Genomic DNA, 71,668 nt, shown 5'->3' with positions numbered 1-71,668 from the left:
GGAGGGAAGCATGTCCTCAGACTAGGAACGCCAGCGATGGCGGGAGCAGAGGGCCCGGCACCAAGGGCACGTGTGGGCTGAGTGACTCGATCCGCGTCCTCACCTGAACTAGGCTGACCTGGTTGACCTTGCGGGGTGCGTGTGGGTTAAGTGCCAGGTGAAGACTAAGCGTCGGGCACGTGATAAGCATGGAGGAAGCTTGGCATCTGGTAGTGACGTGACCTTGACAGGCCCTCCTCTTCCCACAGGGTCCACTAGGGCCTCCGAGAGAGATGCTCTTCCGAGGTGACCACTGGGGACTCGACTTATGGAAGCGCTGGCCCGTGCACACTTCACTGCGTCACCGTCCTCCAGGGCCGCAGTGACAGCGCCATCGTCTGTGGAGTCTCCCCCTGCGGCCGGCCCCAGCGAAGCACCTTGTCCCAGTAAGTCGACCAGCTCATGTGTCCATGGCTGGACATCGCAGGCGTGTCCCCAGGCCGTGCAGGGGGTGGGGTGATGGCGGAAGGAAGGAGTGCAGGAGGGCTGGGTTCCCCGCACAGTGTTAGGGCCTGGCTCATGCAGGGAGCCACAGCCCAGCCTGCACCCTGCTGAGAGCTCTGTGTGTGTGTGTGTGTGTACAGTCCGTGTCAGGAGCAGTCACCATCCTGAGTGACTTTCCTGTGGCTCACAGGGACAGAGGTCAGACCTGCCTTCCACTGCCTGGGAAGTTCACACACACACACACACACACACACACACACGCCCCAGACCCGGCTGTGACGCCAGTCCACTGTGGGCACTTCCTAGCCAGGTCACTCCGGGGCCTCTGCTCTGGTCTGTGACCTCCACAACCCGCCTGCCTGACCGGCTTCAATACCAGGACGTGGAGCCCAGGAGGGCGCTCGTGCCAGCTCTCGTTGCGGGTGGCCAGAGCCCTCCGTGAGCTCTGGCTCGTCACCCTTTCCGGCAGGGTCCCTGGCCTGCTGTCCCTGCCCTGTCGGTTGGTTGGTCACCTGTGGGAACACACAAACCTTCTCTCTGGCAGGTCAGGGCCCCTGCAGCTCCATCGGGGCTCAGCAGTCCTGCCTGGCCCGCCGCCTCCCGCCCAGCAGCTGCGAGGTGAAGCCATCAACTTGGCGGCGGGCCAGGCATCCCTTGAAGAGGCCTCCATAGGCAGGTGTCCTGAGGGAGCCGGGACTCAGGTAGACAGATGCGCAGGCCCCTCCGGGATGGACCTCGGGGGAGCTGGTCGCACAGGTGTGGGTTCCCAGGGCCCACAGAGCAAGCCACAGGCTCGGAGAAACAGACATCGGCCGCCTGGTGGGGTGAGCGAGGGCCTGGTTCGTTCACTCCTCGCCCGGAGTCACGGCTGCCACTGGCACCTCCGTCCCCCACGGTGTGCGGTCTGGCCACGCAGTTCCTCCACGGCTTCTGTGTCTCTCTTGGACGCAGAGAAGTTACAGCGGGATGAACAGGGAGGGATCCACCTGCCTCGTGGAGTGAGGGCCGTGTGCATTTTCCTGCCCAGCATCCGAGAGTGTGATGAGCCACCGCTGACATCTGTCTTAAAGTCCAGGACCTGGGGCCTGGAGGACAGGGCAGCCTCTAAGCAGCACTGGCAGGAAAAAGAATGCTGTGCCCTGGCCGGTGTGGCTCCGCGGTTCGAGCGTCGGCCCGCGGTCCCGAGAACTGGGATCATTAGTACCGAATCTTGGGGACTTACTTGCTTTCACTTAGCTTAATGACTGGGAGATTTGTCCAAATTGTCGTGTCCGTCAACAGTCATTCCTCTGCTTGCTGAGCCGAGTCCCTTGGGGTGGCTACACCACAGTTTGTTTACCGCTCACCTGCCGAAGGTCATCCGGGCTTCCTCTGTTGGGGGCTGTTACTTTAGCTACTACGACAGTCGTGTGCAGCTTTTGATGCGAATCAGATTTTGTTGCTCTAGGCTAAATGCCCACTGGGTTCTGGTAAGTATACGTGTCACTCTTACGACACTGCCACGTCTGTTTCCAGAGTGGCTGAACCACTCACCTTGCTGCCAGCAGCGTCTGAGTCCCCTTTCTCCGCATCCTCACCGGCATCGGGCACACTCAGTGTTGCTTGTTTAGAGTTTCTAACACGTCTCTTGTGGCTTTGATTCGTCTTCCCCTAATGGCTAGTGATATTGAGCATCTTTCCTGTACCTGTGTGTGGCATGTTTTGCCATCGGGTGGGCGAGTCTGAGGCCCCCTGTCCTGCATGATCCCCGCCCCGAGAGGGAGAGCTGACCTCGGCTCGCCCTGACGTGGGACTGCCCCCTTAGCTATTCCACAGGAAGAAAGGGGTGTGGTGATGGTGGGTGGTTTGACCTCCGAGGTCAGGAGCACAGGCTCAGAGCGTCAAGTAAGCTCGGGGTGGGGGTGGGGAGAGGATGTGAAGCTTCCCGCCCCGTGTATGACACCCACCACCCTTCCTCCAGTTCACACCCCAAGACTCTTTAGTAAGAATCAGGCTGTGGAGGTGGAGTCACTGGGTGTTGTGAAGCTCTCTGACTGGCTCGCAGTTGGAAATAGTGGGGCCCATTCACAACAGGGTCACAGATATTACCCCACCTTTTTGGAATGTGGAAAGTCTCAGAGGGAAGCTTGAGTTGTCCCAAAAGGCCTGGATCCCACCAACCCTCCAAGAGCAGGGCCCACACCCATTTGTCATGCTCTGCCCAGCACCTCACGCATGACCTGTGGTGGGGGGAGGGCCACTTCGGAGCGACTGTGTCCCCCACCCAGTCTCACCTTCTCCCTGAGGCTAACTGAGAACATAAAGGTGCTTGAGAAGCCCTGAGATCCAGGGCGGGGCCTGGGGGCCAGAGCCCCGGAGGAGCTCAAGCGCACCCCGGAGGAGTGACTGGCCCCGGCAGGAGCCAGGAGGGAGGGGGCGCAGGGTCCCCTCCAGCAGGGATCCCAAAGGCAGGCTCTGCAGTCCTGTGGCTCACAGGAGCCTCCTGACGGACACACATCCCAAATGCAGGTCCCTTCCAGTGTCTTCCAGGGCACTGGCACACCCATGCAGAAGGTTCCATTTCTACCCATGACCAAGGTCCTCTTCATTATAACCTAGCAACTGAATCATGAAAGCTTACTAAGAGAGGGTATCCATGAGGGAAAATGAGGGTGTTTCTAGAGCTACTGAACACTGTCAGTGCGACCTCGGGTAACTTAAAACTTGTTTCTTTCTTTCCCCATCTGTAAAATGGGACTAATAACAGTTCCACCGTCATTGAGATGCTGGAAGAGTCAGAGAGCGTAAAACAGTGTCTGGCCAGAGCAGGCACTGCAGAGGTGACCTGTCATCATGACTACAACATAAGTGGGGAGGGCACCTTGTCCCCGGTGGAGGGTTGCAGTTCCTGCCACCATGGAGGGTGGCTGCATCAGGGCTGCCCTGGAGTCGGTGCACTCTCCCATTGACACTAACCTCCCTGGAAATGGTCAATTTCTGTAACTTTTGCTGTAGTATTACTGACATCATGTGTTGGGAGTGGTTCGGGAAGCCCTACAGAATACAGTGCTGCATATTCTACCCAGTAATTTTTGACATAAGACTTTCTAATAACTAGATTTCAAGCCGTCCATGTGTATGGTTCAGACATGGATCATCTTTGTCCTGTAGTTAAAGCTGATGTCTATATAAATAACACCCCTCCCCCAAACATTGGACTTTTGCTGAACACTGTCTCTGTCACTGAGTTCTCTATGTGGGGCCATCTGGGGAGTGTGGGCTGCAGGGATTTCATCCTCTCCTTGGATTGCTCTGGAATGTTGGAGACCCCGTGCCTGGAGGGCCCAGGAGGGTGGCCCTGCTTTTCAGAACTAGGTACATGTGGAGTGGCAGTGGCCCCCCTCTGAATGGCACCCCAGCTCAATGTAGTGGCAAGGGTCCATGGGCTCCTCCTGGGGACCCCAGCTCCCCATGCTGTCCTCTACCTCACACCTCTGCCCCGCGTGGGAATGGGCCCCAGGAGCATCTTTGCAGAGAGCTCACCCACATGCACATGCGCAGGGTCAGGACCTGGCTCCAGACATCACCTTACTGACTGATTTGACCCGGTGCTGACTCATCTTCTGCTCTGCACTTGAAGACTCAGTGTATCTCTTTCTGTGTGTTCCTTGCTCTGCTGAGGGAATGGAATCCTGGCCGAGTCAGAGTCCTTTCTGCCCAGGCTAAGAAAGTAGGTCAGATATTTGTACTGAGGCCTGTTCACATACATATGCCCATTAGATACAATACACTGCATTGGTAATTAAGGATACACTGCATTGGTTATTAAGGAAGCTAGGTCCAGAGAGGGTAAGCCACTTGTCAGAGGTCACACGTAAGGCCCAGGCGAGGAGTTCCCTGTAATTAAGATGATTGTGGTGGCCTAACTCCTTAACTAGTGCACTAACCTGCCCCTTTTCATGGCTCCTGCAGATGCCCAAGGGACCATCCGGGAAATTGTCTTGCCCCGGGGCCTTGACCTGGGCCTGGACCTGGACTGGCCCAGCGGACCGGTGCGTCCTTCACACCGAGCAGCGGTCCCACCTGGAGATGGAGAGATGGAGTTCCGGCGCTGCCAGTGCGTGGTGGGCCCTGCGCGCACTGAGCTGGCCCGCCCGCTGAACCTCTCTGAGTCCCAGATAAGACGGCATCTGGGCCACGCCGCCCTGCCCTGGCACCCTGGCAACTCCGTGGGTGTGAGAAGCAACGTGGGAGGCGTCAGACACGTATTAGGTTCAGGCATTGCAGGTACACCAGAGACAGTCAGTGCAGTGCTGACCAGAGAGTGGTGTGTGCCCGCGGGAGGCCTTCAGGGTGCATGACCGTGTGGACAGAACAAAGGGAAAGGCCAGAGGACCCTGGGGGCGGGCACTGAGGATGCAGCCAGTGGCTTAGGGGGTGTTGGCCTGTGAGAGAAGCTTACAGAAAGGGATGCTGAGGGGTTGGATTTGGGGAGAGAGGAGATTTTATACAACTGGCATCTCATTTCCCATTCTGGGCCTTTTCTATCCTCTGTCACCCTTTTCTTCATCTGGTGTGGCTCAGAACCTCTTGTTAGAGAGAAGGGGTCTGAGCACCTCTTCCCCCAAGAAGGGCGTATCGTTTTTACGATAGTATGCTTAACCAAAGGAAAAGCCCACTTTGAGTCACCGCGTTAGCATGAACTCAGGTGTGCTCACAGTAGCTTGTTATGCATAATTAAAGACACTCCCATCACTCAGGAAATTCCAAGGGGTTAGGAGCTCTGCTAAGAACCAGCAGTGCATTAAAATGATAATTTACTGTGATCAAATGAGATTTATTTCAAGGATGCAAGGATGGTTCAACATTTGCAGATCAATCAATAGTGACACATCACCTTAATAGAATGAAATAAAGAATCGTATGATCTATAAGTCTGTTTCTGGTTTGGTTTTGCTTTTTGTTTGTTTATAGGGAAGGGATTGAGAAGTGCAGGTTGCATATTGAACTAAAATCCAGTTTTCTGTGCTATAGTTTCAGGATAGTGCTTGTTGAACACTGTTGGTGGTTTGAATTCTGACTTTCCACCATTGTCTGCTGTTTAAAACAGCAGGAACTTTTATTGATTTGCACTTCGGGAACTGAGAGCATAAAGACAGACTTGGCAGCTTTTCAGGATGAGCACAGTCCTGGAGAATAAATCTCATAGAGACCGCTTTACCCTTCATGTTCTGCAGGTCTAGAGGTCTTATGGTGAGTAAACCACAGCCTTATTCTTAAAATTAACTCAGATTGAGGATTTCAGACCGAACTGGCTAAAGTAAATGTTGAAGAAATGTACAGGTCATTTACCCAAAGAAGTACACTATCTCAGAGCTGCAACATTAGAGCGATGTAATATCAAGCCCTTTCTTAAGATAATGAGGAGCAGGGTTGGGTGTTTTTTAGACTCAAACACTCCCTGTGTATTATACAGGTCAGATTTGAATCTTTTCCAACCTAATTTCTGAAACCACTAAATATGTCAATTAAGAAAAGGACTTTCAGCCCTAGCCAGTTTGGCTAAGCAGTTGGAGCGTCAGCCCGCAGACCAGAGTCGTGGCTTTGATTCCAGTCAAGGGCACTTACCTTTGCTGGTTTGGTCCCCAGCCCCGGTTGTCATGTGTCTCTCACATTGATGTTTCTGTCTCTCTCTCTCTTACCTGCAGGGGTTCTGCCCTGTAAATCTAGTGTTTTCCCTTTTCCCATTTATAAATATCTCTTGAGATACTTCGAGATTCTGCCAACATTCTGTTTCTCATCATACGTTCGCCCTTTGACTTTACATTCCACGGATGCTCTTTGTCTTCCCCAGTTCTTCCTGTGATGTCTGTCTCGGCAGTTTTCTCCGTCATCTCCTCGACACTTGCTGACTGAAATCCACTGTGAGGGAGAGCTGCTCCTGCTGCCCTGCTGATTTATTATTCTATGGTCTATGTATTCCAGTGCAGACTCGACATTTATTTAACCCATGGCCTATGCTCCGTTACTATCAGTATCCATTATTCTGTTCAAATTATCCCAGATTTAGCAGGTGAGAACACTTTCACGTTGGATCTTTTTGGCATGCCTGGGTATGATTTAAAATTTTTATTGTGGTAAATATACTTTACATACAATTTACCACCTTACCCATTTCTAAGTGCACAGTTCAGTGGTACTAAATACACGAACACTGTTGTGCAACGGTCACCACCATCCATCCCCAGAATTCTTTGCATCTTGTAAAACTGATGCTCTGTACCCATTGACCGTTAATTCCCCACTTTCCCTCCCCCAGTGCCTGGGAACATCCATCCTCTGTCTCTGATGAGACTGACTACTCAAGGAACTTTTATAAGTGAAATCGTATAGTGTTTGTCCTTCTGTGACGGGCTTATTTCACTGGGCACAGTGGCCTCGAGGTCCTCGCATGTTGTAGCATACTGCAGAATGTTCTGTTTCAGGCTGAGTGATACTCCATTGCATGATGCACCACGTGTGGTGGACGCTTGGGTGGCGCCGTGTCTTAGCTATTGCACATAAGGCTGCTGTGAAGAGTGTGCAACCTGCTTTAAATTTCCTGCATATATGCCAGGAAGTGGAATGGCTGGGTCACGTGGGAATTCTTCTTTACGTTTTTGAGGAACGCCCATCCTGTTTTCCACAGCGGCAGCTCCGATTCACGCGGGGCGGTGAGCCAGCTGCCTGTGTGGAGGGCGCACTGCTCCCAGGGGAGCCCCCAAGAGGGAGGCGTCCATGGTGGCGACAGCGGTGTGGCAGCAGCCTTCTCTCAGGGACCACCTGGGTACCCGGGTCTGCACCCGCCAGCTTCCAGTGGAGGCCCGGGAGCCCAGGCCCGGGGAGTGGGTGGGCGTGCTGTGGTGCCATGTGTGGATGCCATGCCGTCTGGGGGGGTGTTTGGACTAGGAAGGGGTACAGGACAACTAACTGCCTGAGGTCTCCTTTCTCATCCTGGGACTGTGACACTGTCTTCCAGTGTGCCGCCTGGTGGCTCGATCCCCTGTGGGTAGCAGGCCCAGAGGCGACCGGAATGCGCTGCAGTGTCCTGTGACAGCGGCCCTGCCGAGCCTGCGTCCATTCTGTGCCTTAGCCCAGCGATTTCCAGCCTCTCTCATCCATGCACACGTTGACTAACTACAAAAATTCTGTAGCGCACCAAAATATATATTGTATTTTTTGCTGATCTTACAAAAAATAGACATAATTTTGATTCATTCATACCGGATAGCTATTGTGGTGACTGCTGTCATTTCTTTATTTAGACAATGTAAGGGGAGAGAAGGCAGTGTCTGATTAGTCAGGCGTTGCACGTGCTGAATCCTCGCGGCACACCGGTAGAAAATCGCTGCCTTAGCTCATTGCTGGCCTGGCTGCTCCGGCTCCGTCTAGGCTCCGACGGCCCACACAGAGGCCAGGCCATGTGGGCTGCCCTTCTGCTCTGGAGTAAACCACCACCCTGGGTCAGCAGCTGGCAGGCGAGGACCCAGCAGGGCAGTGTCTGAAGGCCTGTGTGGCGGCCTGGCCACGGCCCAGAGAACCTGGCCTTGAAGGCTCATAGCCCCAAAATAAACCGGGCAAGACCCTGCGTCAGATGGTGTGGTCTGTTTTTTGTTTGGGAAGATCTGAACAAGAAGGGGCAGCAGAGGGCCTCAGGCCTGCCAGGCGGTCAGCTTGACCCGACACCACACAGGGGCCCCAGAGGAAAAGAAGCCATATTTGAAGGAAACCAAAGTAAGGCAGGGCACCTTACACCTGAGATGCCTAGAGAGAGGTGGTGGCCCAGGTACCCAGGGAGGCAAGTCCCCTGAGGAGAGGTGAAAGCCAGGCTCCTTTGCCTGGAAACTCCCAGACCTGGTCCCAGTACATGTGGGCACGAGGGCCGCACCCCAGTTTGAACCTGTCAGCACTGCATTCTCCCTCTGAGGCTTAGGGAGCGGAGGGCTGAGCCTGAGCTGCGTGGGGAGATGCAGGGACTTGACTGGCTGGTCTGCGTGGGGCCTGCATTCTCTCCAGGGTTGTGTCTGCTCTGCCTCAGGGGCACATCACTGGGCAGCGCGCCCTCTCGCTCCTGGCAGTCTGGCATCCCCACTTCCTGCTGTGGCGTTGACTGCCCAGTCCTGCCGCCGCCGCCACCAGACCTGTCCTGGGTCAGGCTGTTCTGGGTGAGGCTGCCCCATGGCTCCCTGGGGAGCAACCCTGCCCACCTGCTGGACCACTAAACCCTGGGTGAGCCCATCTCTTCTCTGGCTGTGCGCCAACCTGGAGGAACGTCTCATGTGCAGCAGGACATGGCCTCCCTCCTGGAGAGAGGGATTGGTACCCGTTTTGTATGTGCTGCTCATGTAGAATTGCAACCCTTGCCTTTCAGTAGCTGTAGATCCGCGGCCTTGGGACCCCCAGAAAATCTTGGGATGCTGTGGGCATGTGGGGAGCCCCTTAGCAGGAGCCCTAGCTGACCTCTGGATTATAGCCAGTCTCCCCAGGAATGGAGGAATGACATCAGCCTGGGTCTGGGGTGGCTGGGTGGCAGTGTCTGTGAGACCTGGGCTATGTGGGTGCAGGTGGCTGGCGACACCTTGACCCAAGGTCTCTGCACCAGTGACATTGCTTATGGGGTATTATCCCCTCATAATCATCCTCGACAGCCCCAAAGAACATATCTAGGGGAAAAGCATACACTGGCACTCCTAGACAAGTGCCCTGCCACCAGCCCCTGACCAGACTGCAGGTTGTATGTGGGGGCTGTTGGCAAGAGCTCGAGTGAGGAGCGTGGACTAGATTCCGTGAGCCCTCCTCCACCTCACGTCTCAAGGCCGCAGTCTGCTGGGCCCGGCCCGGCTGGTGAGATATGGGAGCTCAGAAAGAAAAATGCCACTTCTGCTGTCTGAGCGAATGTTCCTGCAGCAAGACTCCTTTTTCTTTAGTGGAGAGCACCCTGCTATGTATGTGAATGTTAATTTGTGACTGGAGACATTCCCTGATGCAGGCTTTGTGGTGAACGAGACCTGGAAAATGTCAGCCGGCGTGTGTGGCAGGGGCAGGTGTCAGTTCCTGTGACAGATGAGCAGGTTCATCATGGCCCTGGGGTCTGTGCCCACCCTGCCGACCCCTGGGTCTGGGCCAGGCTGGGAAAGCAGCTTCCTTTCCTGGAGGCGCTCCCGACACTGGGGTGCTCAGGGCTGAGTGTGGGGCAGTCTGGACTCGGGCTGGACCGGCCACTCCTGCGAGAGCCGCCCTGGCGCTGCCTGACTTAGGGGGGGCGCCGCGGGCCAGCCTGGGTGGCCCCGAGGCAGTCCTGTGCGCACCCGGTCTATTTCCCTTCCCTCCCGTTCCCTCCCTTCCCTTGTCCTCTGTTTTGATATATGTATGCCCTCTGCAAAAGTCTCAAAAATACAGAAAACACTAATAAAGGAAACTCACCCCAAACCTTAATTCTGTTAAGTCTTTATTATAGATGTTTCTAGACAACTCTCACATTACTAATGGTGATGCCGATAACAACAGGTAGCTCGTGGGTAACCCCCACTCCGCCAGCACACGCGCTGTTCTCATCCTCCTGCGTGGACCGCCGAGGCTCCGCGCCCACGCCCCGGTGCCGGCCAGCTTCCGGGCGGAAGCAGAGTGACCTGGCACTTTGGGAGCTGAGACAAGGTGACCTACAGAGAAACCAGCGGCTGTCACAAGAGGGAGGGGTCCAACGGGGGGGGGGGGGAGTTCAAACTAAAGTCTTTGTTCTCTCCTTTAGCCAGTGACGGTCAGGAGTGCATCACACTGAACACTCAACTTCGGAAACCCGAGTCCTTCAGGGAAGAGCTTGGAGGTCAGGACGTCGACCTCGTTCATTCTAGGACCAATGAAGTCATCCCAGGAGCCGCAGCAGGAGACTTGTGGGACCGTTTGCAGATCTGAGCCTTGAAGACCTTTCAGCGCGTTGAGGGTGTGAAAGGAGGGGCACGGGAGCCGGAATCTGTGCGCTTTGGTGGCAACCCCTGCATTTTCCTGGACTTTGGAGTTTAAAGTTAGTGCCTTCTGTCCTGGCTGGTTTGGCTCAGCGGTTAGAACATCGGCCTGCAGACCAGAGAGTCCTGGGTTTGGTTTTCGCTAAGGGCACGTACCTCAGTTGCAGTTTGTCCCCAGCCCTGGTGGCAACCAGTCGATGTTTCTCTCTCTCTCTTCCTCCCGCTCTATCCGAAGATAAATGTAAAAAAGTCCTCGGGTGAGGATAAAAAGGCAAAATAATAATAATAATAATAATGATAATGACATACAAATGTTCATGCTCGAGTATAAGCTCTGAAGTCAAACCTGGGTTGCGGTTCCAGTTCTGCTGATGACCATTTCCTCATCTAAAATTGAGAATATCGTGGGGGGAAGGAGAAACATCTGTAACAAAAATTAATTAATTTAAAAAAATTTTTAAATAAAATTGAGAATATTAAATCGCACTTAATCTCATTGGGATATTGGGTTCGGTTGTAAGGATTAAATCATGAAAACACTTAACTGAGACTGGAACACAGCAAGGATGAAGTGGTTGTCAATGCTGTTCATCATAATTATCAGAGTATCTTTTCCAATCAAGCTCCTTGGGTCTTGGTTCCTTGGCATTGGCCGCAGCAGGTAATGGTTCTGACTGTTACATCCAGAAGATGGGGCCGGAGAGGGGGCCCAGCTGGCCTAGAGCTCCCTGGACAGACATCAGTTAGTTTCCGTCTCTGAGAAACACAAGTCATTTCTGTTTCATGCGAGCCTCAGAAAACTTCTCCCACCCTGAGCCTTTGTTGAAGTGCACTGCTGTTCATGCTGGGGAGCTGCTCCCTTCTCTTCTGCAGGAGGAGACTGGGCCTGAGTGAGGGACAACAGTCAGACCCCACCTAGATGTCAGGGCAAAAGGGAGTGGCTGGAATTGCAAAGAATGAGTACAGTTTAATAAGCGCCTGGAGAAGACAGGGCCCTGATACAGATGAGTCGGTGATCATTATTGTGTGCCCCTTGCTCCCCCCTGGATAGGATGGACTTCTTAGTGCTGTAGAAAATGGTTAGCAATTCATGGAGGGACATATTAAAGAAATATAACATGTATATACAAAATTTATCAGGCTATAAAGATTTTGCAGAGATAAATTTTTTACTTGCATTGTTAAGCGTAAAATGCTAATTTTCCATTTATTTTGATCCGAGGTAAAAATAGGAACAATTCAGGCCCTGGCTGGTTTTGCTCTGTGGTTAGAGCGTCGGCCTGCAATCCAGAGAGACCCCGGTTCTGTTCCCGCTAAGGGCATGTACCTTGGTTGGAGTTTGTCCCCTGCTCCAGTTGGGGTCGTGTGGGTGGCAGCCAGTCAATGTGTCTCTCTCACATCGATGTTTCTCTCTCTCCCTTCCTCCCTCTTTCCCTCCTGCTCTATCTGAAGATAAATGCAAAAATGTCCTCGGGTGAGGATAAAAAAAAAAAATTAAAGTGAATATTTCAAATGGGCCAACTGACTTTCTGTCTTGTGCATATATGCACAGATGTACCTTTTGGCTCATCTGTTCAGGTTCTGCATCAGCAGAGAAGAGAATTTAAAGGTTACGATATTAAAATCTGGAAATAAGGTAAAGGGGTGTAAATAAATCTGGGGGACATCCAAGGCTGGTGAATGCCTGCCGTTAAACTCCCTAGCCCAGATGTCTGCATGCGCTCTGACTGCCGCGCTCTCCCTGTCCTGGCGACGACGGCACAGTGAGCCCTGGCTGAGGCCTCAAGCGCTGTGAGCCTGTCTGTGATTTTATGTGTAAAACACATCGGACTGAGATGACTTTAGAAAGAAGTAACAATAGTTTATTGTAAAAAGGGACCAGTTTCTGAAGAAACAAAAGTGATGATTATGTACACAGTTCAGGGAAATAAAACATCTATTTATGGGGAAAAAGTCTTTTGCAAGAGGCTGGGCTGGCAGTACAACCAAATCCTGTCAAAAGTGAGCCTATGGCCCTGGCTGGTTTGGCTCAGTGGTTGGAGTAACGGCCCCTAGATCGAAGGGTCATGGGTTTGATTGCAAGCCCCGGTCAAGGTCGTGTGGGAGGCAACTAATCAATGTGTCTCTCTCACATCGGTGATTTTCTCTTTCTCTCCCCTTCCCTTCCTTCCACTCCATTAAAAAAAAAAAAAAAATCAGTGAAGAATATTCTTGGGTGAGGATTAACAACAACAACAAAAAGTGAGCTTATAAATGTATGTCAGAAAGTAATTTCAGCCTGGCCGGTGTGGCTCAGTGGTTGAGCATCGACCCATGCATCCAGAGGTGGCTGGTTCGATTCCGGTCAGGGCACATGCCCAGGTTGTGGGCCAAATCCCCAGTGGGGCGCATGCAGGAGGCTGCCAGTCGATGTTCTCCCTCATAGATGTTTCTGTCTCTTTCTCCCTCTTACTTTCTCTCTGTAAAATCAATAAAGGAAAAAAATTTAAATAAAACATTAAAAAAGAAAGAATTTCAGAAAATAGAAATTGGTGATGTGTAAATTTTGAATCACTGTGTTGTACACCTGAAACTAATATAATATTGTCAATCAATTATCATTGAAAAATAGTGAAAACAAAAGAATATCCCACAAGGAAAATAAAATAGAAATTACTGCAGTTTGGGCCAGTGTTCCGTAAACCATGTCCGGTGGTGAGGAAGGGAACTCAACAGGAACAACAGGAACATTGTCAAGCTGGTTTTCACTCCGTGGGGATTTCTCCTGTGTTTCTGCTGCTGGCCTGTGACTAGAGCCTTTTAATTTAATTTAATTTTTATTTATTTTATCCTCACCAGAGGACACTTTTGCATTCATTTTCAGATAATAAGGGAGGGAGAGACAGAAAAACATTGATGTGAGAGAGACACATCAACTGGCCACCGCTCACATGACCCCAACCGGGGCGGGGACAAACTGCAACCGAGGTAGGTGCCCTTAGCCGCTAAGCGGGAACTGAACCCGGGACTCTCTAGTCCACGGGCCAACACTCTAACTGCTCAGCCAAACTGGCCAGGGCGCTTGAGCCTTTTTAAATCACTGACATTAGGGACTCCAAAATCTAAGAAATGGCTGGAATCCATGAGGATAGAGTCTGACGTGTCTCCGAGCTTGGGCAAGCCCATAAAAAGTCAAACTTGCCACAAGCCTGAGGGATGCCTCCCAGGCTGGTTTCTGAAGGCAGCGGCCTCTTCACTCTGTTTCTGGGGCCAGCACCCTGGAAGGTGCAGGGAGACAGAGGGAGAGTGTGTGGTCTCTTACCTCCGCTGCCTGATGTGTTAATGGGTGATTCTCCTAGTTCAGGACATGTTTAAGTGAATTCTCACAATGCATATACTTTCCCCGAGAGACACTGTGCATCTTTCAAGCCAAACCCACTTTCCCTGGGCAATAAAATAAAAGTCATATTAGGTTGGCCCTGGCTGGTTTGGCTCAGCAGTAGAGTGTCGGCCTTCGGACCAATGAGTCCCGGGTTTGATTTCGGTCAAGGGCTGTTCATCCCTGGCCCTGGCCAGGATCATGCGGGAGTCAACCAGTCAATGTGTCCCTCTCACGTCGATGTTCTCTCTCTCCCCCTTTCTCTCTCTACCTGAAGATAAATAGAAAAGTATCCTTGGGTGAGGATAAAAAAATAAAAATAAAAATCGTATTAAGTTGGAAGGCAAGTAGCAAGTAAGACCAGGTTTTGAGCCCTGAGCCTTACTTTCCTCATCTGAAAAATGGGAAAACGATGAGGTTTCCAAGGCGGGATAATCACACGTGAAGACCATTTAACACAGCACCTGGTACAAGATGGCTCAGAAAACACGGGTGGGTGCAAGGAGGTTTATAGTTGTAATACAAATAAATAACACAATAATGAAAATAATACAAGAATACACTGTTTCGTGTACTCACAACTGTAAACCTCCTTTTGCCCACTCCTGTGCAGTTAGTGTTGAGCAGCTGCTTAGTAAGGGAGACACTGAGTTGGGAGCTGCACTGAGTGTTGGTTCTGTCACTCAGCCGTGTGGTCTTGGGCAGGTCACTGCAACTCTGTACCTCAATGTCCTCTTCCCTAATGTGGGAATAACGGGAGCACCTTCTTGGTGGGGACTTGTGAGGACTGAATGAGTTAATACATAAACAGCACTAAGAACGACACCTGGCAGAGTAAGTTCTTAATAAAAATCTTAGCTATTCATTAGAATAGAAATTAGCAAATTATTTTTCCTATCTCATGAGGGTGTTGGGTTGTTTATATAAAACAATCCATAAAAGTATTTAGCAAAGCTTCTAGTTCATGTTAAGTATCACTTTTGGTCGTTATTACTACTATGGCTATTGGTATTTTACTGTATTGGATAGTTCAGTAGTATAACAGATTTTTACATTTCTAACAACAGTTATGTGATATTAGTAATTAATTAGATGCTATCATGAGTGGTAAAAATGGTATCTTTATGTATGCCTGAGGAAAGATTAAACTAAAAAGGTTATAATCATATACTTAAAGAAAACACAAAATTTATTAGCCTTTCTTGAAATGTCTTATTTTATTGCTTTCCAACTATATTACAGATTTTCTGAGTTTTCAATGTTTTGCTTTTTTTTTTTAAATACTCACCTGATGATATTTTTCCATCTATTTTCAGATAGGGTGGGAGGGAGGGGGGGAGAGAGAGAGAGAGACATCGATGCAAAAGAGACACAACGACTGGTTGCCTCCCACACGACCCTTATCAGGGTCCAGGACCAAACCGCAACTGAGATACGTGCCCTTGACTGGAATCGAACCTGCAACTCTTTGATCCATAGGCTGACACTCTGACTGCTGAGTCAGAGTAATTTGAGCCAGTCCCCTGGTATTCAGCTAAATTGAATTCCAGCATTTTGAATCATTGTCTGTTGACACAGAAATAATTGGCTAGTATTACTGGGGAGTTAAAAACTACATATAAACAGTGTCATAATCCCTCATACTCAAGATGACAGTATTACGGAGTACAAATGTCACTACAATGTTTTGTTTTGTGCTGTCCTTTCTAAACTAAACATGTAGGCATGTAAGTGTCTGGTAAACAATGGCAGTTACAAAGATAACTATAGTTTTGTAAACATTTTTAACAAAGTACACCACTTGGCTCTTATGCCCAACAAATTAGGAATGATAATCTGATAAGTTTTGCAGCAAGTAAGGTGTAATGTTCCACTCGCCTCCTTTCCGGCCTTGAGCTGACGTGGGGGAGGGCAGCCCTCGCGCTTCGGCCCAGGGGCACGTCTGAGCCGCCCTCGTCCTGGAGGAGACGGTTCACAGGGACATTCTCTTCATCCTGCCTGGGTGCAGAACATTCGCTGAAGGGGAAATTAAACTAAAAATCTAAGAAATCAGAAACTGACTAGCCTGGGAGGAACATTTGTGGCTCTGGGACTTCTACAATCCCGTTTATTTTTCTAAGAAGGAGCAAAAGGGGGCCCTTAGTGCTGAGTAACCTCTGTCACCTTGCCTCGGTCTCAGAGAGCCTTCCAGCGGTCAAGAAAAGCATAGGTGCCCTGGCCGGGTGGCTCAGGTGGTTGGGGCGTCAGCATTGTCCTGTACACTGAAAGGTCTCGGGTTCAATTCCCACTTGGGGCACATACCCGGGTTGAGATTACATATGAGAGGCAGCCAATCAATGTTTCTCTCTCTCTCTCCCTCTCCCTTCTTCTCTCTAAAATCAATAAAAAAACATGTCCCCAGGTGAGGATTAAACAACAACAAAAAGAAGTCCCAGTTCTTTTTGGATCTTTCTCCAGGGTTGTGGAACCCAGCCATGTTTACCAGGTAAACGCAATCCTGGTACAGACTCCGGACTGTCTTGCCCCTCAGTTTCCCTGGAGTCTCCCCTGCTCCGCCCAGTTTTCACACTGAATCAGTGAGGAAGAACACTGTGAAGGAATCGGACACTCCTGCAGCTGGAAGGAACTTGGAGACCATAAGTTAAATCCTCTCATTTGTCATTTGGGAGAGAAAGAGACAAGGATGCTTTAGACTCAGAGAACTTCAGTAACTGGTTGAAGTTTGCATGGCCGGTTGGTAATAAATTTGGGACTATTAGCCAACAGTCTTGACTTCTAGCCCATAACAAGTTTCGAACCCTGGATCACAACTTAGCTCCTGAACTGGACCTTTCAAAGACTATGTTCTTCTTGTGTTTTGCAGGACTTTTGTTAGTGGCACATTGCCCATGGACACCAACAGGATCCTGCCAAGGACAGAGCCCCGTGTTGGGGCCAGGATTAGTGTTTTGCCACTTCCCAAGCTGTGGACGTGGCCATGGGTCATGGAGCTGCAGAGGGAGGTGGGCACTGCCAGCCCATCCTTCAGGATGGACGCTGCCCCCCTTCCCGGAGGCCTCTGCTGCTGGACGCGCAGCCGGAGCCATGCAGTGAATCAGACGCACTGCTGTGCCTTTGGAAGGAGCCCCTCTTGTGGTCAGCAGTTGGCTTGTCTCCCCGAGTGCCCCGCACTCTGTCTGGTCAGGGCGAGTGTGGGGAGAGGGCCTGATCAATGCCGCAGGGGGATGGATGCAAACAATAAGTAAAAACAACAGTGAGGGGAGCTAGTCCCATGGCCCACCCTGCTTTCTAATCACATTTATTCTGCCTTTTGATTCGGATCTCATCTCATCTGTTTGCTTTGATGCTTCACTGAGACCAGCCACTCCTGAGAAACGGGACATGACTGTGCACACAGCTGAGGTTTGGACCATCCGATGCACAGGAAACTTGTGATTTTTAAGCTATTTCATCAGAGGAAATCAGAGAACAAAGCGGATGATGAGATCTTCAAATATCCTTTGCTGTTACCCAGTGTGAAAAGGCAGCCTGATTTACACATATGTTACACCTTGAGGATGTCTCTCATGGCTCTAAGAAAAGGATGCTCTCTGAGCAACCACAGGGCTTACTTTTCTTTGGCTGCTGCTGCTGCCAGGGGAGATGGCCCTTCTCCGGGGCTGTCCCCGTTCTCTGCCTCCTCTGTGCCCTTGCCTCAGCCCAGTCCGTCTTCATGACCTTGCTGCAGAGCTCGGGTCTGTCACCTGGCTCAGGGCTCACCCCACGCGGCCCTCCATGCACCACACCCCAGCCTCGGCCATCCTTCTCGCTTGTCTGACCACGTTACTGTCCTGCTTAAAGCCCTTTGATGACCACCCGTTACTCTTGAATAAGCACACATGGCCCTCCAGGTTTCATTTGCTTCGCAGCTCTGCAGTCTCCCTGCCTCTGTGCTGTCAAAGTCCCAGCCATACCAAGTATTTTGGGCCCCCAAGACCTAGGCTCTCTTTTGTGACCCATGCCTTTGCTCCCACAACTTCCTATGGATGGAGACATGGGGACCATTAGGGCAGTCAGTGCTGAGGGAGACCCGAGGCCCAGCCCCTGCTGTGGCTGGCTGCAGTCTCTCAGAGGCGGCTGCTGTCTCAGCTCCCTTCCCACTTTGTCTTTGTGTCTGGTATCAGTCCTTTCTCATCCCATGGGCACCAGCACGGGAACATATTTATTTCCAAACATCAGCCTGGGCTATTTTTGGTGCATTATCCAGCTCCCAGGACATGCCAAGGACCTTCTAATTGGAAAGGCCAGCGCCTTGGGGAGAGGCGCCACCTGGTGGCCACTTGGAGTTAATATTCTCTATCTAGAGAGGACTAGGCAAGCTGCCACCGAGCACACCGGCTCTGTGATAGCAGGGTCTCTGTAGTCCTGGCTGAGGCTCTCAGAATAGACCCTGCTGTCCCTGAGACATCTGCTCATTGGTGGCAGGGCTAAGTGTGTGTGGCCATGGATAGAAGCAGCAGTCCAGCTCCTTGTGTGGACAGTGACTGGACAAGGATGCTGAAATTTATCCTCTGGAATCTGAGAGCTGAAGAGGGATTTAGAGACCAAATGAGTCCCCCTCATTCACTTCTCAGATGGGCAGCGTGTAGTCCAGGGAGGGGAAGTCTTGCAATACAGTTGAAGAGTCGGGACAAGAACCCAGGTTTCCATCCTCCTTGTCACATTCATCCGTTCTAGTACATCAGAACAGCTCATGGTGAAATTTTATTTTTCTTATCTTTCTATTTAGAGGGAAAAGAGGATCAACTTCCACTCCAGTATAAATTTCCTTCCTCTTTTCTAAATATCAACTGAATCCAACTCTAGTCCTCCTTCCTCCAGGAAGTCTTCTCTGAGCAGCCAGAAGTCTCCCTTCTGATGCCCCAGAGAGCCAGTCATTCATTCAATATCTACAGAGGCCTGACCTAGACCCTGGGGATACAGCATCCACAAGACCAAGTTCTACACTCAACGGATGGAGGGTGGGTGGATGGATGGATGAAGAGATAGGTGATAGATGATACATAGATTATGGATAGATAATTTCAGGTACTAATAAGTGCTTTGAAGAAGATAAATACAGTAATATAATAAAGAATGACATTTATGGGGACATCTTTAGCTAGAGTGATCAGGAAATTGGTTCAGAGGAAGGGGGTGAAGGGGAGAGGAGGGGGAGGAGGAAGAAGAGGAGGGGAAAGAGGGGGAGGAAAAGGAAGAGGAGGAGGAAGAGGAGGAGGGAACAATGAGAACAGTAAGTGTAAAAGCCCTAAAATGGCAGCTTCAGGGATGAGCTCGTGGACAAGGGTGGTGACATCGGAACCGTGTGGAGGCCAGATCCAGGGCTGAGACGGATTTGCATGGTGCTGCAATGGGAAGTCACTGCAGGGTTCAAACAGGAAAATGACAGTCTTATTTCCCCCTCAGGTGACTCTCCTGTGCACTAATGCTTGAGGACTCCTCTAACACCTCTTCATCACCCCTAGAAAGTCTTTCTTCACCCACCAAGTTGGAGCAGGTGCCTCCTCTGGGCCCCAGTGTCAGCATCTTCATTCACTGTCATTGTGCCCACCAACTTTAGAATGAATGATGTGTGTGTCTTATACTTTTCCAGGAAGTTAATTCCATATGTGGCGAGACGGCAGTAGAGTCCATGCAGTGGCAGTGTGGTGGCTTTAGACGATTCAGCCAATGTCTCTATGCCTGTTTCCTTGTCAACAAAACGGGAACAATAGTACTGCATGGAATTGTTACGGTGACATCATATGTATGAAACATAACGGCGGGCACAGAGCAACCCCTCCATGGATAGCAGATATTGTTTGGGGGTGTCCTTTCAGGAGAGGACACTGAGAAGGCGGGCTTTGCTTATGGAATAAGGAGATTCCAGAGGGAGGGGCTCAGCGACAGGTTCAGGGTAGTGAGGTTGAGGGCTAGGCTGGAGGAAGTGTGAATGAAGAAGAAAGGATGACATGTTGATTTGATTATTCCTTTCGTCAACATGGTGAATAAGAAGCAGTGGAGTTGAGTTGAAAATAGACTTTCAAGTACACGTCTCAACAAACCTAGGAGACAGGGATTCTTTCATTTTATTTTATTTTTTATCCTTACCCGAGGATTTTTGCATTTATCTTCAGATAGCGCAGGAGGGAGAGAGGGGGGAGAGAAAGAGAGAAACATCGACATGAGAGAGACACATCGACTGGCTGCCACCTACACAATCCTAACCGGGGCCGGGGACAAACCGCAACCGAGGTACATGCCCTTAGCGAGAACCAAACTCTCCAGTCTGTGGGCTGACACTCTAACGGCTGAGCCAAACCGACCAGGGTGGAGACAGGATTCTTATCCTCATTTTATACATGGGCTGAGAGGGTGCTTTGCGAGGTGACACGGGAACACGTGTTGAATCCAGGGTTCATGCACCAGTCGGCTTAACTTTAGAGTCCAGGTTTGTTCTTTCCAGTGTTGTATTTTGCTTTTATTTTAGCCCCATGGCACCATGCATGGGTAGCAGCTGGCCTTATTCAGAAACAAATGTGTTGCCCTACTGACATGCTGGTGTCTGAAATCTTGCCATCAGCCCTGTTGTGTCCCCGGTTCCTGGGAGGCTGAGCTTCCTCTCGTGGCACTGGACTCCTGGTGACAACACCACAAAGACAGTGACGATGTCTGTCTCAGGGCCCTGCCTCCTCCCTCCCAGATGGAGGTAACTATCAGAAAGATTGAAAACTGAAATTCATTGCAGTTCTGTCTATCAAGTTCACCCCTGTGGGGTTGAAATTAGAGCTTGTTTAACTTTTTCAGTTAATTTTTTGACCTCTTTCAAAACGACAAGGATGCAAACGTAGGCGACACAGCAGAGTGGCCGGGAGCTTCAATCTCTAGGTTCTGCATGAGAAGTCTGGGCCTCACACAGATGGACTTCCTGCACCCCATCTCATCTTACCGTGGAGGGGACAGTGGTCATTGGGTCTGCTAGAAGAGCACCTCACCATGGTTATGTTGGCGGTGGTTGTTATTGAGAGAATGGATGCCTTCCTTTATCTTTTTGTTTTATTTTCTTTAATCCTCGCCCAAGGATATTTTTTCCATTTATCTTCAGATAGAGTAGGAGGAAGAGATAGAGCAAGGGAGAGAGAGGGAGACACACACACACACATCGACCGGTTGCCTCCCGCACGACCCCAACCAGGGCTGGGGACTGAACCGTAACCGAGGTATGTGCCCTTGACCGGAATTGAACCCATGACTCTAAACGCATTATTTTAAAAAAGAAGAACATTATACCAGGGGACTAGGGACAAAGGAGTTATTGAAATAGAATCCCAAATTTAATTATTAAATTTTCATTATTATTTTCATTATTATTATTTTCATTATTATTTTCATTATTATTTTTTAATCCTCACTCCAAAACACTTTTGCATTTATCTTCAGATAGAGCGGGAAGAAACGAGGGAGGAAATGAGAGAAAGAAACATTGATGTGAGAGAGACACATCGATTGGTTGCCACCCACATGACCCCAACCAGGGCCGAGGACAAATTGCAACCGAGGTACGTGCCCTTAGCCGGAACAGAACCCAGGTCTCTCTTGTCTGCAGCAGACCGATGCTCTAACCACTGAGCCGAACTGGCCAGGGCACATATTTAATGTTTAAATGAAAATAAAACAAACATAAAAAACATAAACAGCCCTGGCCAGTTTGGCTCAGTGGTTAGAGCATCGGTCTGAGGTCCAGAGAGACCCAGGTTCGGTTCTTGCTAAGGGCACTTACCTCGGTTGTAGTTTGTCCCCGGCCCTGGGTGGTCGTGTGGGTGGCAGCCACTCGATGTGTCCCTTTCATGTTGATGTTTCTCTCTCTCTCTCTTCCTCTCTCTCCCTCCCACTCTATCTGAGCAAAAAAAAAGGAAAAATGTCCTCGAGTGAGGGTAAAAAAAAACCCATAAAGCGAAGAGTGAGTACAGTATTTTACAAGGTCCTTATGGTAAAGCTATGCCCACTCTGCCCAGCTGATTTGTGAGAAGAGTCGGGGGTTATCTTGACAATACGTGAACTTGAAACTCCAGGAGGGAAGCCCCTGCCTTTAGCAGCACATAGCACATGCCCACGTAGCGCCTGGCGTCCTGGCTGCTGTCCCTGCCTTCACAATGGAACACCTGGCTGCCACTTCTCCCTGCCTCCAAAGCTGTCCCTCTGGTCCAGCCACTGTCGCCTCCCACCTGGGTTGTTTCCACCAGCCTCCGCCTTCTAGCCCATCTCCTGCCTCCAGCCCCGCCTCCTGGCGGCCTTTCCTCCACCCAGGATCCCAGTGAAAGCTCAGGTCTTCATAGCAGCCTCTGGGGCAACCCGGTGTTCAGGCTCCCAGGACTTCTCTGATCTGTCTCCTCTCCCCGCTCACTCCATCCCCACCCTTCTCCGTCTGAAAAGGTCTGCGAGCAGGTTGGTGCCCCAATCTACTGCGCACACAAATACATTTCTCCTTCCCTTTCCTTTTCCTCACCTTCCTCTTCCTGTTCCTCCTCTTCTCTCTGTTGTTTTTATTCCTGTTAGCAAGTAACTGATCGTGTTTCTCAAAAACAAAATGTTGGCTGGTTCTGTTGGTACAGTACGTGGTTGTACCCACTCTGCTCCGGGCTCAAAGCAAACGGCATGAACGGGATTTGGGGAGAGCCTTAGGACAAGGCGAAAGCTTGTGGAAAACAGTTTCTAAACTCTTCAATTATCAGCGTTACATTTTTATTTATTTTAATTTTATTTCCTTTATTGATTTTAGAGAGAGAGGAAGGGACAGGGAGAGAGAAACACTGATGAGAGAGAACATCAATTGGCCGCCTCCTGCACGCCCCGCACTGGGGATTGGGCCCACAACCTGGGCATGTGCCCTGACTGGGGATCAAACCGGCAACCTCTTGGTTCATGGGATGATGCTCAACCACTGAGCCACACTGGCCAGGCAGCTTTACTTTTTATTTATTTTGTATCCTCATCTGAGGATATTTTTGCATTTATCTTCAGATAGAGCGGGAGGGAGAGAGGTAGGAAGAAAGAGAGAGAAACATCGACGTGAAAGAGACACATCGACTGGTTGCCACCTGCACAACCCCAAACGGGGCCAGGGATGAACCACAACCGAGGTACGTGCCCTTAGCAGAAACCGAACCCGGGACTCTCTGGTCCACAGGCCGATGCTCTAACCGCTGAGCCAGACCGGCCAGGGCCAGCTTTACATTTTTAACATTTTTATTTGAAGAAACCTGCTGCAAGGGTAGAGCTCTCTAACAGCTCTCTTGAAGTTTCCACTTTGGGAGCAACATTTTATTGGAAAAATCTACAAAGTCTGATAGATATTATTAAATTAGATTTAAGATTTTAAAAATTCCTGGTGAGCCCGGCCAGTGTGGCTCAGTGGTTGAGCGTTGACCCACGCATCAAGAGGTCGCCGGTTTGATTCCTGGTCAGGGCACATGCCCAGCTTCTGGGCCCGATCCCTGGTGGGGGGCATGCAGGAGGCAGCCAATCAATGTTCTCTCTCATTAATGTTTCTATCTCTCTTTCCTTATCCCTTCCTCTCTAAAATCAATAAAGAAAAATAATTAATTAATTAATTAATTAATTCCTGGTGAAAGCATTAGAATCTTAGTCTTATTAGAGATTGCCAGAAATGTACTTCACCATTTTACCAGAAATTCTAATTTCTTCCCAGAAAGAGGTTGTGAAATTCTTTATATAAAAACATTACTTCTGGCCCTGGCTGGTTTTGCTCAGTGGTTGGAGCATCGGCCCTCGGAAGAAAGGGTCCCGAGTTTGATCCCGGCCAAGGGCACGTACCTCAGTTGCAGTTCATTCCGGCTCTGGTTGGGGTAATGTGGGAGGCAGCCAGTGGATGTGTCTCTCTCTCTCTCACTGATGTTTCTCTCTCCCTCTCCCTCCCTCCCTTCCACTCTATCTAAAAATCAATGGAAAAATATCCTCAGATGAAGATTAACAAAAAACAAAAAACATTACTTCTGAGACCAGAATTAGCACCTTTTCCCCTGCTCAATACTTTGGAGAGAACAGCTCAAAGCAAATTTGGCCCAAACTCTGATTTTTATCTTGTGACAAAGGTCCCCAGGTTGAGTCAGCACTGAGTCTGAATCAGACGTTAATTTGTTCCTAATTTGTATCCAGGAAGCCTCAGGAGACTAGCATGTTCATTGAGGCTCTCTGCACGCAGTTCACCCCAGCTCCGTCAGGGCCCAGGGAGCCCCGCTCCGATCGCCCTCAATATTCTCCTAAGTCCCTTAGGTGGTGGTAGTAACCTGAGTTATATCTCGGGCCATGGATAGCTTTTAACCTAGATTTTTCACGTTATAAGAAAAGAAAATTTGCCTGGCCAGTGTGGCTCAGGGGTTGAGTGTCAACCCATGCACCAAGAGGTCTCTAGTTCGATTCCTGGTCAAGGCACATGCCCAGGTTGTGGGCCTGATCCCCAGTTGGGGGCAGGCAGGAGGCAGCCAATTGATGGTTCTCTCTCATCAATGTTTCTATCTCTCTCTCTCTCACCCTCCCCTTCTCTCTCTCTAAAAATCAATAAAAGAAAAAAAAAACAGCTTTTAAAAAAAATTTTTAAGTAACATTTATAAATCTCTAATAATGATAAAAATGAGAAAATAAACTATCTATATTATATCTACCAAATGAAATCCTTTTCTTATCACCAGAAAATATTAAGTTAAAAACTTCATTACCTGAGATAGAACATCCTGTCGTTTCTTTTTTTTTTTTTAATTTATTTTTATCCTCATTTGAGTATATTTTTACATTAATCTTCAGATAGAGCTGAAGAGATAAAGAGAGGGAGAGAGAGATAGAGAGAAACATCGATGTGAGAGAGACACATCGATTGGTTGCCACCTGCACAACTCCAACCGGGGCTGGGGACGAACCACAACCGAGGTATGGTCCCTTGGCCGGAATTGAATCCGGGACTCTGGTCTGCGGGTGACGCTCTTACCACTGAGCCATACTGGCCAGGGCCTATCATTTCTTTGTAGCACTTTATGACTTTGTTTTTACACAGCAAATGCGGTTTTATCTGTATTTTACATTTTTTTATATCTACCTTTACAAAAATGTACTCTTCTACTTATAATTTAAAAAATATATTTACAGTTACATCCAAAGATTTTGCCTTGTAAAGTTTATTCTTCATAAAGCTTATTTTCTTTGTTTTGTTGAATAATAAATACTACATGGATTTATTTATCTTTAAACCTAATAGGAAAGTATGTAAAGTCTATTTCACTCCTGTTAGACTCCAGTACCCCTTGCAAGTCACAATGAAAAAGGCATTAATGGTGAACGAGATGTTAAAATCAGGTCTTACCCGTCAGTTCCACAGAGGCCCGGAGCCCAGAGTAGTGCCATAGGTGTGGGGTACCTGCCCCCCCTAAAGCCAGGTGTGAGCTCACCTGTCTGGGCCAGGCTAAGAGACTGCAAACGTTCTGCCAGGACAGGCAGCACCTGCATTCACTGTAAGAGAGCTGAGCTGGGCGTGTGGAAAGGTAAAAAGAGTTGTTGGAAGGTGGTAAATGTCTCCCTTCTGCGTGTCCCAGCAGGGGGAAAGGGAGTCCTTTTCTCACACCTTACGCGACAGGGGCTTTGACTTCAAGGTCTACTTTGGGAGCTTTACTTGTGTTCCCTGGAGTTTCAGAAACGGGGGGGGGGGGGGGGGGGGCTGAAATAAGCCTGAGGAACTGAGTGGCGAAGGTTACGGCCTGTGCCTGAAGCACTAGGACCTGGAAAGCCAGGCTGTCCTGGGAGCAAGCTGCTCTCCCATGGAAGCTAGGGCTCAGACGGAGGAACTCCCCAAGACCAGTGGGCCCCTGGCATGAAGAAGTCAGGGTCCTTTGGAAAAACTACATCGATGGAGAATGGTTAGAGGAGGAGGTGGGGGCAATGTGACCCAGCAGAGAGGTGGACCACACATCATCCAGGAAGAGAAGCATCTCCCATATGGAAAGAACAGCAGGTGAAGGTCCTTAGTAGGGTGATCGCTAAGAAACACCCCAAAGAGAGAGGGCCATTTACCAGAGGTCTTAATGAAAGGTCATGGCTGTATCATGGCCTCCAACGCTAGCAAGGCCTGAAACAGTAGCCTGTGAGAGGTGGAAGTGATGCAAGAGACAAAACACACGCACATGCACACGCCTATGTGCCAACTCTCAGCCTGCCAGGGTTGTTGCAATGCAATGAACTACAAGCAGACACTGCTTGGACTGCGGGAAGCATTGTAAGGGAGCAAATGCTCCAGCTCTCTGGATGCAGCCCAATTTATTTGCAAAGTGGTTCCCTAGGTTACATGATGTTTTAGGTAATTAAGTCCTTGAGATACCGTCTCTGCTGACCTGACAGCCAAGCCCACATACTTCCTGTTCCGGCTGTCTCTCTCTATTTTCAGCGAAGATACATAACAAATACATTCACACTTGGGCCATAAGCCCACTGGCGCTATCAGGGTGGCTTTCCAAACCCTACATGCATCCTGATCTATTCCCACGTATACTATACTTTCAGGGCAGCGTTCCAGCTCCTATCACGCAGACTTTGATCGATACTTTCAGGGCGGCTTTCCAGCCCATCATGCATACCTTATCTATTCACATGTACCCTTTGATCCTTGGCTGGTCAGGCTGTGAGAATGCATACCTCAAGGTTACATTTTGTTCACCCACCAAACCCCCAACCCTACACCTATGTGCCTATCATCCTATCATGGCCCTTCTTCACTAATCAAGGCTTCTAAGTCTAGGTCAGGTTTGCACAGGGACACTAGGAAGGTCCATCTTACCATGGCCTTTTTTGAGGTAGGCAGACTTTGAAGATGACCCCAGTGACCCCATCTCCTGGTACCTGCCTTTGTGAAATCCCCTCCCCTTGGGTGTAGGCTGGACACAGGGATTTGATTTTAAGGAACAGAATAAGGCAAAAGTGATAAGATGTCATTTCCATGACTGTGTTGCACATGATTATGACCTCCCCCTGCAAGGAGCTTTGTCCTGCTGGCACTTTCTCTTACTGTCTCAGATGGCATGCTTTGATGAAGCAAACTTCCACACTGGAGCATCCCAGCAGCCAAGGAACTGAGCCCATCATCTACAAGGGACTTAATCCTGCCAATCACCCCTGAGTGAGTTGGGACATGGCTCTTTCATGCTTGAACTTACAGATGAGTCTGCAGTTATATCTGATGCCTGAGTGCAGCTTTGGGAAAGACCCTGAAGTAGACGGTTCAGCTAAGCCATGCCTGGAGGACTCCTGACCCACAGCATCTGTGAGAGAATAAACATGTGTTGTTTTAAGCCTCTACATTTTGGTAATTTGTTACACAGCAATATGTAACTAATACAGTGATACCTCGGTTCTCGAACGCCTGGGTTTTCGACCAAATGGAGATTCGAGAAACTTTTGTCTCGGAATCCGAACAAATATTTGGAACTCGAACTTCCGAGATGAGCCGAGTTGAGCCGAATGGCGTTCATTCGGCCCAGCGCGCCTTGCTTGCGTCATCAGTGTGAGTGCAGAGAGAGAGTCACGCTTTGTGGAGTCACGCTTTCCTATTGGTTTCATTGCTTCGGTTCTCGAACAATTCGGTTCTCGACCGTCCTCCTGGAACGAATTATGTTCGAGAACCGAGGTATCACTGTACATTTTCTGCCACATGGTCCCTCCAATCAAATCCCTTTGCTTCTACTACTCCCCCTACCTGGGCATCTTCCCTTCCCTGTGCTTTCCACTCAGTGCATTCATTCAACACTGATGTGAGCTTCTAGTATGTGCTGGAATCCATGAGGAATAAGACATACAGGGAGTAAGTATACATATTCCATACCCTCAAGACTTTTGTTGCCCTCGTATCATTGCTTAGGTTATGTCTCCACTTTGGAAGATCCTTTCTTCTTCATTCTAACTTTGCAAATGTAACGAGTGTTTCAAAACTGGATGTTCTCCATAAACTCCTGTCTCAGGACCAACCCTCTGGTACCCATCCTTCTCCAAATGTCTATGGCGTCAGAACCAAATGCATATCAAAGCCCAACATTATCAATGTCCTACGAGTTAACCTCTGACCTTGTAGGACGTCTAAGCCCTCGTGAAGAGTGAATGAGTCAAAGGAAGTTACAACTCCTAAGAAAGGAGGGTGACTCTTAGGCAGGCTTATTATAAAGTGCTCTAAGATGACATTAAAAGGTCACACAGTCATCCTTTTTGTCTTCTTACCAAAGTTTGAAAATGTACTTAGTACATATCTCATACTTATCTTTATAACACTTTAAGTCGTCTAAGGAATATTAACTTGAAACTGGACATTAAGTATTCAATGGTGGACTAAATATAAACTGTCTGACTCTAGCCAAACAGAGAATTTAATGTTTTTAAAATGTGCGAATCTACCCCGGTATGGTTCAGTGGTTGAACATCGACCCATGCACCAAGAGGTCATCAGTTTGATTTCCAGTCAGGCACATGCCCAGGTTGTGGCCCAATCCCCAGTGGGGGACATGCAGGAGATGGCCAATCGATGTTCTCTCTCATTGATGTTTTTTTCTCTTTCTCTCTCCCTTCCTCTGTCTCTAAAATCAATAATGAAAAAACATTTTTTTAAAATGTGCAAGTCTAATTAGCTATCATACTTGGGCCCCCTGAGGCCATCTGTATGTATAAGTCATCCTGCCAGGTGTACGGTTGGTGGCTTGAGTCAATTAGTGATCTAATTAGAGCCGATTATAATTATACAATTTTGAAATGTTCCAGTCTAACTTTACTAAAATTATATCATGAAACTGGTATATTTGCAGGATTTCCAGCAGAAGAGAAACAAGTGCAACTAATACTCAGTATTAAAATTGTGGCACAAATGCATACAACAAAGCTGGACCCCTTCCGTGTACTGCTGCTCTGATGAAAGTGCCCTAAGGTTGCACACATAGGGACTGTTGAACAGGCATTTGCTACTACGATCTAAAAAATAAGCCTCCTACAGCACTATGTACACAGATACTGACTGCTCAGAACATGGAAACTAACTGTTCATTCATGAGGATGAGACCACTGTGACCCATCTCTGGTACATTGTCTGGGGTCTTAGCCACAGCAGGGGCCTGAACGTGACTCCAGAAGGCCAGACCTGACATGTACAAAAACCTAGTTCACTAAAATAACTGGAAACTGAAGCCAACTCTTGTCTCAAGTATCTTTCTCTAGTCTAAGTTGTTATCTTAAGTTATATCTGAGATAAAATACCAAGGAAATCCAAAGTCCTAAAGCAAAAGAAGGAAGAAAAAAAATGGGTCATTCCTTAATCAATATACTATAGCATCCAAAAATGGATCAATATATTCATGTTTGCATTCAGAAAATATAGTCTATTCGATTATTCACAACATAGTTATGGTCTATAAAGTCACGGTCAACACCTGACTTCTAACATGTTGAGAGTATCGCTTTGCAGGCATCAACTACCCTGTGCCAAAGAAGTAGGTTGCTGACCCATGATGCCAGAGGCTTGACTCAGGGCCAGGGTGTGCTTGTCCAGAGTTTCTCAGCCTCTGTATCAGTAATCTATTCCCATCATAATGCTGTGTAACAAACCGCCTCAAAGGTTAATGTCTCAAAATAACACCCACTTGCCCTGGCCACTCAGCGGTTGGGGCGTCAGCCTGAGGACCAGAGAGTCCCAGTTTCAGTTCCCACTAGGCCCTAGTGGCTAGGGGCATGAACCAAAAAAACAAAACAAAACAAAACAAAACAAAACAAAAACACCCACTTGTTATTGCTCGTGAATCTGCAGGTTAGTGAAGTGGTTTGGTGAGCTTGTTTGGACTGTTTTTCTGGTTTGAACCAAGGCTCACTCACATGTCCAGTGTGTGGCAGGCTAGTCTAGAATGACGTAGGCTCAAACGACTGACTTTGTTCTACCAACAGGTTCTTAGGATGATCTCAGGGGAGGGAGAGACAGAGAGAACAAACAAGCTGTAAGGTCTCTTGAGGTCCAGGCTCAAAAATGGCACAGTATCATTTTCCAACATTTTATTCACCAGAACAAGACAAAGAGCAGTGCAGATTTAAGGGGTGGAAAAACAGATTTTACCACTAGAAGAAAGGACCTGCAAAGTCCTAATGCAAAAGGAGGAAAATTTGGGTCATTCCTTAATCAATATACTATAGCATTCAAAAATGGATCAATATATTCATGTTTACATTCAGAAAATATAGTCTATTCGATTATTCACAACATAGTTATGGTCTATAAAGTCACGGTCAACACTGAATTAGTAAATGCCGAATTATTGTTCTGAGGGGGAAATGTAGGGTTAGGTTCCTGTGAGCCTCAGGTCATGCTGTCTTCATCACCTGTACCACTTGCGTTATGTAGGTTTGTTTGCCACCATCCTTGTGAAATGAGCATGTTTTAAAAGCATGCTTTTCCACAAAAGCCTTTTCTTGTATAACACTTAGTACGTATCTGTAAACCCTCTGCAGCCTTCCAATCTGCAGAACTTACCTCGCCAGATATGTGATCTCTAACACAGCCTGCTCTCGTGGTCCACTGGCATGTGGAAAGGAAATATTAAAGCTTCTCATTGCGTATTTTTATCTCATCTGTTAATTTAAAAAATTGGCGTACCATTTCCCCAACAGTTCCCTTCTCTGAGACACTCTGTCACCTGGAAAAATGCAATAGCCCCTTAATTAGGCTCTGCTTCTGTCCTCGTGCCCTACCCCAGAGCACTAGTCTCTCAGTAGCCAGAATGATACGTTTAAAATGTTAGTCAATAAAGTCACACCTCTCTCAGGACCTTCCAAAGAATTTCCATTTCACTGATTTAAAGCCCAAACCTTAAGGCCCAATGCTATCTGCCTTGAGTCTCCTCTCTGATTTCCCTTCCTCCTGGTCTCTATGGCTAACTCCACCCCAGCCACAGAGGCCTCTGCTCCACAAATATGCGCTGGCTGTTCCTGCTGATCCAAGTGCCTGAAACCAAGACATCAACATGCCCAACTCCCTCACCTTCTTCAAGTCTTGTTTAAATATCAACTTCTCAACCTGCACCCATTATCCCCTCGCCCTCAATCCTCCATGCATGCTTTGTTCACGTTTCCCCCACAACACCTGCTGACTTCTAACATACTGAGTGTATCACTTTGCAGACATCAGCTACTCTGTGCCAAAGAAGTAGGTTGCTGACCCACGATGCCAGAGGCTTGACTCAGGGCCAGGGTGTGCTTGTGCAGCCTCTGAGAGCCCTGGCCGCTCTTCAGTCCCTTCTATTGGCGTCCTCTTCCAGTGTGATGCCACAAACCTTCTCAGGACTCTCCCTGTACACAAGTTCCGTCACACTTGCAATGGGTGCTGCTTGTGAAGAACCAGTTATTCACCAGGCACTGGGAGGGACCCTTTCTAGACACAACTGATTCCTCTCAACAGCCTGGAAAGAAGAGATTTAGAACCCATCTTACAAAGGAGGAAACTAAGGCTTCCAAAGTTTCACAGCAAGTGGTGGGGAGGGAGTCCTTGCCCAGTGAGTCAAACAGCTTCTCCACGCTGCTCATCACCTGCACATGTACAGGGAACTAAGAACTCAGAGGTGAGTGAGTTCTCGTTCTTGCCCTTTGGGAGGTCACCATCTTGTCAGACTCTCTTCTCTCTCTCAGGCAGGTGGTAACATGCTGGCACAAAGGTACACAGAACTCGCCAGTGGGGAACTTCATTCACACTTTGCCGGCCTCCATGTTTTCTGCTGTTAGAGAGGAACACCTGTTCCTAGCTTCTCATGTGGCATTCCCAGGATAGTGCTTTGCAAACCCCGCTTAGGATCTTGTTAAAAGTGCAGCCTCTGCTTCAGTGGTTCCAGGATGCTGAATTTCTAATAACAGGTCACAAGACACGAACGCTGCTGGTTCAGAGGATGGCCAATCTTCTCACCTGCAGGTCAGAAGGAAGGTCAGGACAGAGGGCAAGGACATCTGCTGAGGGACGGTGGAAAAGGTTGGCTGCAGAAGAGAGTGTACGGTGCCCCCAACACTTTCTGGGCAGAGAGAGGAACAGGTGTTCCTAACAGCAGTACAACTTCTCTGCACAGGCATATTCTATTGAGCTCGGTGGCAGCCTGTTTCAGGTTGGTTCCCTGGACAGCTGACTTTGAGGTGGAGATTAACATGTGGCATTGGGGTGCTCTCAGGTCCAACACCTATGGAGGAGGGAAGGAAGCAGCCTTGGGTCAGAGGAGAAGGTGTGGTGTAGTCTTGACAAAGGCCTCAGCTGACCGCACTGAGAGTTCTGAAGCTGGATGGCCTTTCAAGTTGTCCTGACTTGGGGAGAGGGACAAAGCCTCTCTACCCCAGCTTCGGTCCATCACTGAATGCATGCTGTCCCCAGAAGGGAGGGTGTGACCTTGAGGGAGGAAGCCCTCTTCACTTGGGGGCAATTCCTGAAGAGGGCTGTTAGCCAGCAACACTCCCAGCAACTAGGGGCAGAAGCCCTTCAGTCACGAAGGTAGAACTGGTTGGTTTATCATGGTGTCTACTCCTCCTCTGCTACTCAGGGTCACTTCTCTAAGTTCTGGGAGCAGCTCTCCTTTCCCTGGAGGAAAGTGATGGTTAATGAGACAAACCACAGTCCCAACCACTGCACCTGGTCTTGAGGCCCAACTGATAATTGTCATCTCCCTCCTCTACTAGCCATTTTAGATTCTTCTCACCCTCAGGAAGCTTCTCTGCTGGGCCCTTGTCCCCATGCCATTTTCAGGCCATGGCTGCTGTACTTGTCTACTTACGATTAAAACTGAGCAAGGGCACCCAACTGGATCATCTGGGTGCCAAACATCTTTTTTTGTCCCATTGTGGAACTGCAGCCCTGGGTCTTCCTCATGAGCAGGGTCATTGCTTCTGCCAGGACAGTGCCTCCTGCTTCTTACCTGTTCGTCCCTTGAATGAGGAGCTCAACGTGCCTGGTGGCAGGTATAAACTAAAGTTCAATGGGACCTTTGCTCTTATCTTTTTTTTTTTTTTTTTTATCCTCACCCGAGGACATTTTTCGATATTTTGTTCAGATAGAGTGGGAGGGAGAGAGAGAGAGAGAGAGAGAAACATCGACATGAAAGCGACACATCGAGTAGTTGCCACCCACACGACCCAACCAGGGCCGGGGACAAACTGCAACCAAGGTACGTGCCCTTAGCGGGAACCGAACCCGGGTCTCTCCGGACTGCAGGCCAACGCTCTAACCGCTGAGCCAAACCGGCCAGGGCAATGCTCTTATCTTCTGATGAATAAGTGATAACCACCTCAAATGGTAGTAAAGCAATCAGAAAATAACAATTTGGTTTTTTCTAGTGACTATCTTACCACCCCTTCTTATAATTGCAGTAAAGATTATATTCCTGAAATTTGAAAAATTTAAATCTTCTGATGGATAAGCATAAAAGTCCCATTACACTTTAATTTAGGGAACCAGGGCCTCAATCCTCAAAGCTCAGTTGTGGTGGCAGAAATACCCACAGTAGGATCATTGGGATCAGCGGTAAGAGGAGCCACTCCTACTTCCACCCCTTGGTTCCTAGACACAGCACCATATTGATTGTTGGTATAGAGTATATACTGTCCTGGATATGGTGCTCTATCCTTAGATGGCAGCATTTCTGTGCTGGCATCTCAACTGTGCCATCATAGCCATTCCTTCTTTCTGTTCAGGCTGGCATCTTCTGGATGGTACAGAATGTGATAGGGCCAGTGGATCCCACGGTCATGACTCTTGCTGTGTAAGGGGTCCTTTGGTCTTATGTGACATTATGTGGGATCTTCTGCCCATGGGTCAGACATTCAGTAAACACTCAAGATAGTGGTGCCGGATGAGGCCCTATAGGCAGAAAAGGCAAACCATATACAGAATGTAACAACTACAGTCAAAATAAATTGTTGCCATTCCCAGGATGGAAGGTATCCAATGTAGTCTTGCCATCAAGTCGTTGGTTGCTGTCCTGGAAAAAGAATGCCATTTTGGGGCTCAGCACTGAATTCGTTGCTGGCAGATTGGATATTCAGCAGTGGCAGTATCTCTTACCAGCCTTTGTGGATGGTGCCCATGCTCTGGGGTCCATATATGGCTCCCATCCCTGCCACGATGGCTACTCCACTCATGTGCCCCTTGTGTGGGTAATGAGATGGCCAATAACATCTGGCTGACATTAACTGGTGAGTCATTCTCTCTACTTGGTTGTTCAGTGCCCCTTTCATGTTGGTGTTCTCTGGTGGGCATCCACACACTTCTTGCCTACCCACATGGTGCATCCATGTGCCTCTATCCCACCCAGACCTCGTATTAGATCTAATTTTTCTCCTCCCAGGACTGATCAATCAATAAGCCAACTGCTAGTGCCGTGAGTCTGTATATATTCTAACCTTGTCTACATTTCTGTCCATACCAAGTGAGCAAACGGGTGCGCCACTGAGAGAATTTCCCTTGCCATTGTCTTTCAAGATCACCCAAGAGTGGAGCTACAGTGCAGCCATCATTCATTTGCAGCTTGCACCCACATATCATTCTGATGTATCAGTGAATCAAGCTTTGCTTTTCCCCCTCCTTGGTCAGCTGGTCATGAAGGGATCCCATCTCCCATGCAGTCATATGTGCGACCCGAGGGAGAGATGTTGGTGCATAATGGTAGGTGACATAGATGTGTAGAACATCTGCTTGTGTAGCTTACCTGTGCCCTTGGCCCCACTCATGCCCAATTCTGGATGTACCACTTCCGTCTTACTATGGATTACTTTGGGGCCTACTCAACTTTGTTTTGGTGATCTGATAGACAGAACCTAACTTATATAAGACAAGCTCATGATGAATTATTTTGGATCAACTTGAAAATATACAAAGAGAATTACGTTTTTCAATATTGTTCTGGAATACATAAGCAAGTTTGTTGATAAAAGACTGGGAGGTTAGGCTAGTGTACTGTTAGGGTCTGAACAAAAACGTGGCAGAGAAAATGGTATAGAAGAGAATGATTTTTCAAATTTTCAAGAGGAAGAAGTGATAGGTAGATGCAGAAATGGAGACAGCAAGCACATCTTTGCTATCCTTTTAAAAACAAAATCATTGCTGTAAAAAGAAGGGCATAGTGTTTGGAAAGAAGAAAACCTCATTTTTCTCAAAGCTTTTTGAAGATGGGCTAGACTATGTTTATGTACTGAGGAAAGAGCCATTAGAGACAGAGAAAAAATGGAGGGATTAGAGGGCTCAGCTGGAGTTCTGAGAACTGTTTGATAAACAAAACAAAAAGACCAAGCAGAAGTGCTTAGCTCCTTTCAATCAAGGGAAGCAGGACAGTCAGCAAAGTTAAACCTTTCTGCCAACTGCCCCTTCCTGGCCACCTTACCATCCTTAAAAAAAGCCCATGTCAACAAAATGTCAAATACTGTTTTCTGTTATATGCCCATTTTTCCTTACCAAGGGAAAATAAACATCAGTACCAATTGCCAGAGTAAAATCAGACAGTCTGGATAGGATAGATATAAATTTCAGCTCCAAATAAAGAATGATTTTCTCTTTCTCTTTTTGGAAAAATATATTTTATTAAGAACATTTAAAATTGCCCCACTAGCTACAGTAAGAGTGAAACTTCTAATGCATTGCCTCAGAATGCGCACGGCCCCTTTCACATCAAGACATCCTTCTACAATTTTTTTTTGTCAATAAGGTACTTAACATAAGTGGAAGAAGAAAAAAGGGAATGATTTAGTGTAAGGTTTTCCTATTGGACACTCGGCAGCTTCATTTTTGAGGTTGGGGACAGAGTAGTCATTGAATGCTCTTTGCCATCATTTAGCCAGGTTGTCCATGGGTGCTGCAAAGTAGATTTTAGGAAACCTGTCCACTTCCTCACGCTGGTACCTTCGGTTCACAGGGAGAGGGGCAGCTACTCCGCAACCGGGGGTATATGCAAGTAACTCCAAAGGGCTACCTCATTTCCAGACAGACGGGCCATCTGCCCACGCGGCTCTCCAGAAAGTGTCCTGGGCGCAAAGATTAGAGGAGTGCGCAGACTCCCACCCCGGGGCCATCTCTGTGTCCCAGATATTATAAGCGGTTGGAGGACAACCAGACCCGGAGGCCGAGGAAAGTGTGATGGCAGCTGCCGCCAGGCCTCAGCAGGGTCTCCATTCACCAAAGCCGTCTACACTGTCCCAACTACCTGGACACCCCCAGCGTCCCCACATAGGCAGTGCCAAGGCTCCATTCCACCCTAGACTCAAATTAGTGCGGCGACGCAGCACCGCGCAGGACTCCGAAGGCACCTGGCCGCGCCCCTTTCTCCACGGGGAGCGATGGGAAGGCCTGAAGATGGCGGAGACAGCGGGTCCCGACAGTGTCACGCTCGGGCGCCCTTGACTGGCTCCCGCCGCCGCTCCACCTACCTTATTAGGGAGGGGCCTCGGCGCGTGCGCAAAGGGGCGGGAAGGAACGGTGACAAGCACTTAGTGCGTCCAATCACTAGCGAGGACCCCAGGCGGCGCCCAATCGGGGCACGGGTAGCGGCGAGGCGAATAGGTTGTAGGAGGGCAGCGTGTGTGGCAAGTGGTGGACGACGAACGCCCGGGATCAAGCCACTCGCCTCGCTGCTTCCCGCGCGCTCCGCCCCGCCGCCCCTGTAGCCGGCGTGAAGACACTGAAGAAGCTGGTGCCCGCTGCCCTCCAGTTTCACGGCCCGGGCCCACGAACGCCTCCTGCAGCGGTCGCCGGCCACCGCCTCAAATGCGACCCCTCCTCACCGGCTGCTGCAGAGAGACACGACGGGTTCGGCTCTCGCTAACTAGGACAGTCGTTGGAGCCCTCCGAGCCCTCCCGGACTAGTTTCTCTATCCAGGGCGCGGTGCAGGCGGCAATGTTCCCGCGGAGGCTGGCGGGCGCGGCAGCGGCGCTGGCGGCGCGCGCGGTGCCGCGGGGCGGGGGCCTCCTCGCCCTGCTGGCCAATCAGTGCAGCTTCGTGACGGGCCTGCGCGTGCGGCGCGCGCAGCAGATTGCGCAGCTCTACGGCCGCCTCTACTCGGACAGCGCGCGTTGCGTCCTTCTCGGCCGCCTGTGGCGCCGGCTGCGGGCCCGCGCCGGCCATGCCTCGGCCGTGATGGCGGCGCTTTCCGGCGTCTTCGTGTGGGACGAGGAGCGGATCCAGGAGGAGGAGCTGCAGAGGTAGGCGGAGGGGCGAGGTCGTTGCCTTCCCGGGACGGCGCGGCGCAGGTGGGTAGGGCGGGACCTTGAACCTGGGCCGCACCCAGTAGGCCTTGAAGCGGCTGTGCAGGGGCTGAATCCTCTTAGCAACCCCTGCTTTTTTAAAAAAGAATTTTTTATTGCCTCTGTTAATTCGATTTGTCGGGCTGGAAATAGCAGGATATGTAGGAGGGGGATTTTTGAATGAGGAGCAACAAATGATGAGATGTTGAAGGCCATTGTTCGCCTAATCTTAAGCACACCCAGAAAGGTGCAAAATCAAGACAGGTTTCCAATCTGACGTTAGGGATAGACATGCAGTTTACAAAGTAGCTTCATTCCACGTGGGACTTGGTCAGGAATGCCAGGAGAGCTCTCGTCATTGTGATTGTTGTGGCAGAATGATGAGGCTGGAAGGGATTTTGCCCTCCTCTGACAAACCAGTACCCCGGACACTTTCATCTGAAAGAATTAGGTCAGTGTTTTACCACTGTAACCAGGACGTTGAGAGGACTGTTTCATCAGACTCTGAAATCGTGCTGTCTTCATCAAAACCTCAGTGTGAAAAATGCGTGTCATTGACCTGTGATTCGAAATCGGAGTCCTTACAGTTTTCAAGTAATCTAGAGAAGCCTTGTTTCAGCTCTTGATTTGCATTTTCTCTGTATTTTCTTTTTAACTAATATTCTTAAACTGTTATCTCTCTTCCACCACACATACACTGTGCCCCCTGAACTCTGAAACTGATTTCAGGAACCTAGAACAGTCCTCCTCCCCACCATAAATCCCACACACGGCTATTTATTCCAGACATTAGTTCTGTTATTCTGCATTTTTGGTTTTGGTTAAAAATGGAAATACTTAAGTAAAGTTAACATCGTGACATGTTTGGAGGTGTGGCATCCAGATGCCAGGCATATTTGTGCAACACTGTGAGTTGTGGGTAAATACAAGTTTATCTTAAGAACTGGTAATACTTTTTCTAGCAGGAAGGACCACTATTTTTTTTTTTTAATCCTCACCCGAGGATATTTTTCCATTTTTTGTACAGATAGAGTGGGAGGGAGAGAGAGGAAGAGAGAGAGAGAGAGAAACATTGACGTGAAGGGACACATCGAGTGGCTGCCACCCGCATGACCAACCAGGGCCGGGGACAAACTGCAACCAAAGTACGTGCCCTTAGCGGGAACCGAACCCGGGTCTCTCCGGACCGCAGACCGACGCTCTAACCGCTGAGCCAAACTGGCCAGGGCAGGAAGGACCACTATTTTATAAATGCAGTTTAAAATCATAACCACAAACAATCTTATTCACAAAAAAGTTAAGTTAGCAAAGTATAATTGGTAGTTTGCCTAGTTTACGTTAGTATTCTTTTGCTACTTGGCCATTTGTTCTAAAGAAACAGTCTTGGGTAGAAGAAATAAAACAAGGAAACTTTTAAATTGAGAAATTATCCATTAGCTGTTTGAATTTTCATTTTGCTTGTGATGATGAAATACCCGTATTCCACAGTGGTGAAGTTTGATGGGGAATTCCCGTTGGGTCTGTTTGGAAAAGGGGAGAAAGACCAGAAAAGGACTGCTGGGTACAAAAGAAAGGGAAGATGTTTTGGGAGTGGGTGGGAGTTGGATGGTGTTGGAGCCTAGGGAGCAGATGACATTCTTTGGCTTACTTCATGTGTATTTATTTTATTTTATTTTATTTTTTTCTTTATTGATATTAGAGAGAGGGAGAGGGAGATAGAAACATTGATGAGACAGAACATTGATTGGCCGCCTCCTGCACACCCCCCACTGGGGATTGGGCCCAACGTGGGCATGTGCCCTGACTCAGAATCACATGGGTCAATGCTCAGTCACTGAACTGTGCGCTTCATGTGTTTTTTGTTTTTTTTTAATCCTCAACCGAGGATATTTGTACATTTATCATCAGGTAGAGTGTGAGGGAGGGAGAGAGAAAAACATCGATGTGAGAGACACATTGACTGGTTGCCTCCCATGTGACCCGACCAGGGCTGTGAACAAACCACAACTGAGGTATGTGCCCTTGGCCGGAATCGAACCCGCAACTCTTTGGTCTGCAGGCTAACTCTAACTGCTGAGCCAAACCAGCTAGGGCACTTCATGTGTTTTTATGGACAAATGCTCTGGAGCCTCTTTTTAAGTAGGTCTTTCATTTGCAGGAGATAGAGGGGAAAATAAAATAGGAAATATAGCAATAAATGTTTGAGTTTAGTGGTCATTATCCACTGGGGCAGAAAGATCAGACCATTTGCTAACCAGGCTGAGTATTCATTCCATTTTCCTCTCTGCAGGCTGTTTGTGAAACCTGGGAGGCAGTTGAAATACTCTTGGTTCTAATCCAACTCCTAAAGTGGTATTACTCTGCGTTAACCTGCTTGGGAATTTTTGAAGTTTAGATTAAGGCCAAATCAGAACACTTAAGGTGCCTTTTTTGACCCTCTCCAGGGTTATTATAGTAAAGGTCCTCATTTAACAACTTCCTTGTTTAGTTCGTGCTTGAATTCAGTTATATACTTAAAATTTGATCAAGTTATGCATTTCGAGGATTTTAAAAAATGTTTATTATCTTAGTAGGGAGGCAAACAGTATGCTATTCAACTATATCCTGGTTGTACAGTAGTTCCATAAGTTTTTGTTCTGATAGCTTGTCATGTTTATATTTTATTGAATAACAATATTCTGGGTATAGGTTAACATTTTTTGCCTAGTGTTTATTCTGTTTGCTTCAACCAAGGCACTGCTGAGGTTGTCATAGCCAGCTTAGAACATCTTAGATTTTGATTGTTCTAGTGAGATGATTTTGGGTAGCTTCCATAATGGAACACAGTTGAATGTGCCTCGGGATAAGTGCATTTCTTTCATTGTTAATGGAAGAAGAGAAGAATTGTCCCATGGCCCTTAAATCACAGCCTTTGACTCTTCTGTGCTGTTTCTGTACCAACTTGTGCTGGTACAAACTATTCTGCGACTGCTCTCTTGGTTAAACAGTGATGGAGTGTGCTGCATATCTCTTTGAAATGTGTGCATTAAAGTGGCATGTGTTTTTTCTTATGTGATTTGAGTTTCTATTCAGAATGCCAAAGAATAACCATGCTTTCTATTCTTTTGTGTTTAACAACATTTAATAACAAGAAGGGTTTTGTTAATCTAGCAACAGAAAGAAAATTTGAGTAAAGAAGGTAGCCAGGTATAGAAATCAAGTCTTTTAATGTGTGGACTAGTATTCTTACCCACTTGGCTTCACTTAAACAAAATCACTTCAATCACTATTTTTGATGTTACTTGGCATTCTGTGAGCCCAGGGCAAGTCGTATGGAAAAATACAATCGTAATTTTTGTATTGCTTTGGAACATTAAGAACAAATTACAGGAACAAAAAGAGGAAGGAAGTTAAGAAATATGAAAGGTTTGGGGAAAATGTTCATTAACCTTCCCTCTTCTTAAAAATTACAATTCATTGTTCTAGAAATTTGAGTAAATAAATGCCAGTAAATTTTTATACAGAAAATTGGCTGTTTTCTCATTTTTGCTTTTCAGGGCATTCAGAATATGTACTTTTAACTTCAGTATACTATTAACTAGATAAATTATCAATAGAAAGGATTTTATTGGGCTAAAAGATTTTTTTAAACCACTGTTGCTTGAGGGTATTTTACTGGTATGCTCTTCTTAGATCATAAGAATGACATAAAAGCTGACTTAAATTTTTTGAGATTGTCTTCACTATTTTACTGTTAACCATTTGGCCCAGAATGGCAGTGAGCTAGTTGATCTCTTTTATTTCTAGGTGTGTTCCATACGGTGTTTAAAAATCTCTAACTTTGGCAATATGGAATTTGAGGAGAGGATTATGTGAAATGAGTCACTCGTCTTACTGAAATTGCTAATTACAGGGATTGCTTTACTTGAATCATTTTCAAGCTTTATATCAAACTCTACACTGAGGGCAGGAACCCCTAGATGAACCAACCATGATTATACTTACTATTCTGTTTTCATGGTTTTATGCCTTAAATTTCCATAGCTCTCAGTCTAGCCTTTCTCAAATACTGAACGGACTATTGTTTTGGAGAAAGACGCACTGGCTGCCTTTCTTTAATCCTTTTACTAATCTGATTCTGTTACTATTTTCAGAATAATCTCTTTTGTCCTTCTTTTATTCTTACTACTTATTTAAGTCACTTAGATAACAAGATTTAGCACAGCAGGCTACACAGATATGTGGTGAGAGGGTTTTCCTTCCTTTACATGTAGGGTAGTTAGTGACTTTGTGCACCTGGGTCTGTCATGTCAGCATTTAAGCAGTTGAGACCTTTCAGAGGTTTTGAACCTGGGGAGATAATCATTTACATTTTCATGATGCAGTCTTGTTCCAGCATTCATATTGTGCTATTCAAGGAACAAATGTTATTTCTTCGCAAGACATTTTTTGTCCCCTGTAGGGATTTAGTCTCATAATTTTAATAAAGGCCACTTAGTGCCCTTTAATTATATGGGTCAGAAACTCTGTACCACCTTGAGTCAGAAGGCCATTAAACATATTGCTTATAGTTCTATAGTTTAATTTTCTTAAAACCTTATTACTATGTATTTTAGTGAGCCTCTGATGCTTTGTTTTGTTTCTTTCCATTGATATTCTTAGCTAGATTGGGGGGGGCGGTGCGCAGAGACATCAATATGAGAGAGAGACATCCATTGGTTGCCTCCCGCTTGACCCCATCCAAGGCCAGGGATTAAACCTGCAGCCCAGGTACATATCCTTGACTGGCAATCGAACCCGAGACCCTTCAGTCTGCAGGCCAACTCTCTAATAGCTGAGCCAACCCAGCCAGGCTGATGTATTTTTAATAATATATTCCGGCCTGTCTTCATTATGTGATTAGAGTGACATTCGAGGGTGTTGCTTATTTAATTAAAGGATGCTTTACTAGTCCTGAAAAGTGACATGTGATGCCTGACTTGTTCTCTGAACAAGTCTAACTGTGGTTTTGCTTTCCCTCTGCAAGATCTTATTGCCTAGAGTTCCTTCCCTATTTCTATAGTATTTGCAGTGGTAGTAGTCAATCCTGTTTTGTAACTTTTAATTCAAATTAAACCTTTTCTAAAATGGTTAAACCTTTTCATCAGAACATCAGTGTAATAGGTTCTTGGTTGCAAACAAAGAAATTGATATTAGTTAATTTAAGACAAAAGGAATTAATCGGAAAGGTGTTAGGTCACTCAGCATTAATAAGAAGGTCAAAGTACATGCTGGCAAAAGAACAGCCAAGACCAGCTAGCTACAGGAATAATCTTCTTAGGGCAGTGTGGCTGGTTTTGTTTCCCCTAGACTGGTTGCACTACTGCACTCTCAACTCCCTCAGAATCACAGAAATAATCTTCAAAAGATCCTGTGCTTTTCTTACTTCCTCAAGATTCAGTCTCTACCAGAAGTCTTCTAGCTAACTTTACTTAAATCAGGAGCTGTGCTCTAACAGTGAAGGGCGCTGCATCAATGAGAAAAGATTTTAGGCAATCAGAAAAACAAATTTCCCCCTATGTAAATATTTTCATCTAACTCCAAAGGTTTAAAATTCACAGAATTGGAATTTTAGAGCTAATAGGAACCTTTAAGAAATAATGTCCTCACTTTCACGTGGAAACAGGGAGGGTTTTAATAAGAATTTAATTATTGAGGCCTACTTTCATATTAACTTATTTGTTCAATTTATTCAGTAAACATTTGTTGAGCATCTGATGTTTACCATGCACTTGCTAGGAGCTGGGAATACAAACATGCAAACAACTGATTCTGGGTCATTAGGAAATTCATAGTTTAGTAAGGAAGGCAAATATGAAGCTATAGTGTGCTATCTATATCTTTATCACTTTTTCTGTAGAAAAAAGTAAATGTAGTAAATATATATGGTTAATTGCTTAGAATTTAACCTTGAACTTTGTAGGGTTTTTTTGAAGGTTAAAAAGGAGTAAAAGGACACTCCAGCATGTATCAATGGTTGGAATCTTCTTTAGTCTTGAATCAAAGAAGAGTTGTATATGACATAGATAGCCAACAGTCTTTCTTTCCTGTCTGCTATTTTAAAGGTTAAGGGGACAGTACAAGCCATGTTTTAAAAAATTATTATAAAATATTTCAGATATACAAACATTTAAAGAATAACATCAATGTTACAAATACAGTTATTTTTAAGAAATAAACTATTATAGATAAGTTAAAACCTCCAGTGTACCCATTTCCAGTTGAAATCTCTCTCCCCCAGATTATCCCAATTTGTTGTATTTTATGTATATTTAATTATACATATAGTATGATATATGGTATTGTTTTGAATGTTTTAAAGCTTTATGCAGCCCCAGACAAAATACTAACAAACTGAATCTAGCAGCATATAAAAAAGGTTTATATATCATGAATAAGTGGGATTTATACCAGAAAAGCAAAATTAATTCATCATATAAAAATCAATTTAATACACCATGTTAGAATAAAGGAAAATTGGGGACATTTGTAATAATGTCAACACTAAAAAATAAAATAAAAGACAAAAACCACATGATCATCTCAATAAATGCAGAAAAGGGCATTTGACAAAATTCAACCTTTCATGTTTAAATAAAAACAAAACATTTAACAAAGAATAGAAGGAAACTTTCTCAGCGTGATAAAGGGCATCTATGAAAAACACAGCGAACAGAATAGTTAATAGTGATAGACTAAAAGCTTTCCCCCAAGGTCGGGAACAAGACAATCTGTTCTCACCACTTCTATAATCACATTTCTATACGCCAACAATGAACAATCCAAAAATAAAGTTAAAACAATTCCATTTATAATCGCATCAAAAAGAATAAAATCTTAGGAAATAAATTTAACAAAAGTGCATGACAGTGAAAACTACAAAAGATTATTGAAAGATATTTTAAGACAAATGGGAAGATACACTGTGTTCTTAGATTAAAAGACAATATTGTTAAGGCATGCTATCCAAAGCAATCCATAAATTCAACACAATTTCTATCAAAATCAGGCTGTTTTGTGGAAATTGACAAGCTGATACTTAATGGAAATTGAAAGAGACCCAGAATAGTTTAACCAATCTTGAAAAAGAAAGATCTGGAGAATTCAGCCTTCCCAATTTCAGAATTTACCACAAAGTTACAGTAATTAAGGTGGTATATAGGCCCTGGCCAGTTTGAGTCAGCGGTTAGAGCGTAGGCCCATGGACTGAAGGGTCTTGGGTTTGATTCCTGGTCAAGGGCACATACCTGAGTTGCAGGTTTGATCGTCGGCCCTGGTCAGGGTCATGCGGGAGGCAATCAGTGGGTTGCTCTCACAACAATGTTTCTCCTCCTCCCCTTCCCTCCTTTTCACTCTATCTAAAAAAAAATTAATGGAAAAATACCCTTGGGTGAGGATTAACCAAAAAAAAATAAAGATGATATGGCACTGACATAAGAATAGATATATAAATTGTTGGAATAGAATTGAGAGTTTAGAAATAAGCCCTTATATTTATGGTGAATTAATTTTTAGCAAAGGTTCCAAAACAATTCAGTGGAGAAAGAATACTCTTCAATAGATGGTACTGGGACACCTGGAGATACACACGCAGAATAATGAATTTAGATGCCCTACCTCACATCATACACAAAAATTATCTTATATCAAAGACTTAAATGTGACTCAGTGGTTGAGCATCTACCCATGCATCAAGAGGTTGCTGGTTCGATTCCCGGTCAGTGCACATGCCCAGGTTGTGGGCCAAATCCCCATTGAGGGGCATGCAGGAGGTGGTCAGTTGATGTTCTCTCTCATTGATGTTTCTATCTCTCTTCCTCTCTCTAAAATCAATAAAGAAAAAAAAATTTTAAAGAGAGGAGGAAAATACATAAATACTCTTGCAGTGTAATAGGAAGACAAGCCAATAAAAATAGGCAAAGGGTATTAAATGATCTTTCATAGTCAAACCATAATAGTTAACATTTGAGGGCTAATTATGTGCCAAGTACAAAGCACTTTACATTTAAATTTATTTAATTTCTACAATTAATCTTTGAGGTAGGCACTATTGTTATCCCCATTTTACAGGTTAAGAAATAGGGACAGTAATTCAATATACTAGTTAAGGAACATTGGAGTGGGAATCAGACTCCAGAACTCATACGTTTTTATTCACTTCACTTTACACTGTTTTAAATCCCCACCGTTCTTTTTTTTTTTTCTTTCTTTATTGATTTTAGAGAGGGAGAGAGTGATAGAAGCATTGATGAGAAAGAACATCGATTGGCTGCCTTCTGCATATCCCCCACTAGGGATTTGGCCCACAACCTGAGCATGTGCCCTGACCAGGCATTGAACTGGTGACCTCTTGGTGCATGGGTCAACCACTGAGCCACACCAGCCGGGCCCCACCATTCTTATACAAGTCTCTGTGTGGACGAGTCATTTCCCGGGGCTGACTGCAACCACCTGCAACATACCTGTTATTTTTCTCCTTTCCAGATCAATTGATGAGATGAAACAATTGGAGGAAATGTCAGCCGTGTTTCAGAGCCCCAGGGTTGAGTGCCACCCTCCAGAACCAAAATCCCAAACAGGAGGGAATGAAGATTCAGGGAGCAAAGAACAACCATGGGAAATGGTGATGGATAAGAAACACTTTAAGCTGTGGCGGCGCCCTATTACAGGCACCCATCTTTACCAGTACAGAGGTGAGCCCAGCCTGGTTGCCTGGTGTGTTCTTTGGTTACCCAGGTACACAGGACTTTTGTTCCTCACACTCTAAACTGTTCTGTTCTGGTTGTTTCTTGGGAAATTTGCCATGGTTTATTATTCGTTGTTTGTTCTCTCCTAGATGACCAGAGTCTCAGTGTCTTCTTTGCTATACTTTGCTGTAGAGTGTCTTTGCTGCCCCAGTATGACTTCTATTTTCTGAATCTGCCTTTACTGTAGTACTGAATCTGTCAGTACTATAATTGAAATACTGTTAAATGATAGGAATATGGTGTGAGTGATGAGAGTGTGGCAAACATCCTTGATTCTTACTTGTCATTCTAGTTTTTGGAACCTACACAGATGTGACACCCCGGCAGTTCTTCAATGTTCAGGTGAGTACATTCTTCTTCTCTAAGTTGGAGCCTCTAAGCCTGGAAATTCACTTAACCATAGTCCACATGAATAATTTCTCTTTACTCAGAAGACATTGGCTTCATTATATCCATCCATCTCTCTACCCCTCATCTCACATCGAATAGTATTTAGGTAAATATTTGACTTATAATTTCTTTGTCCAGTGGGAATAAGACCAGTTTTACCCCTCAATAACTAATTGGTGATTATTCTACCCACTGCAAGTGCAGTTTCCTTACAGGACTGTTGGAAATATCAAATAGAGGAATGGATTTGAATGTTTTAATATGTTTTATAAGGATTTGTAGTATTTTTTCCCTAAACAATTTGAGGGTAAGTTACATACTTGGCCCTTTATTCCAAAATCCTTCAGTGTGTATTTCCTAAAACTAGACTTATTCTCTTAACTAACCATGGTACCCTTACCAAAGGAAATTTAACATTGATGCAACCTTTACGTAATCTCTTTGTATTCCAATTTTATACATTGAGCTAATAATGTCCTTTATAGCATTTTCCTCTTTATTACAGATTCAGTCAGGATTTAGTAATTTGGAACGTTTCCACCGTGAAGGTATTTTTTTAAGGAGATGAAGCGTGTTTGTTCAAAGACTGCTTTTCCTCCTTGGTGGGAAATAGATGAAAAGGGGAGATGGGAACATCCAGGGTTCTGCAAACAACTTTTTTTTTTCCAGGATATTTTTAAAATTTTTTTTTTTCTTTATTGATTTGAGAGAGAGGGGAAGGGAGAGGGAGAGAGAGAAACATCAATGAGAGAGAACATTGATTGGCTGCCTTCTGCATTCCCCCCACTGGGGATTTGGTCCATAACCTGGGCATGTGCCCTGACCAGTAATTGAACCAGCGACCTCTTGGTGCATGGGTCGACGCTCAACCACTGAGCAACACTGGCTGTGCTCCTTCCTGGGTTTTTCATTTGTTTTGCTGGACTCTCAATAACTATACTTGATGATTATAACACCTACTATAATATGCAAGTGCACACATTCCCCTAAGCACTGAAATTTTTTGAATTTATATTGAATTTTTGTTGGTTTATTTATTTATTTAGTTTTTTAATCCTCACCCGAGGACATTTTTCCATTTTTTGTTCAGATAGAGCGGGAGGGAGAGAGAGGAAGAGAGAGAGAGAGAAACATCGATGTGAAGGGACACATCGAGTGGCTGCCACCCGCACAACCAACCAGGGCCAGGGACAAACTGCAACTGAGGTACATGCCCTTAGCGGGAACCGAACCCGGGTCTCTCTGTACCGCAGGCTGACGCTCCAGTTGAGCCAAACCGGCCAGGGCAAATTTTTGTTGGTTTAGATGCGTATGATCATGTCTTATTTTGCAATTCCTTAGTTACTAGTGATGTTAGGAATTTTAAAAAAAATATGCTACTTGTATTTCTTTGTGTGAGGTGTCTGCTCATCCTTTGAACTTTTTGTCTATTTAAAACTTTAAAATTGTTTTATCCTTACACATTTGTATCACCATCTATTGTATTTCAACCAGGCACACCTGTTACAGTATTTTTTTTTTTTTTCTTACATTGTTCTTTGATTTGTCTTTTTCTTGTTAAGATTCACTTTCAAGGTAATGGTTTTGGCCTACAAGAAGAGATTTTATTCTATTTTATTTTTTTAATCCTTACCCGAGGATATTTTTCTATTTTTATCTTCAGATAGAGTGGAAGGGAGGAAGAGCACAATATTGATGTGAGAGATACACATTGATTGGTTGCCTCCCACACGACCCCAACTGGGTCCAGGGATGAACCACAACCGAGATACGTGCTCTTGGCCAGAATTGAACCCAGGACTCTTTGGTCTGCAGGCCAACGTTCTAACTGCTGAGCCAAACCACCAGGGCAAGAAGAGATTGTAAAGAGTCATCCATAGTAAAGACAGCCATGTCTTTCACATTTTAGCACTGTCTTTTAGGTTGGATCACTGTTTCAGAAAAAAGTCCTGGGTCACATCTGGAGACGCATTCTGCAACTTTATTTTAAATCTCTGGTCTTTTCTCTCCATAGCTGGATACAGAGTATAGAAAAAAGTGGGATGCCCTGGTAATCAAGCTAGAAGTGATTGAGAGGGACGTCATCAGTGGTTCTGAGGTTCTTCACTGGGTAACACATTTTCCTGTGAGTATTTTTACTTCTACTAAAAGTAGTTTTACTTTAACTATATCCATGTGAGACAGAACAATAATCTTGCTCCTCCTTTGTTTTTAGTATCCAATGTACTCACGGGATTATGTTTATGTTCGGCGGTACAGTGTGGATCAGGAAAACAATGTGATGGTGTTGGTGTCACGGTATGTATGGTTACCTGGGGTTTCACCTGAGTTCCATAAGCTGTGCCCTTCACTCATATATGTCTGTGGTGGGTTTGCATGTTATATGTCTGTGGTGGGTTTGCAAATTCTCAGTGCTCTTGTAAGTGAAGCCTGGACCCCATCCAACCCAACTAAAACATGAGATTGAAGGGATATATGCTTTTCATGAAATCATTTCTTCAGTTTCTTAATATTGGTAATTTAAAAAAGAAGTACTCTGTCTTCAACACAAAGCCTAGTAAGCTAGGAATTACCAAGGGAACTCACTTTGTTTTAGAAGTTGGTTTGTATTCATTTGGCTTAGTGACTCCTCTGTTATATTTTATTTTATTTTTTTAAAATCCTCACCCAAGGACATGCTCAGAGAGAGAAAGAGAGAAAAACATCAGTGTTTGAGAGAAACATTGATTGGTTGCCTTCTGTACGCTCCCCAAATTGAAAATCAAACCTTAAACCCAGGAATGTGCCCTGACTGGGAATAGAACCAGTAACCTTTTGATACAAGAGATGACACTGGCCAGGTTTCTCTGTTGTAATTTAAATATTAGTGGCAGCTGCCTGGCCAGTATGGCTTAGTTGGTTAAGCGTCATCCCATGCACCAAGAGGTCACCGGTTCAATTCTCAGTCAGGGCACATATCTGGGTTTCGAATTCAATCTTCAGTCTGGGAGCATATGGAAGGCAACTGATCAATGTTTCTCTCACACATTGATGTTTCTCTCTAAAATCATTAAAAATATTATAAATAAGTAAATATTAGTGCCAGCTTTTTAGATTTCCCTCTTAACTTTAGCTATTATGCTGTTTTGTATGTAAACATTACTTAGTTTCTTTAACTTTTCTCCTTACCAGTGCTGTGGAGCACCCTAGTGTTCCAGAGTCTCCAGAATTTGTAAGAGTCAGATCATATGAATCCCAAATGGTTATCCGTCCCCACAAATCATTTGATGAGGTGAGTTTTACATCATCCAAGGGGTGATGTGTAGCAGCTTTGGAATTTTCTCAAGGAATGCCTTTTATGTGAAATGGGGAGGGCGTGGTTGCTGTAGGGCATTGGTTCACAGAATCCACTGGAGCCTGAGAATCTGCATTTTTAAAAAGTTCCCAGGTAAGCCTGATGCTGTTGGACTGAGGACCACACTTTGGGAATCTCTGCTGTGGGCTGATAACTGGAGGATTCCCCCCATAACAAAGTCCCATTTATCTGGAGATATGAGAAGATGATGATGATATCCCCTAACTCATCAGCCTGTGGTTAGCATCATTCTTTAGGGACTAGAGCGAGTACTTTTCCATTAAAATTTCACCACAATGGGCAGAACATACACAACCCTTCTGGACTTCTGTTTCCTTGTCTGTAAAATGAGAGGGTTAGACCAGTGATTTTCAACCTTTTTCATCTTGTGGAACACTTAAACTAATTACTAAAGTTCTGCAGCTGACCTGATCAAAAAAATAAGTATAATTTTGATTAATTCACACCAAATGGCTAGTGTTGTGTAGGCTGTTATCATTTTTTAATTTAGCAATTCAAAATGTCAGGTATTGGCATTTTTAAAAAATTCTTACGGTACACCGGTTGAAAAACACTGGCTTAGACTAATGCTGTCTGCTTTCCTTAAAATTCTATGACTGTTCTGCCCTTGGCCAGTTTGGCTCAGTGGTTAGAGCATCAGCCCACAGACCAAAGAGTCACGGGTTCAATTCCGGTCAAGGGCATGTACCTCGGTTGCGGTTCGGTCCCCGGCCCTGGCAGGGGTTGTGCAGGAGACAGCCAGTCGATATATCCCTCTCTCACATTGTTTTTTTTTTTTTTTTTTTGTCTCTCTCTCTCTCTCTCCCTCCCACTTTGTCTGAAGATAAATGGAAAAATATCCTCAGGTGAGGATTTAAAAAAAAAAAATTCTATGACTGTTCCCTTGAGAATGTTTTCATCAACTTGGGTGTTTTGTTTTTTAGCAAAATCTTTGTTCAGTATATATATTTCTAGTGTTTGCTTTTTTTACTTTTATTTTACTTTATATTTTTAGTATATGTGCTGCCAAAACAAGTTTCTTTTTTTTTTTTTATCCTCACCCGAGGACATTTTTCCATTTTTTGTACAGATAGAGTGGGAGGGAGAGAGAGAGAGAGAAACATCGAGGTGAAAGGGACACATCCAGTGGCTGCCACCCGCACGACCAACCAGGGCCAGGGACAAACTGCAACCGAGGTACATGCCCTTAGCGGGAACTGAACCCGGGTCTCTCCGGACCGCAGGCTGATGTTCTAACCGCTGAGCCAAACTGGCCAGGGCAAGTTTCTATTTCACTTTATAAAAGCTATGTGAACCGTGTTTTTTAGTATGGTTTTATTTTCATCAAGTTTTATTTTATTATTTTCTTTTTATTGATTTATTTTTGAGAGAGGGGTCTAGGTAGTGGTGGGAGAGAGAGAGAGACATTCATTGGTTGCCTCTGTCTGCACCCTACTAAGAATTGAACCCGAAACCTGGATATGTGCCCTGACTGGGAATTGAACCTATAACCTTGCAGTGTACAGGACAGTACTCACCAGCCACACCAGCCAGGGCTCAAGTTGTTTTATTTATACCACCTGAAGTGGGACTTGAAATATGACAGAGAAATTGTGATTCACCTCAGACAGTGTGTGTTTGCCTCTCTTTTTACTTGGAGATCTGTGTGTTTACTTCAGAACTATTTTTAGAGAAGTATTTTTTAAACTATGGCTTACTGCCCATTAATAGAAGACAAAATTAGTACCATGCATTATGACCAGCTTAAAAGTAAAAAGGAAAAGAGTAAGTAAAACAGTAGGAACCATCTGAGTGTAAGTGTATTTTTTTTAATCTTCACCTGAAGATATTTTTTTCCCATTTATCTTCAGATAGAGTAGGGTGGGGAGGGGAGAGAAAAACATAGGTGTGAGTGAGACATATTGATTACTTGCCTCCCACACGACCCCCACCAGGAACCGAACCACAACCGAGGTACTTGTCCTTGGCTGGAATCGAACCCGTGACTCCTTAGTCTGAAGGCTGACGCTCTAACCACTGAGCAAAACCAGCCAGGGCTGAGTGTAAGCGTATTTCATGAGACTTGTTTAGTTACATAAGTGTGTGAATGTGTGTCGAGAGAGAACTGGGTTGCAGTGTAAAAAGGATTATTTACAGTGTGTTGTAGTTAAAAATGTTTGAAGACAGAAAAGACATAAGACTGCTGTTGATGGCTAGTTACCTTTAGGAAGGAGAGTCCAGATTAGGCTGGGAACAGTGTAGGCAGACTTCTGTAGCTTTTGAAAATTGAACCTTGTCTATGTATTTTCTGTGTGAAAAAAAGTGAATTGAGTTCCTGCATTGTTGCCTTTAGAAACCGTGAGCATGAAACAGCTAAGGGATAGTTCAGCACCTAGCAGAGTGTTTTGTATCTAGTAGGCATCCAATAAAGAATTTCTTTAGCTGGGGTAGAGACACAGTAGGAATTATCTATATAATTCTTTTAGTGTAGTTGTGGCAAGCTCTTATGAATAATGTAAGGATTGAGTTAGTTCTTATGAAAAGGCAGGTGGACTGTAGATAGAGGAACACAGGAAGGATTCTGTGGGTAGAAAACATGATTCAACCAAAGACAACGATGAGAATGAGCTTTGGGTGTGTTCAAGATGCAGTACACAGAAAGAAAGGTGGAGGCTGGGGGAGTGATAAATTGCATTGACCTATACAGAGGGTACTTGATAAAGGCAGCCGAGTTTGGATTTGCCCTGGGTATAGTGTGGTTTTTTTTTTCTTTTTATTATGGAAAAGTTGGAATGTATATAAAAGATAAAGAATTAGTGATAACCTGATGTATCCATCCCAGCTCCAACGGGGATTGACTCATAGCCAAATTTGCTTTATCTGTACCCTTTCCCACTACCTTGATTGTTTTGAAGTAAATTCCAGCTTTGCTATAGAAGAACCCATAGAAGAATTTTTCTATAGTTATTTCAGTAATTATCTCAAAAAGAGATTTTTGAAAACATAACCTCAGTATCCTAATGATCCCTAATATCAAATATGTAGTCAATGTTCAAATGTTCCTGGTTGTCCATGATTTTTTTTTTTAGTTGGTTTATTAGAGTTGAGATCTAAATAAGATTTAGACATTCGAGTTTGTTTATATTATGTCTTTTTTTTTTATCCTCACCCGAGGACCTTTTTCCATTTTTTGTTCAGATAGAGTGGGAGGGAGAGAGAGAAAACATCTACGTGAAAGGGACACATCAAGTGGCTGCCACCCACACGACCAACCAGGGCTGGGGACAAACTGCAATCGAGGTACATGCCCTTAGTGGGAACCGAACCCTGGTCTCTTTGGACCAACCGCAGGCTGATGCTCTAACCGCTGAGCCAAACCGGCCAGGGCTGTCTTTTTTTTTTTTTAAGTATTTGCTATGACATATATTTTATTGCCTATATGTTCGTGGTATTTTCATATTATCAAATAGGATAATTCTCTCAACAACTCTGTGAGGCAGGCACTAATTTACAGACTAGGGCACTGAAAACAAAGTTAAGGGACATATTTGATTTTATACAACTGTGATAATACTGGTCACCATTATATATACCAACAGCCCCTGGTGCTTTATTTTCTTTCTATTTTTCTTACCCAAGGACATTTTTTTATTTTTTTGTTTAGATAAGAGTGGGAGAGAGAGAGAGAAGCATCGACATGAAAGGGACACATTGAGCGTCTGCCTCCTGCAGGATTTCAACCAGGGCTGGGAACGAATTGCAACTGAGGTACATGCCCTTGACCGGAGTCGAACCCACAACTCATTGGTCCACGGGCCAATGCTGTAACCGCTGAGCCAAACTGGATAGGGCCCTAGTGCTTTATATGTGAATTGTTTTACTAAATGCTATGAGATAGGTAATATTGTCATTCCCAATGAATAGACCAATAAATTGACATACTTTGTTATTTCACCTGCCCACAGTCACACACACAGTAAGTGGTAGAGCTGAGTTTTCAATCCAGGGTGAAACTGACCTCTAAGACCAAACGCCAGGCAGCATTTATTGTCTAATCTGGTTAAGTGCTACAGTCACAGATTGAACCCATTGTCCTCAGAATCCAGAACTGGTGCTCACTTCTCTGTACATTTTGCCAAGACACCTCTACCCTCAACAACAACTTTCACCTTGAGTTCCTCATCTGGCACATGATTGAATGAGCAGTGAGATGACGTGTTCAGGCAGGGAGAAAGAGGGTGGAGAATGGAAGGTTTGTGTGATTCCTGTAACCAGACAATCAGCCTCTGAAGAATAGGTTGTGCACTGAATATAAAATTGCATTCAGAAGGGGAGTATAAATCCTCAGATACCTAGAAGAGTATGTGTGTCTAATATAGGAAAATTTAATTTTAAATTTTTTGACAGTTCATTTAATATTAGTTTCAGGTGTACATAGTGGTTAGGCAGTCATATAATTTACAAAGTGACCCTCCTGATATTTTAAGTGCCCACCTGACACATATATAGTTATTACAGTATTACTGACTGATACAGGTACTTCTCGCAAACACCAGAGAGGTGTTATCGGACAGCCTTCTGACTTGGGGGAGAGGACTGTCCTCAACTTCCATCTTGTCTCTTCATATAAATGAACTCAAACGAGAAAATTCTAGATGACTGCATTGTGGAAAAAAACAATTTATAAAAGTAAACAAGTTTTATTATAAAAGCAAATAAGCAAATCTATACATCTGGTTTTTGTAGGACCAGCTGTCAGCTAACCTGAAGAGTGAGTTGGAGGGGGGGTCCGAGGCCTTACTATAGGTTGCAGAATTTCTCTGCTGAATATTTTGGTACAGATTAATTCTCAAGGTCCCTTTTTACTTTGTTGTGGCCTTCCCAGAATTCCTGAGAAGCTCCTAGCAATTTTACCTTGTCAAGCTTTGAGACTGATGGCTTTTCTGCTTAGGGAGTAAAAAATAAAACTGCCCTTTTTTCCTTTTCCCTTGCCTAAAACAGTCAATTTCTTTGTTTAGTGTGTGAGGAAGACTCCCCCTTCCCTCCCCCTTTCCTGCATTCTTTCCTTAGGGAGACTTTTAACCACTTGCTCTCAGTGTCCTTGGCTGGGGAAGATAATGGCTTCTTATTTGCAGGCCAGCTGCAAATTGCCTGCACTGTTTGGCCTCATTTTAACTTTCCTGTCTCAGTTTATTTTGCTCTTTAGATACCTCATGTAAGTGAAATTACATGGTATTTATCTTTCTTTGTCTGACTTATTTCACTTAGCATAATACTCTCTAGGTCTACATATGCTGTCACAAATGGTAAGATTTCTTTCTTTTTAACAGCCAAATAATCTATTGTATATATGTACAACTTCTTATCTGGTTGTCTATTGAAGGACACTTGGGTTGTTTACATATCTTGGCTATTGTAGATAATGCTGCAGTGAACATAGGGATGCATATATCTTTTTAGTGTTTTGGGTTTCTTTGAATAAATACACCAGTAGAATTGCTGGGTCATAAGGCAGTTCCATTTTTAGTTTTTTTTTAGGAACCTCTATACTGTTTTCCATAGCAACTGCACCAATTTTCAGTTCCACCAATAGTGGACGGGGTGGGCGGTATCTTTTCTTCACATCCTTGTCAATACCTGTTGATTTGTAAGTGATAGCCATTCTGACAGGTGTGAGGTGGTATACCTCATTGTGGTTTTAATTTGCATTTCTCTAATGATTAGTGACATTGAGCATATTTTCATATGTCTGTCAGCCATCTTTATGTCCTCTTTGGAAAAGTGTCTATTTGGGCTCTCTGCTCTGCTCATTTTTTAATTAGAATGTTTGTTTTTGGTGTTGAGTTGTATAAGTTCCTTATAAATTTTGGATGTTAACCCCTTTTCGGATATATTATTGGCCAATATCTTCAGTGGTTGTCTTTTCATTTTGTTGATTATTTCCTTTGCTGTGCAGAAACCTTTTAGTTTGATGTAGTCCCATTTATTTATTATTTCTTTTTTTTTTATCCTCACCCAAGGACATTTTTCCATTTTTTGTTCAGATAGAGTGGGAGGGAGGGAGAGAGAGAGAATCATTGACATGAAAGGGACACATTGAGTGGTTGCCACCCGCACGACCCAACCAGGGCTGGGGACGAACTGCAACCGAGGTACGTGTGCCCTTAGTGGAAACCGAACCTGGGACTCTCTGGTCCGCGGGCTGGCGCTCTAACCGCAGAGCCAAACTAGCCAGGGTGGTGTATGATCTTTTTAATGTATTGCTGAATTTGGTTTGCTAATATTTTGTTGAGGATTTTTGCAAGTGTTTTCACCAGGGATAAAGTTAATCTCATAAAATAAGCTTGGGAGTCTTTCCTCCTCTTGAATTCTTTGAATAGCTGAAAAAGATAGGTGTTAATTCTTTGAATGTTGGGTAAAATTCACTTGTGAGGCCATCTGGTGAATGTTGCAAGTTTTTATATTACTTCTTTGATTTTGTTTTTTGTAATCAGTTTAGATTTTCCGTTTCTTCTTGATTCAGTTTTGGAAGATTGGATGTTTCTAGGAATTTATTCATTTCTTCCAGATTGTCCAGTTTGTTGCCATATACTTGTTCATAGTAGTTTCTTATACTCCTTTGTATTTCTTTGGTGTCAGTTGTCACTTCTCCTTTTTCATTTCTGATTTTATTTATTTGGGTCCTCTTCTCTTTTTTTTTTTTTTTTTTTTGATGAATCTGGTAAAGGTTTATCAATCTTTTCTGAGAGCCAGCTCTTGGTTTCATTGATCTTTTATATTATTTATTTCCACTCTGATCTTTAGTATTTCCTTCCATCTACTCACTTTGGATTTTGGGTTGTTTTGTTTTTTAGTTCATTTAGGTGTAACGTTAGATTGTTTGAGATTTTTCTTGCTTCTTGAGGTAGGCCAATATTGCTATGAATTTTCCTCTTAGGATGCGTTTGCTATGTCCCATAAATTTGGGGTTGTTGTGTTTTGATTTTCATTTGTCTCAAGGTATTTTTGGATTTTTTTTCTTTTATCTTGTTGCTAACCCATTCGTTGTTTAGTGATGTGTTATTTAACTTCTGTGTGTGTGTTTGTGGGGTTTTTTTTCCTTGTAATTGACTTTTAGTTTCATACTGTTATGGTTGGAGAAGATGTTTAATATGATTTCCGTCTTTTTAAATTTATAGAGACTTGTTTTGTGTCCTAACATGTCATCTATCCTAGAGAATGTTCCATGTACACTTGAAAAGAATGTATATTCTGCTGCTTTGGGGTGAAATGCTCTGAAAATATCAATTAAATCCATCTAGTCTAATATTTAGAGCTGTCATTTCCTTGTTGGTTTTCTGTCTGAAAAATCTATCTATTGATGCCATGGAGTGTTAAAGTCTCTTCCTATGATTGCATTGCTGTCAGTCTCTCCCTCTATGTCCATCAGTATTTGCTTTATATATTTAGGTGCTCCTATATTGGGTGCATAAATGTTTACTAGAGTTATATCCTCCTGTTGGATTGATCCCATTATCATTATATAATGTCCTTGTCGCTTATTATGGACTTTGTTTTAAAGTCTCTTTTGTCTGACATAATTTGTTTTCATTTTTTATTTGCATGAAATAATCTTTTTCAATCCTTTTACTTTTAGTCTGTGTGTGTCTTTTGATCTGAAGTAGGTCTCATAATCAGCATTTATGTATGGGTTTTGTTTTCTTATCCACTCAGCTACTCTGTGTCTTCATTGGAGCATTTAGTCCATTTTATTATTTATATTTATGTTCTTCTTCCTTTCTTTTTTCTTTTTTTCTTAAAAAAGTCCCTTTAACATTTCTTGTAATACTGGGTTCTTGTTGTTTTTTGGTAGTGATGAACTCCTTTAGCTTTTTCTTATCTGGGAAGCTCTTTATTTCTCCTTCAAATTTAAATGATAGCTTTTCTGGGTAGAATAGTCTTGGTTGTAGATCTTTGCTTTTCATCACTCGGTGTTATTTCATGCCAATCCCTTCTGGCCTAAAATGTTTATTGTTGAGAAATCAGTTGACAGTTTTATGGGCTCTCCCTTGCTGCTTTTAAGATTTTCTTTTTGCCCTGGCTGGTATGGCTCAGTTGGTTGAGTATTGTCACATGCACTGAAAGGTCGCTAGTTTGATTTCCAGTCAGGACACATGCCCAGGTTGTGGGTTTGATCCCAAGTTGGGCTGCGTACAGGAGGCAACCAATTGATGTTTATCCCACATCAGTGTTTCTCTCTCTCCCTCGCTCGCCCGCTTGCTCTCTCTCTAAAATCAATAAAAACATTTAAAAGAAGATTCTCTTTGTTTTTAACTTTTGCCATTTTAATTGTTATGTGTGTTGGTCTGGGCCTCTTTTGAGTTCATCTTGTTTGGGACTTTTTGCACTTCCTGGACTTAATATGTCTATTTCTGTTGCCAGGTTAGGAAAGTTTTTGGTCATTATTTCTTCAAATAGGTTTTTGATCCCTTACTCCCTTTTATTTCCTTCTGATACCCCTGTGATGCAGTTGTTGTTATACTTGATGTTGTCCCAGATGGTTCTTAAACTATCCTCATTTTTTTAAAAAATTCTCTTATTGCCAGTTTGATCCTTTGCTTCATCTAATCTGCTGTTGATTCCTTGTGGTGTATTCTTCATTTTTGACGGGTTCTTATTTATGGTTTCTGTGTCCCTTTTTTATGCTTACCATCTTTGTTAAAGTTCACACTGAGTTCATTTTTTTCTTCCCCTTAGTTCCTGAGTATCCTTAAAATCATTGTTTTGAACTCTCTGGTACATTTCTTTCCTCCATTACATTTTGTTCTTTTTCTTGAGATTTCTTCTGTTCTTTCATTTGAGGCATGTTCCTTTGCCTCCCAATTTTGCTGCTTCTCTGTGTTTGTTTCTATGTCTAGGTAGATCTGCTGTGTCTCCCATTCCTGGTAGGGTGGTCTTATGTAGTAGGTAGGTATTCTGTGGGGCCCAGTGGCACAATCTCCTTATTCACCTGAGCTGGGTGCACCAGGGAGTGTCCTTTGTGTGAGTTATGTGAGTACTCTTGTAGTTGAGTTTTGATTGCCCTTGGTACATTAGTGGGTGGGGTTGACCCTCAGGCTATCTGGCTGTGAGTATTGGCCCCACCATAGTATATGAGGTCCTATGCAAGGGCTGACACCAGGAGGTGGAATTTAGTCCAGTAGGGTCTAATGTCTGCTGAGACCTCCCATTGAATGTGTTGCTTGTGGAGCTAATTAGTTGTGCTCTGTTTTGGTCTGAAGCCAGCCAGCCATTGCGTGTGTTGGTTTGGGGGACTGTTGGTAGGGACTCTGGTGCAAGTCAATATCAAATGCTACTACAACACAATCCATGGTTTGTAGCTGCCTGTGGTGGGCCTGGATGTGTGAGGGAGGGGTCATGTTGTATACTTAGGCTTTCTGCCACCAGTACCAGGCCAAGGGCAGGTTAGCAAATGGTCCAAGGCCCCCTCTACCACCTTCTGGCTGCTTGTTTGGCTACTGAAAGCCTCAGACAGTATGAGAATTACATAAGGCAGGTTCACAGGGAGTCACTAGGGAGGGACTAGCTGTGTTCACCAGGTTAATAGATTCAAACTCGGCACCAGTGCTGGTCTGAGGCCACTCAGCATACACTGAGGACAGCTCCCACCTGCCTGGGACCTATGGACCTTTGCATTGGGGTGGGGTCTCAGGGAGTCTTAAGTGTGGAACCAGGAGAGTTCATTGGCTGAAAGCAGATTAAGATTTAGCCCTGTGAAGGGAGGGCTTAGTCCAGGAATGGTGGCGGGTGCCTATCAAGTGCATGGGAAGACAGCTCTCACCCTAAAGCCACACAACTCAGTCTCTGCCTGTGTGTCTTTGGTACCCCCATCCCCTGAGCTTGCCCAGAATTCTTTGAGAACTTTTATTTTTATAATAGACTTTTTAAAGAATATGTTTGTACTGATTGGGAAAGAAGAAGGGAGCGGGGATAGAGATAGAAACATCGATTGGCTGCCTCCTGCATGCCCCCTTTTGGGGATCAAGCCAGTGACTGGCACATAGGAAAGACACTCAGCCCACTGAGCCACAGCAGCTAAGCTTTGAGAATTTTTCAAGAAAGATGGAAACTCAGGCCCAGGCTGGTCACAGTGGGCAGAGCCCATAGCCCTCCCTATGCAAGCTTGACAGAATGGCTCCTCAGGGTGTGGTCGGCGCAGAGCTAGCACAGCTTTCCAAGCTAACGTGTGAGGTGTGGTAGGCCCAGCAGAGGAACGGGGGCTCAGGTCGGGTGTTGGGGGAAAACAGACCTCGCCCGAAAGCCTCACAACTCCGTCTTCCCTGGGTGTCTCTAGCATCATGCCCAGAATTCCTTGGAAGTTTTTTTTACGACCATAACATGGACCCGTGCTGGTTGCTGCTGGCAGAGCTTACAGCCCTGTGGGAGTTGGGTAGGGCATGGCTTCGGGAGTAGTTGGGGTGGGGCTAGCATAGCTCCCCAGGCTAATGCCATATGGGGGGAATGTTTGACCCAGAAAAGATGGCATTCATGGGCAGTGTGGGAGATGGACTCAACACAGACATTAGTGGCTGTCCCTCTACCCCTCTCCTTGAATCCACACAACTTGGTCTCTGTCTGTATGATTCCAGCACTCTCTGAGCAGCTACTGGCTATCTGGAGCCCAGGGTGAGAGTGCCTGTGAGCCAGATTTTGTGCTCTGTCCCTTTAAGAGGATGCCTGGGTTTCTAACAGCCTTTCGTCTCACCCAGGAGGATGGAATTCTCACTGATTTTCATAGCCAGATATTATGTGGTCTCCTTTTCTCAGCACTGGTGCTCTGTGCTGGGGAACCCTGTGTGGGGTTGAGACCCCTTGCTCTTCAGGGGACCTCTGCAGCTGAGATATCGCTCTGGATTCTCATATGCTGCATGTGGTTGTGGGGCCATGTCTCCACCCCTCCTGTCAGTCTGATTGTGGGTTCTTCTGTATATTCATAGTTTTAGGACTTCTGTTCAGCTAGTCTGTTCAGCGGGGCAGAGGGGCAGTGGGGCGGTGGGGCGGAGGGGCGGAGGGGGAGTGGGGTGGAGGGGCAGTGGGGCGGAGGGGCAGTGGGGCGGAGGGGCAGTGGGGCGGAGGGGCAGTGGGGTGGAGGGGCAGTGGGGTGGAGGGGCAGTGGGGTGGAGGGGCGGAGGGGCAGTGGGGCGGAGGGGCAGTGGGGCGGAGGGGCAGATGGTTTATCCAGGTTGATGGTTCTATAATTCCATTGTAATTCTGATGTAGTCATGGGAGGAGACAAGTGTAGCTTCCACCTGCTCTGCCATCTTTGAAAATCCTCTATATTATATCTGAAATCTTTTGAAGTCATTTAAGTTCCCATCCTTTTTTCGCTTGCAATTGTATTTTTTAAAAAGCAGGGTTCTTTGTCTTGCTGATTTTATCCTCATAGTGTCATTTGATATACCTTTGTCTCTTCTATTTCCTGTATATTGGTTGTTAAATCTAGAGGCTTGAACAGATTCAGATTGTTTTATTTGTTTGGGGCAAAAGACCACTTTATTACAAGGCAAATGTCTGTCCCTTTCTTTGTGAATTTAGAAGTGCTTAATGGTGATTAAGATCCATCATTTCATTAGAGGTTACATAATGCCGATTTTGTAATTTCCTCATTTGTTCTACATTTATTTTCAATTATTAGTTGAAATACTTTAGGAAAAACTTCTCTCATCAGCTGTTTGGTTTCCTATAATTTACATAGGAAAGGGATATAAGATAAATGCTTAATTTGTTTCCTTTATTTACTAGTTTTAAATAATGAATTGGTTTTTTTCAACTAGGGATTCTCCAAAGGTAACTTTTTTTCCCCAATACCAATAGAAACTCTTAGAATATAGGTATTTGGTAAGCCTTAATTCACTATAGTTACTTTTAAGTGAGTTTATTTGAGCCAAATTGATGACAATTGCCATGAAGCAAAATCTCACCTGATTGAGAAAATACCCCTACAGTTATTCTTGTTGGTGCTCAAACTGTTCCATGTTTGGCCATTGACAGCTTCGTCCTACTGGCTCGAGTCCTTTGACATGACCTCGGGAGTTGTCTGTTTCCTGGTGTTACAGGATGTCCCGGCTTATCTTGTATAGTTTTAGCTCTAAACCTGGACATTTGTATTTCTTCAGGGAGCCTTGTTCCTCTTAATGAAATGTCACTGAAGTACAATTTGTCTTCTAGGAGTACTCATAGTGGTGGCTTGCTCTTTGTTCTTAGGCCTTTTCACAAGATAAAACTAAGTATAGTCAAACCTCGGTTTTCAGGCAAGTCACACATCTCTCAGTTGACAAACAAAGGAGAGAATGCATGGAGACGAGTCAGTTTGTCACGGTTAACACCTCAGGAAATTGTGCTGTGAATATTTTAGTGTTTTTGTTTTTTGCTTTTGTTGCTGCTTATTGTTATTAAATTTTCATTTATTACTGTACGTTTTATTTCCTTTTTGTTAAATTTTCATTTACATTTCAATTCCTTTTTGCCTTTAAAATGTTTATTTATAAACAGTACATTAGACATGTACTGTATATAAGAAAGGCTAAAACAGGTCTGGGACAGATTGATGCAATTTGTATTATTTCTAATGGGAGAAAATGCTTCAGTTTTCTAACAACTTTCCAGAATGAATTAAATTAGAAAACCAAGGCAACACTGTAATTAGTTTTGTTTGTTTATTTTAAGGGTAAATCCTAAGTGCATACTAATACTTAGAATTTACTAATTTAAACTTGGGACTGTATAGTTTTTATTTATATCTAACATCTTCCCTGTTTCCCTGTGCTGGGAAACTAAATTTCTCATCTCACCACCCTAACGTATTACTCATTTACTTTAACCTGAAACACACAGACAGCAGCCTCAATAGTAATACCAATAAGATCGATACTGTGATGACTAAAAAATGTGTGTCTCCTAAGTCCTATAACCAGCCTCTGTGGTGGACCCTCTTCTCATTCCTGTTGTCCGGGCCTTACCTCTCCTTCCTCTTGACTCCTGTAGAATTCCTCTACAGGAATTCTTTTGTTACAATTAGCCTGCTAACTGCAAGTTTCCAAGGGCAAGGACTAGCACATTTTTCTTTTCTCTAGAGCATCTAGCACAATGCCAGATACATCCCAGACATTCAGATAATATTGAGTACATGAATAAAAGAAGAAACAGTTCACTCAGGGAAAAGGATGTGGACTTTGGTATAAAGGCACAAGAGTTTAAAGTCTAGGTCTGCCACTTGGAGTTGTGGCATCTGCCATACAAAGTGCCGGCATGCAGTGGTTCTCTCTGTAGAGCATAATTAATTGGTTTGGACCTCTCCTAGCATCAGGACACTTATAAGTCTTAATCCTCGTCCTTCACTCAGTCAAGCAGTGAGAGGGCTGACCTCACAGAGTCCTGGGTTCATGTTGAGTCTCGTTGAGTGTGTGGGGTATGACCCTGGGCCAAGTTACTTCTCTGAGCTGAGTTTCCTCATCTGTAAAACAGAGTCCTACATTCTAGGATTGTTGTGAAGAGTTGAAGCAGTTCCTGGTATATAGTTAAGCGGTAGAGTTAATACCACTCTGGTAAAGATAAAAATCTTTAAACACTGGGGGTATGTGTTGGGGCCCTCAAGACCACTCCCACATTAGAAGGACTCACAGGACTCAGCATATAGTTGTCCTCACAGCTAAGATTCATTCTGATATACAAAGATGCACAGCTGTATCACAAGGGGAAAGGCAGAGTCGGGAGGCATCCACATGCAGGCTTCCCACGCTCTTTCTGTCACGAGGATCACAGAGAGCCCATTCTTCTCCAGCAGCAAGAATGCAGCAACATGGGTATGCTGTTCCTGCCCGGAGCCTGTTAGAGACGTGGCACCTGAGATTGATATTGCCCAGCACATACCAAAATCGCAGAGCCCCAGGAGGAAAGCAAGCACTCAGCATAAATTGTGTGGTTTGCTCTAATAGACAAGGCACAGGGAGCAACCTTTAGCTATTAACTGGGAACACTCCAGGAGCCCAGTTCCCAGACACCAGTCGAGGGCCAACCTTGCAAGCAGGCTTTACTACGGATGGCAGCCTCTCGGGTTCAGTGTTAACTCTTCTGCTTGCAGAGGTGGGCAATATCTGGGCCGTGGGCCATATAAGACCCATGAAATCAATACAGCTAACATCACACCCCTGACCAAATATAGCAGGCTAGTTTTTAAATTGGTAATTTTGTATGGCCTGCGAATAGTATAAATATCCAGATGGCCCTTGACAGAAGAAAGGTTTCCCACCCCTGGTAGGGTAAAAGTAATGGCACTCTGTCCCGACTCGGATCATGGTTATCCTTTGGGCCTGGATAATGGAGCCTGTGATGGGTAATTCAGGTACCTTCATCTTTGCTCTTTTTCTTTTCCAGAATGGCTTTGACTACTTGTTGACATACAGTGACAATCCCCAGACTGTGTTTCCTCGCTACTGTGTTAGTTGGATGGTTTCCAGTGGTAAGTGGGCACTTGTGTGCAGCCCTAGAACCTGGATTGAGCATTTCGGTTTTCTCTTGTTTCTTATTGGCAGCAAGAAGATTAGTATTTGTGTCACTGGAGCCCTCTTGGGGAAATTAAACATCTTCCAAGCTTGTCCTTCAATATTATGAAGCTATGGGAGCCTCCAGCTAGGTGTGGAGGGATGAGAAAGTATGAAGTCACAGAAAGGAACTGCCCAGAGGGGAGTTTTAAGAAGAGCATTTGCTAATGTCTTAAATATGGACTGTGGACATTAGCGCACTTAAATTTTTTCTTCTTAGATATCACTGGGGACATAAAATCTGGCAGAGAAAATGTGCTTGTAGGACAGTCACCTGGAGAAAGGGGCAGCGCCTGTCCTATCAAAGGCTATTCGTCATGGCTGTGCCTACACCTTTCCCTTTCAGTGTCTGCCCTTAGAAAGCACCCTGATGTGACTCTCTTTCTTCTGGCAGCTTCTTATATCTCGGGAGAATGGAGAGGAGACCAGGTGTTTCTGTGTGACATTTATCAAAATAAAATGGGCAGATATATAGGCTCTGCCACTGATAAGTGATGTTTTTATCACCTGAGAGAGCCACGTGAGATTTTAAGTGGTCTGATCAACACCCCTTTTCAAAGGATTTCAGAGGTTATGGATTGCTGTTGCTCCCTATGCATTTTGAGAGGCAACTGTCACTCATAGGTTGTCAGTCAGGCTGTGATTTCTAAAAGGAAGGATGGGCTCCACCACATAGAAAACGGAGCTTTTGAATTTTGAGCCCACTGCTGGTTTGTCAGCCTGCTCACATTCCCTCTCTCCCACCAGGCATGCCAGATTTCCTGGAGAAGCTACACATGGCCACTCTGAAAGCCAAGAACATGGAGATCAAAGTAAAGGACTATATCTCATCTAAGCCTGTGGAAATGGGTAGTGAAGCCAAGGCCACCACCCCATCTTCCGAGCGGAAGAATGAGGGTAGTTGTGGCCCTGCCCGGATTGAGTATGCTTGAAGGGCTTTGGGATAAGAAGGGACAGGCTGCTTCTAGCCCTGTCTCGGTCCCTATCACTCTGCTACAGAACAGGGACGTTGTACTGGAAGATGTCTGTGAACACCAGTGCCAGATAATTTAATAGCTGGTGTCAGATTTCATTCAGAGCCTTCTTAGCTCTTTATCAAAACAAGAAGAAGGCATCTATGGGGGTGTTGTCAGATTCTCAGGCCAAGCATTTTGCAATTCAGTATTCCAGTGAGCTAATCTGGAACAAACCGCACCTCAGGCCAGAAGGGGACGACTTGTTTTTGCTTCCTCTGAATATTTCCTCTGCCATCATTCCAGTTTCCACCATCAGTTCTGCAGCATTTGGACTTCTTTTAGTCCGAAGGTCCAACTGGAAAGTGAAGTTGGCCGGTCGATGGTTCAGTGAGGGGTCACTGGGAGTGCTCTTGTTACTGTAATAGCCGCAGTGTTCAGGGGATTCCAGCTGTTGCTTGGCAGTGTAAGTGCCTTGTCCTCACCTTGCTTCCATCTTTAGGGACATAAAGTATGCACCAGGAAATGTCTCTCTTCGCCTGCCAGATACCACCCATTGACTACACAGAGCGTTTTCCTTTGGATTGGCCAGTTCTTACATTCATGCACTATGTTGATTTGGCTTGGCGCCTTGTTCCTCAGTCTATTTACCAAGAACACTGGAAAACACATTCTTTCAGACAGTGCTTTCTGTACTATCACTGTTTTGATAGGATCTGTGGAGATGTTCAAAACATCCTACATTAATATATTTTTTTAATGGTTGTGTCAAAAAGTAGGAATTGGGGAGTTGAATAGAATTTCTCTAGTCCCATTGTCTAGAAAGTAATATTTTGATTTAGGCATTATTTTTCACACTTCATGTTTGACTGGATGGCAAGGACTCACCCATCTCAGAAGGCCAACGGCAGAAGTGTGGGACTGGGCCCCTCCCTGGAGCTCTTGGCGCTGTAGACAAGCTCTGTGAACCAGTAGATGAAATCCTGCCCCAGACACCAATGTAATGGATGTATGTGACTCTCTTGTTCCTCTGAAAGTTTTCCCTCCTCCCTTCAGGCTAAAACAAGAGCAAACAAGGCTGTTTGGAAGAAGTCACAGTCAGACGGTGTCAGTTTGGCCTTGCTGATTCTGCATATGGTCATGCTACCATCTGATGAGAGAACAGAGATCAAGTTTTAAACCCCCTACCACCACCACCTTTTTTATATATATAATTTAAATGACCGCATTTTCCCCTTTTTTTCCTACTTGGATCTAAACCTGAGACTAACTTAAGCCCCTAAACGTTTTTGTTGCCTGTGAAGTTTGGTGCCAAGGGAATAACTGCCCGGTGTTTCCTGTCTTGCCTTCTCTGAGTCTTGCAGAGCAGAGATGCATCGAGCAGCCCCAGCTTCTTTCATTGATCAGTTTTTTTCCCCTCACCTCTAGGATCTGACAAGCCAGGGAGAGGCCCTGAGTTATGTCTACACATACGCCTGTGATTGTCGGGCGTGGGTGGGTATGGGAATGGTGTGTATGATGCAGAAGTTGAGCTGGGTGTTGCTCATGTTCTGATTTTGGGAATTTGACTGCATTGGGGTCGGTCTGTACAGTTACTTATGTCATCATAATTATTTCACATCTAACTGATATTTTTATCAAATGTGTGAATAAATATATAAATATTGGTATAAAGGAACATTTGTTTTTGGACACATGGTGGTGGGGAAATCTTTCATCTTGGGTTTATCATTTCTTCCTGATGACAGTTGGAAAGGAAGAGTGTTTCTACTTAGAGTTGGCATGTGGACGTAGGTGTGGCTCTTTCTGGGGGTTCGGACACAGCTAACCACCTTGTCTAGACTGAGCCCTTGCCAGGTGACCAACTGGCAGCTGAAACAAGCCACCTACTTCCACTTTCTTGTGTTGATCCACTAACTCATGTCCTTTGCTTTTTTTAAGAAAAAAAAAAATTTTTTTTCTTTATTGATTTTAGAGAGAGAGGAAGGGAGAGGGAGATAGAAACATCGATGAGAGAGAACAGAGGTTGGCTGCCTCCTGCATGCCCCTCACTGGGGATTTGGCCTGGAACCTGGGCATGTGCCCTGAACTGGCGACCTCTTGATGCATGGGTCGACGCTCAACCACTGAGCCACACCGGTCGGGCCCATGTCCTTTGCTTTTATTTTATTTTATTTTTTTATCCTCACCCGAGGACATTTTTCCATTTTTTTTTTTTTTGTTCAGATAGAGTGGGAGGGAGAGAGAGGAAGAGAGAGAGAGAGAAACATCGACGTGAAGGGACACATCGAGTGGCTGCCACCCGCACGGCCATCCAGGGCCGGGGACAAACTGCAACCGAGGCACGTGCCCTTAGCGGGAACCGAACCCGGGTCTCTCTGTACCGCAGGCCGATGCTCCAACCGCTGAGCCAAACCGGCCAGGGCCCATGTCCTTTGCTTTTAAAGAAGGGTCAACTTGGAGGAAACAGTGTTAGAGCTTTGCTGATAAAAACTTGAGGGAATGAGGAGAGGAGGGGACTTGAGCAAGGCTAGGTCTGGAGTTGTGGAGGGTCAATTTGGGACCCTGTTGGAGAGGGAAGGAGGGAGCTCAAAACCCACCTAGCCTGCGGGAGTAGTGTCACACAGGCAATTCTGCTAGAATGCAGATTTCTTTCAAGGCAGTTGATGGAGACACGGAGCATAATGTGAAATTTGAATGTATGTGTGATTCTGCCTGTGGGAAAGGCTAGGTCAACACAAATAAACACACAGACTCTTAACTTTTTTCTCCAAGATCACTGGAGAGACTGGTTGTCAGGGAGTGTGTGCTTGCAGGTGCACACGTGTCCGTGTACTATGAAATTTGGGGAGTTGGTTGTTCTGGCCTCCCCTCTGCAGAGGCCCCAGCAGTGTCCCTGATGTGGGTCTCCATGCTCCCTTGGATGCTGCCAATCAGCAGCCTAGTGCTGACTGAGCAACACGTCGTGTCGCCCAGCTCTGGCTCTCAGGAAAAACACTGCCCTTCTTGGACTCAGTGTTCATGGGACTCAGCTTTTCCAGGCTTCATGTGTCCAGCAGCTGCAAAAATCTTCCCAACTTTTTATTTGGAAAATTTTCATATATAGTGAAAAGTTGAGTAATAATACAAGTGAGGTCAGAGTAGGCTTACAGTTTGAATGGAAAAAGACATAACAGGTTATGATTACAATAACTTTATTAACTTGTGTACTCCCAACTGTAAACCTACTTTTGCCCTACCCTGTAATAAACCTTGCAGCCTCTCCCCTACCTTTGCAGGTAGTTAACAGCTTGCTGTAGTGTGTGCTTTATCTTTTTCTCTCTGCACACACTTTGCTGGGACTGAATTGTGTTCCTATAAAATCTGTGTGCTATCACCTGTATTCTGGGTGGGGCCTTTGGGAGGTGATGAGGATTAGATGAGGTCTCAGGGCGCGGTCCCCGTGATAGGATTAGTGGCCTTGTCAGAAGTAACACCAGAGGCTTGCTTGTTTCCCTCCCCACCGTGTGAGGACAGAATGTAGCCACTGGCAAGCTTTACCAGGGGAGAGCTCTTACCAGGGACAGAATTGGCCAGCATATCATTCTTGGACTTTTAGCCTCTAGAACTGTGAGAAATAAAATTCTTTTTATAGAATTTTGTTCTGGCAGCCCAAGTAGACCAATACACTTTTCATCACCATTTGAAAGTAATTTGTAAACGTCACCATATTTTACCCCTAAGCACTTGAGTGTGCTTTTTTATAATAAGGATGCTCTGTGTAACTACCATTAGTACACAGGTAATTTAATAACATAGTCCATATTAGAATTTCCCCAGTTGTGCCCTGTGGGGTTGGGGGTTTGGTGGCTAAATAAATTATAATTTTGAAATACATATTTTTATAACTTGGCGAGCCAAAAATCAAAATATATATGTGACTAGATAAGGTATGTATGTTGGGTTTGAAAAGCCACCCTAAAAGTATTAATCAAAATATATGTGATAGGGCTGGAACGCCACCCTGAAGGTACAGTATGTATGAAAATAAATAAAATAGTCTGGCTGGTGTGGCTCGGGATTGAGTGTGGTCTCATGCACTAAAGTAAATACACGTGTCAGGTTTGGAAAGCCGCCCAACAACGCCAATGGACTTATCGTCCAAACAAATATATTTGTTATATATCTCCAGTAACAACAGCAAGAAACAACTAAACAAAAAATACACTAGACTTAACTATAAAGTCAACAAAAACACAATCTCAAAGACTTAATTACCTAAAACACCGTATGACCTAGAGAACCGCTTTACAAATAAATTGAACTACATCCAAAGATCTCCCTCACTCCAAGCCATGACTAAGAATTTATTATGTTGCGACGACCCCCGACAGGCTGAAAGTCCACAAGGGGTGACTCCCACGTGACTTGAACTCGCAGTGAGGTGACCAGCAACCTAATGGTGTGCGGAAAGGAATCAATGATCCAGATCAAAAGTAAAAGTACGCTCGGGTTAGCGGCGCCCAGCTTGGGATAGCTGCCTGCATACCTAATAACTAAAATTTCTAATAGAACAACATGGGGTCTGGACTTTCTCAAGATCAGAGACAACGCACAAGTCTTACAACAGCTGCTGAAAGCAGCCCAATGCTCCGTATGGGAGCGAAGCTCTTGGCAGCTTCTGCGGGCCATGTGGGAGGGCACATCTGATTCTGACGTGTGGTTCAGAGTGCGGGAAAATTTTAGGGTGCACAAGGATTTGGAGTAGAATCTTTCCACCTCAACCCTTCTTTTATGGCCACTGGTATGTACAGCATTGGCAGCCCCTAACTAAGGAAATCAGTCCTAGCAGCTTGGGGCTCCCAGTTCCCCTTCAGAAGAGACTCTGGAACCGCCCCCCTATGGTCATCAAAGGAGGAAAATTCTCCTCCCCCTTTTGTGGAGGATTCCTCAGCATAACCACGCCCAGCCATGGAGGGCTGTCGGAGAAGCTAGGAAAGCTGGAGGTTTTGGAGTTTTCCCAGCTATTACTCAGCCAGGTCAACAACCTGTGCGTAAATGTTCTCCCTATCAGGTTTTTAAAGAATTCAGGCGAAGCATAATAAAAAATGGTTTGCAAAGTTCCTTTACTATAGGAATATTGGAGGGAGTAACTGGTAGTTATCAAATAACTTTCTGGAATTGGGCTGCACTCATAAAAACAATACTAACCCCCGCCAATATGCGGTGTAAAAAAATAAAATATCAAGAAAAATGCCACACAACAGACAATAAAAAATTATAGGGCAGGGATTTCAATTGGGCAAAACATGTTATTAAGACAAAAAACAAAACAAAACTATTTAAATCCCCAAGTACAGGTAAGGCAAGAAGCGAACTTGTTTCGTCAGGCCTCAGATTTGGCTGCTAAAGCTTGGCAGAGAATTCCAGAGTCTGGAGAAAGGACAGGCTCTTTTGCCACAGTTAGGCCAGAAGCACAGGAATCTTATGTGTTATTTGTTAATCGGTTACAAATAACAATAAATAGACAGGTTAATAATACAAAAACAAGTACATTATTACAATTAGCCTATAAAAATACTAATACAATTTGTCAGGCTATACTTGCTCCTTTGAAGGGAAAAACCTCAACACAAGGGGAATATACAAAAACATGTCAGAATGTAGGGACAGAAACACATCAGTCCAAAACATTAGCTGCTACTCTTAAAACGTTACAAATTTAAAAATTCAAAAAAGGACAACAAGGGTCCAAGCCAGGATATTTTCAGAAGGAATGTTGAAGAGGAAAGGTCGAAACCAGTGATACTCCTACTAAGTCTTGTCTTAATGAAACAAAGGACTATATTGGGCCAATCAATACAAATCTAAATTGAACAAAATTGAAAATCCGTTGTTGGAAACTGGAAGAGGGGTGTGAGGCCCTCCCTGACAACTTCCTGGGCCCCTCAGCCTCGGGCTTTTCTCAGCCAATCAAGCAGAGGGTTGAAAACCTCCAAACATCAACAACAAAAAATGTGGGCCTGGACCTTATCACGACCACAAAATTAACCCTCAGGGAGTTTGATGTTACTTATCTAACTCCTACTGGAGTTTATGCCCCCTTGCCTGAGGAAAAAAATGGGTTTAATAATTTAAAAATCTGATTTAACAATGAAAGGAATTCAAGTAATGCCAGGGATAATTAGCTCAAATTTTGAAGGAGAGATTAAAGTGTTACTTAAGTCCGGCTGGTGCAGCTCAGTGGTCGAGCATCCACCCATGCACCAAGAGGTCAGCCGGTTCGATTCTGGTCAGGACACATGCCACATGCCCAGCTTGTGGGCCCGATCCCCAGTGTGGGGCACGCAGGAGGCAGCCAATCGATGTTCTCTCTCATCGATGTTTCTATCTCTCTCTTCCTCTCCCTTCTCTCTCTAAAAAATCAATACAGGAAAAAAAAAAGTTAAAAAAGATAAAGTGTGACTTCCGGTCAAGACGGTGGGTAGGTAAACGCGGTATCTGTCCTCCCACAGCCACATCAAAGTTACAACTAAACTACAGAACAACCA

The 71,668-nt window shown here is 45.2% G+C and overlaps 1 protein-coding gene and 1 long non-coding RNA gene across 3 annotated transcripts in view; both read left to right on the top strand.

Annotated features, from left to right (window-relative positions):
- LOC118630662 overlaps positions 1-474 on the top strand; it is a 2,545-nt gene extending 2,071 nt beyond the window's left edge. The window contains exon 3 of one of the 2 annotated variants that reach the window (XR_004959673.1): positions 249-474. This is a non-coding gene — a long non-coding RNA (uncharacterized LOC118630662). The remainder of the gene's footprint in view (positions 1-248) is intronic. The other variant, XR_004959674.1, reaches the window with a different exon arrangement.
- A 36,009-nt stretch (positions 475-36,483) lies between these two features.
- On the top strand, positions 36,484-66,807 carry STARD7 (StAR related lipid transfer domain containing 7). Its single transcript, XM_036262787.1, has 8 exons — positions 36,484-37,075; positions 45,620-45,828; positions 46,175-46,224; positions 48,287-48,397; positions 48,488-48,570; positions 49,444-49,543; positions 64,019-64,103; positions 64,933-66,807. The coding sequence occupies exons 1-8, from the start codon at positions 36,771-36,773 to the stop codon at positions 65,115-65,117; spliced, it is 1,128 nt and encodes a 375-aa protein (XP_036118680.1). The 5' UTR covers positions 36,484-36,770; the 3' UTR covers positions 65,118-66,807.
- The last annotated feature ends 4,861 nt before the right edge of the window (positions 66,808-71,668 follow it).

Source organism: Molossus molossus, unplaced genomic scaffold (genome assembly GCF_014108415.1).
Source record: "Molossus molossus isolate mMolMol1 unplaced genomic scaffold, mMolMol1.p scaffold_m16_p_15, whole genome shotgun sequence".
NCBI lineage: Eukaryota > Metazoa > Chordata > Mammalia > Chiroptera > Molossidae > Molossus > Molossus molossus.
Note: the sequence above shows the minus strand (reverse complement) of the source record. Positions and strands in the feature narration are given on the sequence as shown.

Bases quoted from the DNA above. Each gene is read 5' to 3' on its own strand.
- STARD7 (XM_036262787.1), top strand. From the start codon at position 36,771: ATGTTCCCGCGGAGGCTGGCGGGCGCGGCAGCGGCGCTGGCGGCGCGC. The intron at 45,829-46,174 runs GTGAGCCCAGCC...TTGTCATTCTAG, and splicing joins CCATCTTTACCAGTACAGAG to TTTTTGGAACCTACACAGAT. The intron at 46,225-48,286 runs GTGAGTACATTC...TTCTCTCCATAG, and splicing joins GGCAGTTCTTCAATGTTCAG to CTGGATACAGAGTATAGAAA.